The following is a 72,089-nucleotide window of genomic DNA, read 5'->3' as shown; positions in this document are numbered from 1 at the left end:
CCAACACTGCTGCTGCTTTGCACATTTGAGGGACCTTTACCCCCAGGCAGCTGCTGAGCCCAGAGCCCAGGCTTTTGTGTGTGTGTGTACAGCCTCGGTTCTCCACCCCGTGCAAACCTTTAATGAGGAAGAGTTGAGAAAGGCAGTGCCCAGGGGACAGCGATGGTGATGTGGCGGGGGCAGATTGTCCTGCTAGCAAGTGCCAGCTAGGTGTGTCCCACCTTCCTGGAGATCAGCTAATGCCCAGCCAGCATCTTGGTCGGACAGCTTCTCCCCAGGCGAACGCTTACAGCTGAGTGGGATCATGTTGAGCACGTTTGTAATTGATTCAGTACTGTTGTGTGACAAAACACAATAGCTTTGTATGAGGCTTTAATATAAATCTCTTGCACTAGCAGAGCCTAGTAATTGAATCAATATACAAGCGAGGCTGGAGAAGCACGATGAAAAAGTTTGGTTCCAGGTTAAATGTGAAACAGATGTTCCCCAACCCTCTCCCCTTCCCGCCCTGCTGCCTCCCCCTTTGTCCCTGCCAACTGCAGGCATGAAGTGCTCCCAGTTTAAAATGAGAAAGAAAAAGAAAAAAAGAAAAAAAAGGGAAAATAGAAAGCAATTGCATGATTCTTTGGCAGTGTTATTTACATTTCTCAGGGCAAATGGCAGTGACTCTGAAAGGGTCAGGAAGGGGTGGGTATCGCTGGGTGTGAGGTTATGAAGGAGGCAGGCAGAGTCCCCTGGGAGTGGTTCCTCTCACCCAAAGTTTGCAGAAGGGACTTGGGGAACCAGTGATGGCCGTGTCCAGTGCTGCAACAGCAACACACGGAGACCAGGCTCTACAGCTCCTGGGGACCTTCCCACGGACCCAGGATAGCACCAAGTCATGAAAGAGAAGCCAAAGTGGAGTCTTCTGGCATGAAGATGTCCTGTGGTGGCTCTGCTAGAAAGTGCTCGATGTGACAGGGGACCGGGCTCACCCCACAGAAGATGGACTCTGGCATCGGTCTGGTGACGCCCCTGCCCAGGAAGGGGGCAGAGGCACTGAGGAAGGTGGTAAACATCAATGATGGCTCCCGTTTTGGGAGGGTCTAAGCAGATAAAACTGCCCTCCCTGCCTGCATCCAGGGGTGTGAGCAGGAAGCCTGTGCATGAAGTTTTGGGTATCCAAGAAGGATGGCACTTTGAACTAGGAACTGATTGCTGGGTTTTTGTAAAGTTTCCAAAGGCACAGGAGGAGCCAGTGTAAAAGTGACGGTTGGATGGTTTCCTATTCCCTGTTTCTGAGCGATACAGTCAGTCCTGATAAAGTGGTACAATCCCTGCTGGATATTCCTCAGGCTGCTATACTTGACTGTTACCAGACCAGGCTCATTTTCTCTTAAACATCTCCTTGTCTGAGCAGCTCTCCGCAATCTTTATTTTCCTTGCTTGCTTCTGTAGCCCAGGATCAGTCGGTGCCACCATTGTCATGGAGATGAAGTGTCAAAGCCCAACCAGCCCTGGTGTACGAGGATTAGGGCTGACCCACAACCCCCTCAGCTCTGCTGGCGTTTCTTTTTCCAATCAGTGCAAATTCTCAATCTGTGGTAGTGAAGGCACATGAACACACACCTCTTTTGGATGACGTCCAACCAGCAGCTGCTCTTTACCCTTCTTAAACTTGCTTTACCATGCTTTGACCTAGAGCTCATGGCCTGGAGTAATACTTAAGATTTGTAGATTTGCTTTGCTACTTCAGGCAAGTTATTTTCCTTGCCACAATCTCTTGTTCACATAGAATGATACCACTCTACAGCAGTGGGATATTAACTCTGGTTCTTATACCTGCGATTAAAGTAAGGGGAAATGCAGGTATTTAGGAATTTGATGGAGGAGGACAGTGGGAGCAAAGAGTCAGCATAACGTGATTTATGAATTACTTTATATATAAGTAGGTTGAACAGAATGGGATCAACATCTAAAACTTTATCCACCTGGAAGGTGAACCTTTCAAGTCATAGAAGGAGGAAAAAGCCTAATAGTTTCTTAAACAAGCGACATGTTTCCCCACTTTTTGTTGGATGATGTGTTTACTGAAGCATTCTTAGGAATGGTTCATACTGGTGTTAGCCTGATCACAGTCCATCCCCTTTAAAAACAGATTAAATAGCTTTTGTGTGCAGTCTGGCTGAAAACATGGAACCTGGGAAGAACCCCCATGATCATCAAAGAACATGACTCCTGTTCTTATTTTCTTGGCTAAATGTAGTTTCAGACCCTTATGTATCCCCTAGGAAGTTTTTTCCAATGCTTTCCCCATTGTAATCATGGACAGTTTATAATAATTTGATATTCTGCCACCACTGGTGTTTACCCTAAACACGTTGTTGTTTTTTTTTATTTATTCTCTGTGATATTTTTACAAGGATCTGTCACATATTTCTAAACCTGCATTTGATGAAGGTAAACATGAAAGGTTTTCCACGTGCTTCAGTACCTTAATGTGAACTCATCTTTTCTGAAAACAGATATGTTTATCTGAGCAGAGAACTCCATTTAAGGTCTCATCAATGCCATATACAATGTTATTAATGATTCTCTGAACCTAATGATAATGCCTCATCTCTTGTAGACTACTGCATTTTTCTTCCACTTTTGCATTTCTCTGACTATTGCATTTTATAAAGGCCATGTTATTTTCTTAGGATTTACCAGAACACCAGGATCTCACTCGTAATCCCTCTAGATTATGATATCAGTGTCAGGCAGTGGACTACAGACATGACCTTGGAACAACACCTATGTGTTCTCTAATTTCCCTAAGTCCAGGACACAAGTGTATTCAGTGATATATTCTAGGCACCCTCTGTATTGAAGATAGATTCCCAGCTTTGTGCCTATGGGAAATTTTGTTAGCATCCTCCCAATTATGTTAAATATGGAGCTGATCTAACATGTTCAAAGCTGGTCCTTCAAGGATACCACTAACAACATTCCTTTCCAGAACAACCCATGTTTTAGCAGTCATCTCCATCTTGAAAATCTTTTATTAATCTCCTTATTTGAATTAATACTCCCTAAATAGTAATGTATATATTTGTCTTCTGAATTAGCAATATCTGTATTTTCAACTACTTCACTGAAGAAAAATTTCAGATTTGTTTTTTACATTCAGCCTTTCATAGAACCATGTTGTATTTCAGCCTTTCAGTCACTAGCTACCTTTTCTTCATATTTTTCCTCCTATAAGCGTAACATACCATTGAAGTAAGAGTAGCAAATCTATAGTTGCTTAGATTGTATTTCTATTTTTTGAACACTGTCAAGAGGTTTCCTGCTCTCCACTGATATTTCAGTGTACTTGATTTAATGAATCTGTTAAACATCCCTGATGTTGGACCTGTACTTTCTGTGATAATTTTCCAGTGTTTCTCCATGGAGACTATTTGCCCTCTGCACACCCAATCAATATGTTTGAAGTTAGTGTCCGTCCTTGCTATGGTACTTTCCTTTTCCATCCATGTGCTCTGATTAGTCATTCTGACTTTTTTATCATACTCTGTATCATAAATCATGTTGAAATATTGAGGCAAAGTTTCATTTTATTTCCCAGGGCTGCTAAGATTATCTTCCGTCTCTATCTCTAGCCATATTACTACAGTTTCTTGTTTCTCTTCCCTTATTTTTAATTCTGGTTTTTATTTGTATGGATAATGAAGCTTTAATTCTTGATTTTAGTACCTCTGGAAGGTCTGGTTTGGCTTGTGTTTTGGCAAAATGTGTTGTGCTTGTGGAGCTCTGACTCTGTCATTCTGCACACAAAAAAAAGTGTGTAGTTAAGAAGAGATCTGAAGTCACAAACCAGTTTCTAAAAACCCAGGACACAAAAAGATCCAGCTCTAAGGATGTCAGAAACAAGCTAGAGAAACAAAGCATGTCTCAAAACAGAGTTTATAATCATCCCACAAAAATCACACATCTACTAAGACATGAAATAAATAAATTTCCAGGACCCTGGGCATAATGAAATACATCTGGACTTCACTCAGCAAGTTCAAAAAGCAACCTAAAATGCTCTGCAGAGAGAAGAGAGGAAGTCCACCACAAACAGACACATTTTGAAATAGCATCACAGTTGCAGTATCTGTGAACGGAGTGCTTCCCCAGTCAAGGCTGACTTTACATTCCCAAACACACCTGTAAATAACCCTTGTTGTTCCTTGGGGAATATTTAGGTAAACTTTGGGTGTCTCATTCAAAATTCACATTTCCCTTTTCTGACTATTTTTTCTAAGCGAGAGCAGAATTTGCCTGTCAATTTTTCTGCATGGAGGTGGTCTTGAGTTAGAGAGATCTTTCATTTGAAGTGACTTGTCTCAAATTATTTCTAATGCTCTTCTCTATATCATAGTGCACTTACAGAGTGACCCCCTGCTCTGTGAAAATCAGTGATTTTCATGGGGCTTGGCTCATGCTGTTAGTGAATAAACAGCCTCCAGAAAGCTGCATTAACATAATGTTAGGACACTGCCTCTTTTGGAAAGCCGTGAAAATAAGAAGTCTATCATGACAGGATGAGCAGCACGATACCTTCAGTACATACAGCCTGATGACAAGCTCCAACTCTGCCTGAATAAGAAGTGCAGGGAGAGCTGTCTGGATAATTTCTCAAGTGCCTTTGCTTCGCTTTTGTTGGGAGAAAGGACGTACTGTTTGTAAAATGACCATGAAATCTTGAACCATGAAGTCTTTTCTGTCTCCTGGAGAAAACTTCAGCATTGGCTTCCCATTAACCAAATAGACAATGCTAGAAATATTTAAGTACCAAAAAGGCATTCTGCAATAGTCTTGGTTTGCTATCACAGAGAAGTTTTCAGTAGACATGTCATTTTATAAGGTGCTGGAAATAAGGAACTAGAATACCATGTTCCTTCTGAACCTCCATTAAGTTCAGCACGTTCCAGTGTTATGAAACGAGAAGGAGTTTTACTTTTCCATTATTTACTTCCCAGCTGGCTTTAAGATAACTGCACTGTCCATTCAGGGCTTGCTCATGTACACAAATATGAGAGCACTGTCTCTTTATCTTACAAGTTCTGTTGATATATACATATCTTTGTACATAAACATAGAATCATAGAATCATTTAGGTTGGAAAAGACCCTTAAGATCATCGAATCCAACTGTAAACCTAGCACTGCCAAGTCCACCACTAAACCATGTCCCTAAGCACCACGTCTACTCTTTTAAATACCTCCAGGAATGGTGATTCCACCACTTCCCTGGGCAGCCTCTTCCAATGCTTGACAATCCTTTTGGTGAAGAATTTTTTCCTAATACCCAATCCAAACCTCCCCTGACACAACTTGAGGCTGTTTCCTCTTGTCCTATCACTGTTACTCAGAAGAGACTGACCCCCACCCCACTACAACCTCCTTTCAGGTAGTTGTAGAGAGTGATAATGTCTCCCCTCAGCCTCTTTTTCTCCAGGCTAAACAACCCCAGTTCCCTCAGCCGCTCCTCCTAAGACTTGTCTAGACCCTTCATTGCTCTTCTCTGGACACGCTCCAACACCTCTATGTATTTCTTGCAGCGAGTGGCCCAAAACTGAACACACTATTTGAGGTGTGAAGACACTCCAGAAATTGACCCAGATTTCAAATTAAAATAGAACAAATTTCCTGCAGTGCGATTTCTGGAGGACACTTATTTCTCACATATCACCTGAGAAAAGCAAACTACTGGATTTGTCTGCATTTTCAACACAACCTGATTGCTTGCCTTAACTTTCAACCTGGCTAACAAGACACAGCAAACGTGCCTTAGATGATTCACATGGTGCTTTTCTAAGCATCTGTTTTAAATCACCTATCTGAGAGCCTGACACACGGGCCAAAGTTGGCAAGGTGGCAGCCAAAATAGCATCTCATTAATTAATTGGCTCAGAGCTTGTGGGTGGATGTGAAATCATTCATGTGCAGCGTTTTTCAGAGCTTTTATTTCTGTGTGCTTTCCAGACTTGAGCTAAATGGATCTACAGGAAAAGCAAATGCAGCAATGAACACTCACTCAGCAAAGCCCCACGCAGCACTCCACGGTGGTACTGATCCAGAGGCAGAGTCTCGGCTGGGATGCTGGGCTGTCCTGAGCTCGTGGAAAAACAGGTCCTTGCCAAGAGATGTGGAAAGCAGCATTTTTATCAACTCCAAGCAGGCAGAGAGGGAGCAGTTGAGAAATTTTTGTAGCTGAGACATTTCCCATGAAAAGCCGGTGTTCCTGCTTCAGACTGTTATCATTGCCACCAAAATGGGACAAGGAAACCCCCTTGGTGTCGGTCTCAGAACTGACTTAGGAACCACAGGAATCCCAGCGCCAGGATCTTTGGTCTTCTTTCAGTCCATTTGCAGCCACCGCAGCACTAGAATTACCTCATAACACTTCGGGGAAATTATGGAGCTTTTTGCTTGAGAAATTTCTCATTGTTATAATCTCTAGAATTCAAGCTAGATAGCAAATAAGGTGCCTTCCTATACATGTACCCTAATAAATTCTACGAGATGACTGCATGCATTTTCAAAATTTTATGTTACGTGCATGGATCTGAGTAAAAATGGTAAATATATTTATTTTCAATGGCATGAAACAGCAACTGGGAAAAATATTTAAATTAATAGTGTTTGTATAATATTCAAACCTCTGCTCCTCTTTCAGGAAATGAGAGCACCTGTATAAACATTTGATCTGGAGAAGTTAAAGGTCACATTACCACTACGTAGTCCATGGCCTCTGAAGGTTAAAATATCTTTTTACAAACAAAATATCCTTGCCTTGAAGAGGTTGGGCAGGTATTCCCTTGGCTGCTGTTGCAACCTTTGGCCTCGGTCCTACAAATACTTACACACATGCTTAATTTTGTGCATGCAAGTAGCTCTACTGTACAGCTCAGAGGGATGTGATAAGGTTCCACTTATTAGTGTTCTCGGGTGCTCTGATGTTATGATGTTGAACACTCAAAGTTTCCCAGTTCTCTGGTTGTTGGGATTGCTGTATACCCAAAAGAAGATGGCACAATCCACAGACTCTCTGAAAACCAAAGAAACCCCTCAGTTAATTCTGAGATGGAGCTTCAAAGCAATCGACTTTTTCAGCAATCAGTTCTCATAGGTGTTTTTTCCTAATGCTCCTTCTCAGGGTGTCAGCTCTTTAAATGAAACACAAAGTACTGCAGTTATGAAGTAGCCGTTTTGTGATTAGGTACCGCATACTACATATTCTCATTTTATATTGGGTGTTTGTTCTTTTATGTTACTCTTGAGGTGTTGGTTTTAGCTTCCAGTTGCACAGAAGCAGCTTTGCAGCATCTCTACTCATATTCTTAGAGTGATATCTTTCAAATGCCAGAGTCCAGTTTCCAAGTGACTTGGGTGCTCATGCATCTAATTTGAACCTTCAAACGTTATTTGATGCCAGATGCTTTGAGAATATTTTTGGATCTGATCTACCTTTTAGTAAATAGTGTTTCCTCTGAAATAATGTTTTGTAACACTTCAGGTTACATTCCAGATCCTTATACCGTCTCTTTTGTACCTTCTTCTATAATTTTTATTTCCTTTTACACATGGCAATAATACAACTATGACAGCTTACCAGATTGCTGAGTTCCTGGAATCAAAACATTTGTGATACCTATGCTGAAGTTCACATCATTGCACAGTATGAGTTGAGCTTTCCAAAGGAAGGCAAGGGACCTCAGCAATAAAGCTTGTCTCCTGGCTCAGAGAGGCTCCCTAGCGTTAACCAAGCTGTGTGGCTGAAGATAGATAGGCCAGAAAAAAATGTGGTTCATTTTAGCAGAGAGAAAAAACCCACAGCTGAGGTCATTTCCCCAATATTTGTAAGACCCCACTCTGATGCCTGAGAATTCATATCACCCTCATGTCATCTGTCCATCAAAAGGGCGTACCAGCCACCTGGAGCAGGTTGTAGGTGGGCGCCCACATTGGTGCTGTCTCCAATAGAGTCATATGCCATCAAAACATTTCTGCTTTGACCACATTTAAATAATTTTTCAGAACAAAATAAACTTTTCTGTTAAAATGCCTGACTATGGTTTCTTACTTTTGGCACCTAGGTGGAGTGAAATTTTTAAAGATCGAGTTGGCAGACTGTTTTAGTGCTGGCTGGGTCTGGGTGTCTCCATAGAGCCGTTGTTGAAGCAGCTGGGCTATCAGTGCTGGATGCTGCTGTGCACTGGTGGAGAGCGGAGGTGAGATGACAGGCTTAAATGCTTAATAAGATGCTGCTAGGTGGGAAGGAGATGAAGGGCAGCTGCTCTTAGCGCTGCTGGTAAGCTGCCTCTGGCTATTGCTCTCCCCCCTTCCCTCTGCCATTAACACCTGCATAATTTCCGCAGGACTGATATTTCTGCAGTGTAAAATGTACTGGTGGCACGAACTCAGCTTGTCCTGGGGCTCTTTGCATCTGTTACTGCACATTCGGGAATGGTCTTGCTATCTTTTTTGTGGTGTCTCTGCGACCTCACGTTCATTGCCAGGAAAAAAAACCAAGCGAACCCTACTCTGGCTGACTGCAAACATCTGCCTATTCAGTGTCTCACTGAGGCAATTGACCTTCATGGCTTCATATTCAGCTTATTGGTGCAGTGAGGATCATGCTGGTCCCTTCTTTGATATCTGGAAGGGGTAAAATCAATTTCTTTGCCCTCTGGGGCATAGTTACATTATTTGCATGGAGATTCCCTTTGGCAAGTGGAACAGTACGTCCCCAAAGGAGTCATCGGTTCCCGTATTAGCTGAATTTTCTAGTTTGTAAGAATCTGGCAGTGAAGTTTTCCTGTAATGCTACAATTTGCATCTCAAAAGACGGCATATTTAACTGCCACATGCATATTGAGGTTTGGAAGGCACAGGATCTCCTGAACACAATGTGTAAAATCGAGTGCTATGATTTCTAGTCCTCTTTCTACATATTTCTTGCATTTTTCTGAGGTTCAGATGTGAGCTAACAGATACACATTCTCAGAAGACAACTATCCTTTCCTGCATGTGGTGGTTCAAAGAAGATACTCATCTATCTAGTTCAAATCTCTAAAACCATGAGTTGTTTAGGTTTGTTAGTGTTTTAACTGTCTTACAGAACTAACTTTTAGCTTAGCAGAGTTAAAGAAGGGAAGTTGATCATTTAATATGACTGTGAGAAAAAAGAGCAGTTGCCAGAAGAGTTGCTAGAGAAACTGACTTAAAAATATATATAAGAAAATGTAAAGGGGGGAAACGACACATTTTTAACCTCAAAATTTAGTACACTTGACCAAAAAACCCTGAACTTCTGAATCTTGAAAAACCTTGGTCAGCCTTACGAAGTTCAGAATTAATAGGTCTGTTGGTGTTTCTCACCCTCTGCAGAATTTAACTCATGTACCTTTTGAAGACCTTGCTTACAGATGTAAAAAAACCCCAACGTTGTGGTACCATTGAGCACCAGTTTTCAACAGTGAAGAGACAGAAAAGGAGAAAAATAAGTACAAGATTATACTTGTAACTTTCTGTATGTTAACATTTATCTCAGTGGTGAGAGATCTTCCCTTCCTTTTGCAAATTCTGCTCAGACACGAAACAGAAAGGAGCAGAGAAGCTGCTCTATGCGTATGTATGTTGTCCCTGTGGGACCAAAAAAGGCAGCAATGAGTTGGGAAGCAGATATTTCTTGATATGTAAGACTAGTTGGAAAGTCAATAAGTCAAGCCTACTGTTAGAGATGTGCCCAGCTGGTTGGCCAAGTCCATGCCTGGCTGATACAATCCAATCTTAAAGGCTAGGATGTTTAAAGTGCATAAGTATGCATAAATGATGTCTGATCATCCTGGTATTTCCAGACCATGGGATAACAATAAGGCAGACCAAGCTGTTAAGCATTATGGAAATCTGCTGCTTTTTTCAACTCATAGTACTATCTCCCTGTCATTTGGTGGACAGGACCACAGGGAGTCATTATCATCATGTAGTAATTGAGAAGGAAAACCTGCTCTTCATTAAAGTGCTGTGGAATGAATTTTGCGGGCAATGATATAGGTGTTGGTAGATTCAGCAGCTTCTCTGCCTTGTAATAATAATAGTAATAGTAATAGTAATAGTAATAGTAATAGTAATAGTAATAGTAATAGTAATAATAATAATAATAATAATAATAATAATAATAATAATAATGTCATCTACCTTGACTTTAGCAAGGCTTTTGACACTGTCTCCCATAACATCCTCATTAGGAAGCTGAGGAAGTATGGACTAGATGAGGTGACAGTGAGGTGGATTGAGAGTTGGCTGCGGGACAGAACTCAGAGGGTTGTGATCAGTGGCACAGAGTCTAGTTGGAGGCCTGTAACCAGTGGTGTCCCCCAGGGGTCAATACTCTGTCCAATCTTGTTTAATATATTCATTAATGACCTGGATGAGGGGATGGAGTGTATCCTCAGCAAGTTTGCTGATGATACCAAGCTGGGTGGGGTGGTTGACACCCCAGAGGGTCGTGCTGCCATCCAGCGTGACCTGGACAGGCTGGAGAGCTGGGCAGAGAAGAACCTAAGGAGGTTCAACAAAAGCAAGTGCAAGGTCCTGCACCTGGGGAGGAAGAATGCTAGGCACCAGTACAGGTTAGGGGTGGACCTGCTGGGAAGTAGCTCTGAGGAGAAGGATCTGGGGGTTGTGGTAGACAGTAAATTATCCACGGCCCAGCAATGTGCCCTTGTTGCCAAAAAGGCCAATGGAATCCTGGGCTGCATAGGGAAGAGTGTGGCCAGTAGGTCGAAGGAGGTCATTCTCCCGCTCTACTCTGCACTGGTGAGGCCACAACTGGAATACTGTGTCCAGTTTTGGGCTCCCCAGTTCAAGAGGGACAGGGAACTGCTGGAGCGAGTCCAGCGAAGAGCAACTAAGATGATTAAGGGCTTGGAGCATCTGCCTTATGAGGAAAGGCTGAGAGAGCTGTGACTCTTTAGCCTGGAGAAGAGAAGGCTGAGGGGAGACCTTATTAAGGCATACAAGTATCTAAAGGGTGGGTTGAAGGAGGATGGAGCCAGGCTCTTTTCAATGGTTCCCAGTGACAGGACGAGGGGCAATGGGCACAAGTTAGAACGTAGGAAGTTCCGTTCAAATACACGGAAAAGCTTCTTTACAGTGAGGGTGACAGAGCACTGGCACAGGCTGCCCAGGGAGGTTGTGGAGTGCCCTTCTCTGGAGATTTTCAAGACCCGCTTGGATGCAGTCCTGAGTAATGTGCTCTGGGCAATCCTGCTTTAGCAGGGGAGTTGGACTAGATGATCTCTAGAGGTCCCTTCCAACTATGAAGATTCTGTGATTCTGTGATTCCGTGAATAACAATGGTGCCTTAAATAGCTCTCTGCTCCACAAAGACCTAGAGTCAACCCACACCAGCACCTTCTGTTCCAGAACATCTCTCTGGGTACACTGGGTCCTGCTTATGGAGACCTGGGCACTGCTGCCCTTTATTTTCCTGTTTGTGTTGCCTGGGTCCTATTTTCTCACAGACGTAAGGCCAAAGTTTATTCTGCGCTACGCATGTGAAAGCACAGCCACCGAGCTAGAAATGCTGGCTGGGAAGGGACAGTGCAACTCGTTGTCTTGGGCCTTCTGCTTTCGCCAGGGAGGTGATTTTCCAGAAATGCTGAGCATAACTTACCCTTGTAAACTGAGCCTTTCTGAAGGTCCTCACTCTGCAAACTCCAAACTCACTGCTGTCTTTGAAAAGAAAACACAGCCTTTTCTCAGTGCTTCTGAACTTCGCAAATCTGACGCTGAAAATTAGGCACCTGCTGTTTGCTACCCTGTAAGGCTGCTGTGGTCTGGAAACCCAAGTAACCCCAGGCATGCCAGGACATGAAGTCAGCCAAATGCCACATCTGTGCAGAGGCTGAGCTCCTGCCCATCCACAGCTTTCCCAGCCACAGAAAGCCCACTTTGAGATGCTCTGTGATAGCAAATCTGGGCTTGCACATGAGACAACTCCAAAAGGTGCAAAGAAAGTGGAATCTGGGTTTAGGAGAAAACCTTCTGAATTATCCCGTGAAGCATTTGTCATATCGCAGATGGCTGGAGCCATAAACTGGGCTGAGAAGCATGTTGGAACCTATTTAACAAAGGGCAATGACAGATTAACAATAATAAAACTAATGAAAAGCACGTGCCACATGAAGATGTAACAAATGATTAAAGTGGATAATTTTGCAAATGTCTGAGAAAATTAATATATTTAACATAGTTTTAATATAAGAAAGGAGTAATACTTCTAGTTAGAATATTCCACATGGATGTAGCTGAAGAAATATTTCTTGATGCTCAGAAAAGCAGATTCTTCTCTGGTGTACATCCAGTGTGGCTCCATTCAAGGGAAATAAACCAATTGACACCAGCTCAAGCCTAAAGATACATCTACCTTCTTCAGCTTGCGCTTGCAGTGCTGAACAGGCAGTTATATATTCAGAGCAGACAAATCGCCATCAGTAAATACCAGTTTGTGCTCTCAACTGCCAGCTGCAGCTGGTTTTCCTAATCCCCCTTCCATTAACATCAGGGAGAGCAGAGCTGGTCCTTTTACCTCCAATGGGACTGCAATTTATCGGGAGTGGAGGGCACTCAGCACTTCTCAGTAGGGCCTCCTTCCTTCATCACAGCAGGACCTTTCTCTGCATCGTCTTGTCCAGGAGGCACAGAACGCCCATCTAACCCTCCTGGCAGCACTTGCGGCATGAACTGTACGGCTGTAGGGTTTATCAGAGCTGTGCTGAAACAGTGCAAAATGCATCGCTTCTTGAAAAATGTTTTCCTAAATGGGCAATTAAAGTGATGACAGCTTCCGAGAGGTTGCACTGCTACATATTTTACGATGTCTTTGTGCTGTGTACCAGTCTTTTATGTGCAGCTAAACAAACTGCGATGGAAGGAGTTTAAGCATTCATTTGAGAATAGGTCATTATAAGTACATCCATATTTACGTTCAAGATGTATAGGACAGCACTGTTTCTGGCTGCATAGCTATTATTCATCTGTAATTGCAAAAATACAGCCTGCCAGTTTTGCTTTTCAGTTACAAACATTAATAGAGCAACTAATCTGATTTGCCTTTTAACAGCTGAGAACTCTGGAGTTGCTTTAAGTGCTTTCTGTTAAACATTTCTGGTTGAAGCATTTTTTCATGGCAGTGACTTTTTGTGTAGATCGCTGACGCAATTACAAGTTTTGAATAGTTTTTTCAAATACCAAGTTATACTCAGTGCGCTGCCCAGGAGTTGCTCTTTAAAAATCTGCTGATTGAATGCATAAATAGAAAACACCTCTCATTATCTGAAAGCTGATAATCTGTATATGATTCAATATACTACAGTAGTGAAGCCAAGAAGTACAAATGCAAGTGTTACTTTCATTCCTAAATTCATAATCTATTTCTATTTTCTTCAGGTGCATAGTACCTTACAACTATAGACTATGTTATTTCTCAGTCCCAGGGAAATCTAACAAGCCAAGCATGAAGAATTATATCAGCTAATTTTGACATTAGGAATATGTACTCTCATGTAGTTGAGAATCGACATGTTAGTCTTTTATGAGAATTCAAATTGATTGAACTCTCTGCTTTAAATGTCAGAAATAAATCTGAAGGGAACTGATAAAAGTAGTCTAAAAGCCTTATCTTCGTGCTCAACCCTTTCCTTCAAGATAAGTGACTGGATATAACGAAGCTGTATGCCCCTTAGAGCCACCTACTGCCATTCATCCAGAGAGCTGCAGAACCTGGATGTAATGTGCACCATGTACCATAGAAGTGGTGAAGTAATTTGCATGCATCTATATATATATATGTACATATAGGCTATTAATGTATATATATGCGTGTTAATAGATGTTACACTTAAAAATACTGTTCCAAATAATATCTATGTAATACAACTGGTATTATTGGTTAATATTAAGTAGAGGCCAGCTTTATGACACACTGAGATGTAGAGCATGTGGTGCCTTTTAAAATGCATGACTGCAAGTGATTGCTGTATGTGCGTGTGCTGTCAAATCTACAGAGGTGACAAAACCAGAACTGTCAAGAAAATTGTTGGAAACTTCAGCATTTAATTTGTGGAGTAATCAGTTTCTAGTTAGAAATCATGGCTCTTCCTGACATTGTTTCATTTGGAAGTACTTGATCAAGTGTTTCATTTGGAAGTACTGAAGAACAGAGCAGAGGGTTATTTCTGTGTAGGCTGCTTTGTGGCTCCCGGTCTTTTAGGGGACACATTAAACCTTTGAAAGCATCTAGTGTGGACAGTGTAGTTAAAAGGAAATGGCAACCAGCTCCACAATACATATGGTCTTAGGCTAAGTTTCATCTGCCGCGTGCTTAAAGAAAAATTTCTTTGGGCCACTGAACTTGTATGACAACCACTGACATTCAGAGTCAGTCAGAAATTGTCAGCAGTATCCCAGAAGACATGGGAGATGACCGGATTCAAATGGCACCAAAGAAGCAGCCACTGCCTGCACTCTATATGAAATCCTGCAAGATACACTTGCAAGAGTAAGGTTTCAATCGCCTCCTGTTGTGTTTAGGAGCAACTGTGCTGTTGGAAGTTTTATAAACCATGAATAAAATCCAGAAAAGGAAGGAAGCCACATGCCAAATCACAGCTGTCCCATATTTCCTCTGAGACAGAGATTCCCAGGAGAGTGAATTCTGCAACAATAAGGGCTCATACAATAGAAATTTCCATAGGGAGAGGGAAAATCTACCAATTCTCCTCTGCTGAGTTTGAGCAGTTAATGTTTGGAAGCTCCCACAGGGTGTGCAATAAATAACCTTGAGTAAGAGACCCTTAAGGCTGGAGCCAAAGGAATTCCTCGTATTGGAAAAAAATTGCATGGAAAACCCCTTTAGTGATGGGACTGGGAAGACTGATCTTTAGCGGAGAACTGTGACTGAATTGCACTGAGATGGTAAAATCCTTCCCTTTTATTCAAGTTCAAACAAGTTCCCAGCTGGAGTCCATCAAATTGGAAAGCGGATACAGTTCAGAAGAAGGTGAGGAGTTACGGGACTTATAATTTTCTTTCCTGAAATTTCTGAAGACTTTTTTTTCACAGAACTCATTTACTGCCTTTTGTTAGACGATAAAGATTGAAGAAAAAATGCACAAGAGACAAATAATGGAAGAAGGGTAAACTGGAAAAAAAACTAATCTCAAAGTAGGCTACATCTTCTGGTGTCCATTTTTCCAGGCTTTCAGACTGGTGTGGGGAAGGATTTTGAATTTGCTCATTCTGCTAGTGTGATCACTTGCGCATCCTTGAGAACGGATTTACACATGTACTTAGAAGAGACGCTTCCTGAAAGAGGAATAAACAAGAGTTCCCTCCATGGTATTGTATGTGTGTGCACACACAACATACAGTTCCCGAGTAATGTGGAGAATAAACAGTGTCTAACTGTTTGGAAGATGATTATCTGCCACTTGGATACTGTCTGTTTGGGTGCGTGTCTCCATGTGCTTATGGAAAAGGCACGGCACTGGCAAACGAAATGTTCTGTTTATCTGTATGGCATGACACACGGTAAGCAAGAGGACGGGATTCCTCATTGTGTCGTGGTAATACAAAGGAAAAAACTGGAAAAAACTAACTTAATGGAAAGACTAAATCCCAAATGGGATAAGCAGTCTGGAAGCTCCTATAATGGCTCGGAGCAGTGTCAGCTGCAGTTGGAGTGTGTGAAATGTTGTAAGGGGTGTGTGTGTCTGTGTGTGCAAACAGATAAAAGTGTGTGTAACCATCCATCTATAACTAGGGACTGCCTACTGGATGCCAGGAATGAGATTTGGCTGCCGAACATAGGCATTGAGTCTAATCTGAAATACCTTGGGATATCTTTACATCCAGATGTGACTAGCAGATGTGACAGAGGATCCTCTGGACATTCAATGTCCTTCTGGGCCAGCAGCTAGAGGTCAGATAAGAAAGCTGTGGCCATATAAAAAACAAGTTTAATTGGCTGAATTCTTCAGAATGTGAATGTAAAAAAGACCCAGGTCTAATCTTGACACTACTGAGATAAACCTGATACTTCTCAAGAAAGTACAGGTGCAGATTTTTGTCTCCCATATTCCACATTATGACATTACATTCTCTGTCACTGCACTCTACATTTGATAGAGCAGGTACATCGACTTGCATGTAAATATCATTTCTGTCAAAATCCCTGTAGAGGATTGAGCAGAAAGCTGAAGGTTTGTCTGCAATTGATTATTTTCTCCAAGATAGTCGCATTTCCAGACAAGAGAAAAGGAAAATTAACTTCCTTGGAACATGAGTTTATAATCATTTGCCAACAATAAAATACCCAAGTAAAGAAAGACAAAAGTTTAGATCAGAATTTTTCCAAAAAAGTATTCCATGCCAGACCTGCACATTACTGGTAAATGACCATACCCAAGAACACTGGGGTGGATTGGAGACTTACTCCAATTTCAAAATGATTGTGTGCTGGAAGCCTACCAGGCTGAGGGGAAATGGTTTTGTTGCTACTGAATATGAAGGGCCAACGTGACATCTTAGCCATAGCAGCTCCCAAGCTTGCTCCAGCAAAGGCAACTATTGAGAATTCCTCCTGCCAGAGGTATGTGAGGGTGAGGAACTCCCTCTGTGACTTACCTACTCACCAATTATTACTTTACAAATTCTAATTAAGGCTTTGTGATCTGAGATTTACAATACAGCAGCCTCCATATTAGGTTTTCAGAATAACCGAGGAGTCTTCTCAGGGTTGTTTAGCTAAGGAAATAAGAGGGTGAGAGTTGAGCTGTGGCTGTGGTGACAGCTACGTAGCTCACAATGTTCTTCAGGCTTCTGTCAGTAATGTGCAGACATTTCTATTCCCATAGTTACTGGCGTTGTAATGCAACACAAGCTGCAAAACCAAAAAAGCTTTAAAGGTGCTTCAGTGTATGAAGAATTGTCCAGGAGAATTGAATTATGATTCCGTTTTTCTGGAAATGGAGAGTCTGTCACTCACAAACCTGCAGGGTTCATGAAGTCCCAACTTCTGCTAACAAATTTCATAAGCTTGTGTTGGCGGTGCCAGTGAAGTGGGCCATCGTGAGAGCACTGGTCATTCACCCCAGCTGAATATCCATGGGTTTGTGGTCACCAGTGCAAAATGTGGCTCTGGGGGACGAGAAAGGGATATGGCGTGTGGTCTGCTGATACTGTTCTTATCTTTAAAAGTCATTACAGTTGTGATGGGAAGTAGAAGAAGTACAGCATGTCAGCAGAGAGCAAGAGTCACTGTAAGTGCTGCATGCCAGACAAACTGACATTTCCTCCCCAGCTGTTCAAGCCCCCTGAATGTTTCCATGCAGAATAGCAAGATTTACTGGCAGGCTGTGGTCGCATCACCCGAGAAGAAAATCTATAATTTTTCAGCTCTGAAAAAATCCCCTGTGTCTTAATTCTCAGATCTTCTTTTCCTGGAGTGTTATTGGAGTATAGCAGAAGATTTATTGCTTTGCAGACAGAAGATAAAAGGGGATTCCAGCACCCTCTTGAACATCGTCTGTTTAACCCCAGGAGTAGTGGAAGTGCCTTGACTCAAATAGATTAGCCATGATCATTAACTTAACTCCAGTCCCTCCCAGGAGGTTGACTTATTTTCAAAATTCCCAAGCATTAACTTTGATGGACTTCTAAGATAAATTTGTTTTTCTTTATTTAGTTGTCTTTAAATTTGACCCTCTTCAAAGTTAACTGTAACAGGACCTGGTGCTGAGAGATGCCAGGAACTGACCACCTGCTCCCCAGCTTTCTGTATGGGAACTGGAAAAGAAAATGACCCTGTCTACCAAACCTTAGAGTTTAGGATATGGTAAACCGGATGTCAAAGAGTAGTGCTTTTGCTTTCAGCTCTTAATAACAAAAAGGTGCTTAAAATTAAGATTCAAAGACTGTACTTAAGGCCTGCAGAGATTATGAGGTTGCAGAGAGAGGCGCTACTGCATCTTGACAGTGAGTGAAGATCAAAGTCAATTACTTCAGCAACTGAAGAGGGGTTTAGAAGTCCAGCTTTTGGAATGTACTTCTGAAAAATCTTGGCCTGTGTTAAGTATAACTGAAAGGAATGCAGCTCTATAATACAGAAGAAGTCCTTGCACATGGGAATACTGTTTTCCACATGCAAACAATGTGTGTACACAGACTGGTGTTTGGATGTATAGTTACTTGATCAATGCTTTTTTTTTTTTTTTGTCAGACCATCACTAAATCTTGTTCCAGTGTGTATTAACCTAAGTACTGTGTATAAGCCAACGGAGGTAGTTTTTTCACTCTTTTTGGCACTAACCATATCTCAGCTGAAGCTCTAAATCCAATTTCTAGGCCCACACGTCTATGAAGCTATGAGCAAATTGAAGATTGTCCAAAGGGAACAAGGATGACAACAGTCTTGAAAAACATGACCTTTGAAGGAAGGTTTAAATGATAGGGTTTGTTTAGTCTAGAGGAGCAGAGACTACATCTGACATGATAACAGCTCTCGGATATGTATAAAGTTGTTATGAAGAGGCCGGTGATAAATTGTTCTGTGAACATTTGGGAGCTGGACAAGAAGCAACTGACCTTTCAGCAAAGAAGATTCAGGTGAGATTTTGGGAAAATATTTTTTATAAGTGCAGTTAAGCTTTGCAACGTGCTACTGAGGGAGCCAGTGAAACCTTTTCATGCAGATTGCATGACAAACATCTGTCGGGGATGGTCTTGGCAAAGAGGAGACTTGGCGTCCAAAGGAGGGGATTGTCTAAATGGCCTTTGAAGTCCTATTCCGGTTTACTTTCCTGTGCCTGTAAATTTTCTTTGTGCATGTCTCTTGTTCGCACACTGTAAGAAATACGATGGGTTTAAAGCTGGTGGTTTGAAGGTGTGCCTTTGGAGAGCTTCCATCTTGATGTGTTCAACCCCTGCCATGTTTCCTCATTTGGTATTGAAGTTCTCACTGGACAAGGTGACCTGGCAGGAGCTTCCTAGTGTCCCAGCAAGCCCTGGAGCACGTCTTGAAGGCTCCTGAGCCACCAGAGCCCTTAGGGCTAGGTGCCAACAAGTCATTTAAGGCAATTTAAAACAAACTTTTAAAGCCATCCGCTGCTTTCTTGTGTGCTCCCTATAGCCTAGTGTACCAGAAAGAAGGCGCCCTGGAGTACAATTCCTACGTACAAAAACCAGAGCTACTGCAGGTCTTGCTGAAGGGAAAGCAAGCCGTATGGTTTCCTTTCTTCTTGTAGGAGAGTACGATTTGAGGTTAGTGGGGATGGAGTGGGCTCGGATACATAATGCTGAAGATTTGTGTTTTTGTTTTTTTTTCTCCATTTGGTTTTAATAGCTCTGTGACTTGCTAACAGCAAAGTTTTAATGCAAACTGTTGCGTCCCGCTTTTTAGGTTGCTGTAGGATGGGAATAATGGAGGAAGACCGGTACTTATGTTGCTTTGATACTGTGAATGATCCTCTCATGCTCTGGAAATGTCGGTGACAAACAAATGCTGCTGTTTTGGTTTCACTTGAAACTTCTGCAGAATTTGAACAGCAGAAGTCATCAAAAAGACATATGTTTTTCATGAAAAATGTATTGTTCATAACATTTGCTTTTTAAGAAGAAAAATGACCCATTCTGGAACTGTTCTGACATTTCCGTGACTTAGTTTTTCTATTTTTTAACAAAATACTAGTTCTCATCTATTCTAATTTTCTCAGTTTATTGTTTTCTGAGTGTTATTTTATCATTCCCTCCTCCAACTTCCCTTTTGCCCCATTTTGTCATAGGCTTTTCAGGTGCTTTAGTGGCCAAGAACTGTTGGTGAGAGAGCACATGTGCACATATGTTGTGCTTATAAGGATGCCACTTACTCCACTTGGTCCTGTTGGGGTGTGGGTGTTTTTGCCTTTGAAATTCTCTCTTACATCTTGTTTCCATTGTTACTCCTGGTGCAGAACTGGATCCCATCTTTTTTTCTGTTTTTGTTCTGTTGGAGAATGACTGGCCAACAAAAATGTATCTTCCGTTCCAGTGGGTTATACTTCCTTTGACGACAGCATCTCTCTCTCAGTCCTCCCAGGTCTGATCCTGGCTCTGTCTTTGATTATTCAGCAGTTGTGTTCAGGTGTACCTCCATTAAATCTGCAGTTACCTTGAATGACACACGCCAGTCGCACCTTGCCATGGCTCTGTAGCGGTATGAAACTGGATTTAGAAACGCAGCCTGTGTGTTGGCCTCAGACCCGAGTCTCCTACATTATCCTAACTTTTGTTATGTTCTGTCGGTCATTGCTCTTTGAAACCTCACTGTCAGGTACTTGGGAGAGCGCGCAGCAATACAAAACAGCATTCTTTGTGTGTGTGTGTTTTGTCTTTGCAGTCAGATTTTTTACTATGGTTTCTGCTTTCCACTTGTTTTATTGTTAGCCTTGTTTTGTGCTCAAATTCCCATTTGGCACTAGCGGGTTTAATTTTGTGGCCTCTTGCTGTTACAAAATAAGGTTACAAAACTTGCTTTCAGTTTCCTGGCCACAGCTGATACCTGCGTGCTCTCAGCAGACCACTTTTCCAAACTGGAGCTGTAATCCACTGTAGCAATATTGCTTCCTGACATACAGAGAGGATATGCCAATTCTGATCTTTTTGCACGGTATCCGTTTGAGATTTCAGAAAGCTGTAAAAACTTTGCTTTTACTGTAAAACCTCTTTGCTAATGCACATGACGTGCACGTGGTTTGCTTTAAGCTGAGCATTCAGGAGTACCGAGCAGGCGCATCCCTCTGTTTTGAGGATGTCAGATCTTAAATTTGGTGAGATTACTGCTAAGCCACCTTGAAATGAAATCCTGCCTTGCACATACATCCTGGCACCATCTATGTGGGGTAAAATACAATGTCTCAGGGTAGGTCTTCTTGTAAGATGGCCAGGCTCAGAGTTTGAATTGTTACAGTCTGTAGAGCCCTGTCCCAGAAAGAGCCTTACTGGTTGCCCTAAAGCATCTAGCAGCAGCAGCAGCTCTCAGAGGCAGAAATGTCTTTTCCTCTCCTGGCTGAAGAGTCTGCATAAAATGCACTTGCATGCAGATGCTTGTGGATGGCTTTTATACAGTACTTTATAAAACTTGTGCCATTCACCCAAAAGTGAGCAGAGGGAATCCGTCCATTCTAAATATCATAACTGATACCCACCCCAGTACCTTTCTGAGCTTGCTTCCTTTGTTGGAGCTAGACTAGTAGATGCTGTAGGCTGAATTTGCATAGCCACTGATCCCACACTCCTTCTGAGGCATCATGCGTTTACTCAAGCTGTTCTGTAAGGCCGTGGTGTTTTATGACAAATGCTTTCCTTTTAGTTTTAGTCTTCCAAATGCCTGTTCTTCAATCTATGACTTTCTGCACATTTCTTCACTTTGCTTTAACTGCCGCAGGGAGCCTGCACTTTTGATAAATGTGCACAAAGTCCATATAGTTGGCTGCTCTGGTTGATTGCTGGATTTGTTTCACACTTTCTCATCCAGGCATTTCCCAATTGCTTGTGTCTTTCAGAATTCCCTGGTTGTTGAGTCGTGGTGACCTCAGTCCTGGTGGACTCCAATTCATCAGCCTTTTTCCTGCCATTCACTTGCTGGCACCTGATCAGGGTTTGTCATAGCAAGGTACCATGATGTCCAGTTGCCACATCATTAGCGTCTTGCTTGATACACAACAAGCCAACTGCAAGGTCTATCTGATCCTCTTAGTCTTTGCAATGTTTTCTCATTCTTTCGTTCTTCTTCTGGCAGAGCCCTTGATGGTGTCTGGATTCTCAGTAGATATCACTGTCTTTCAATCTGGATTGCTCACCTGGAGTTTGTGTGTGGCTCTTTACTGATTGCTGTCAACATTATGTCCCTTGGTTTATTCTGGTTTACCTACCCTTGCAGGCTGTAAGTGTTTTTTCCTGGGGCTAGATCTGCTTTCTTCCTGAGTCTCTCCAGTGAAATGGATTTGGTGTCCTATCTCCTACAAGTAAGGGGTTTATAACTAATTTTTACAACCTTTTACTAGGTACAAGCATAGTAAACATTTCTTTCCCGTTTTAAGCACAAATGAAGCTCTGATTTCATTCTGCACTGTCTCAGGACTTAAGTTGCAACGATGAATTCTACTTACTGAAGTGCTGCAGCCTTGATGGGCTTTATTCCCATAGGCAGACAGATTCTCTGTATCTTCTCCAAACTCCTCCTTCCTCCAACACCTACTCCTTTCCCCAGTTTCCACGCAGGGACCTAACCTGTCCTGTTTGGTTTCTGCCAATGACTGCCCTAGTCGATGCTAATGAACAGTTTCCTAAGGAAGGTTGTGTATATACTCTATGGAAAATAAGGTCTTTAATCACCTATTGCATAGGAGTCTCCTGTGGGAAGTGAAAAGTCATAGTTGCAATGAGGTCTGAATTATCACTTCATTTGAGCATAATAATGCCCAGCTTCTCTCTGGCAAGTTAATCCTCCCCCCTGAATTCAGTGTATCCTTCCACCCACTCTCTTGTCCCTCGGAAGATGGCCCTGTGCCATTTAATTCCTCTTTCTGTCCATTTCCCTTTCAAATCTCAGTCATGAGAATGAAAACAAAGGTTTTTTTTAAAAAGGAACATTGCCCAACCAATGCCCAAGGGGATGACTTGGGCTTGAGTTTGTCTCATTTCATTTGAACTCAAGCCTAGAAAACTACTGCGACTTCAGATGTCACTTGAGATTATGCTTAAATCTGAGCATATATTTAAGGACCTCCCCAGAAAATCTTCAGTTTTATATGAGGCAGGTGTCTACTGACTGTGTGGGAGAGTCATGGGTTTAAGAATAATATTCAGGGATGTCAGAGTGCCTCTGAAGGAAATGCCATGCAGCAGATGCCAGAGCCCAAGTAAGGAACGCTTGTAGTCATAAAGGCTCTGTGTAAGTGCGGGGAGTTTCCCACTAAACACTTTGTGCCAGACTGGGACACATAAACTACATAAACAACAGGAGAAAATTTTTCTGCATTTCTGTCTCATCGCAGTGTGTTCCCAGCAACGGTTTCAGAGAGTGAACAGATCCAAAGAATGAGGCAAAGTGTGCACTTGATGCTTCTTTGCTGATTGGAGACATGGGAATGGATGTTGATATTTTGGAAACTGTGAAGCGTGCTTCCTAACCTAAACTGTTTCCTGGTTCTCATGTGACTCAGAGACAAGTAAGCAGATCTTCTCTGCTTATACTCCAGTGGTATTTAAATTACTGAAACTGCACAGGATGGTTTAAATTAGTTCTGAACAATAGACCCTATTCAGGCTTTTGGTGAATCCACTAAATCCTTTTTGGCTGGTTATAAGAAGCTTATATTTGTAAATGAATTGATTTTCCTGCCATTTTTATAATGTTAATAATGGACAATACCTTATAAGAGTGTATTCTACTACAAGATTAATTTGTTTGTTCCAATTACCAACTTTCCATTAAATATTTTTATTAAAATTGATTGCCTTATTATATGTTCATGCTAATTAAATAAAATCTCAGAATCACCATCTACTAAAACAGAGGACATACTTTGGTGGAACAAAGTCTGCCATGACGCTGGACAGAATATGAACTCCCGGCTGGGCTTCGTGTACTTCTGTTGCTCTGCGGGCTGCAATGGGAGTCACTACCTGTTCAGACCCAGTGGTATGAAAGCTAAGAAATGGCAAGACTTCCTTGCACTACAAATTAACTTCCTTACTCAGTCTTTACCCCAAATGAGGTGCAAGAAATGTGTGCCATGTGCTAGAGAAAACTGGGATCCCATTTTTCAGCATGAAATCATGCCAACAAAATCACAGTCAAAGTCTTATTGAACTAAACTGACCAGTGTGAAAAGCAATTGGTTATGTGGCCATTTAATACATGAATTCTTAAAACTCAGGAGCATACAGAGGAATAAAGGTCACTTACACACAGTGAATCATTCTGCATGCAAATCGCCGGTTTGTCATTTAACTAATTGCTTTTATGTGTATTGAGTCATTTGGACTGAATTGAAAATGAAATGGTTTCCAAAAGAGTCTTTCCCTGATCATTTTTTCGTCTTCCCAAAGATGTGGGCAGTCATGCAGTTGCTGTTCTTTGCCCCAAAGCTGACTCTATTTCTGCTGTTGTCGCTTATATTTGCACAGTGCAGACCATGGAGGATTTCTGATTTGTGCTCGGGACAGCTAGGTGGTGACACGGGGAGAAAAGACCCTAATTGCCTTCCTTTTAACAAAATTTATCATTGGAGAAACATATTCTCTCTGTTGTGAGTGCAGGAACATAAAATGAGAGCCCACATGGAGGTTGCAGTGAATATAAAACAGAGCTCCAGAAGATTTAGGACAACCAACCAATTGTCAAAGGTACTTCATATCACTTCTTATTTCACTGTGCTAGGACTATATAGAATGCCCATCGCTCTTTCTCATGCTCAGCACGGCCCAAAAATCATTACCTACACACTGAGGAGCTTGCAGAAGCCCCTGCAGAGGTTCCAGCTTCTCTTTTCCTCTTCCTTCTTTTTGCTGCTGCTGCTCCGAGAAGATGATCTTTCAAACTGTAGGTTTCATTGCTCCCACTGCAACCACAGAGGGAGGTTGTTAGCGTTTGGCACTGCTGAAGTCACCAGGCTGTTTGAGCAGACTTTGGAGTTCTTTGTAGCTGAGGGCAGAAAGCAGCCGGTTCTGCTGCAGAGGCTGCAGCATGGGATGCTCTTGCTCAGCAGCCGGCTGCAGTCGATGCCGATGCGGGCTACTGCTGCAAAGCCTTACTCTGGCAGCAAAGCCTCCTGCTGGAGACACAGTTTATATTGGGAAAATTTGTTCTTTGGTGTACTTTATCACCTCCATAAAAACATTTGCTGTAGTGCTAAAATGGCACGGTTTGGGCGAGAAGAAGAGAGAGATTGGATTTAGAGGGGAGTTTTTGCTGGCATGGATTTATTGGGTTGAAATGCTGAATGTCTTTGCACTCCTAAATGACAGACTTAAGCTGGCAAAAGCACAATGTCACTGTCAGAGAGTAGAAGAGCTTAGTAGCACAAGAGCTTTGATTTCAGGACTGGAAATAAATATGCAAACATATGTACGTAAATATATATGTAGATACATGTATGTATGTTTTATAATACTGTTATGTGTATAAATATTTTATATAATACATATACATATGTGTTCTAAACAATATCCAAATCACATCCATCTTTGCTGGGACTTCCTTGAGACCATCCAGAAATACCATCCTCACCATGAAAACAGAGAAATGGAATATGACCATATAAGGTTATATGTGCACGTACAGTTTCACATTGTGTCTAAATCCCACAGGTGCAGTTAAGCATTCTGGTCATGCTCAACGGGTCATGCAGAAGCACAAGACTACTATTTGCAACAGCAAAGGTTGTGTCTCATCAATGTCCTTGCTAGAAAGGTTATATAGCAAGGACAGATCTTTTAAAACAGTTGTGTTTTTTTTCTTAGTCAGAGCTAGCCAAAAGGGTCAATTCGCATTTAGACACCAACAAAAGGGAAAAAAACATCAGAAATCGTTTAAGAAATCTATTTGCAAGCGCTACACTTGGAGTCCGGCTTGGAGCTTTTGGGACTCTGTCCTTTATTTAGGTTGACTATATATACAGTGTGTCCTTCTGGGATTCTGAATGACTATGAGAAATATGTGTTTTATAATGACCCCTTTATGATCTAACAGAACATGTCAACTTATATTTTGACATGAGTGCCTCGTTCTCAGCCCGGGAACGAAGGGGATTTTTGCCTTAGAGAGAACTGAGTGAGATTATAAGTACTGCTGTATGGGTAAGCTACTCTTAATTAGTTTCTGTTTGTTGCTTGGCCTGGCTGGGAACATTAATAGTTGTGTGGATCTGCAATGTAACTCAGTGAGACTATAAGCTGTTTTATCTTCCCACCACTGCCAATTCTTTGACACTGACTGACATCCTGAAACAAGGAGCAGAATGGCCAGACAAGAAAGTTGCTTATTGAAACAATGAGTTTCCTGAAATAAACAGAGCAGTTTTGCATCAGGAGGCCTGTTCCGTCCCTGGAACAATGCTGGGCATTTGCATCGCCTAAATGAGGTTAGTGTTTTGCAAAGTCTTATGGAAGTCTTCGTGTCACTATGGGCACCAACAGATAAAGCCAACGTGATAAGGACTGAGGTCATGGAGAAGAAAAGGGAAGGAGAACGAGATCTGAACCAGACATTTAAACTGCTGTGATAGTTAATTAAAATGATGTAATTGCTCCTATATTAGTTTCCCTTTCCCTTGCCCTGACATTTACCTCAAACCAACTCTTTATTGTCTGGTGCTTTTACTCTCATACCAACAGAGTGGCTGCGCTAACACCCTGAAGCTACTCTAACTGACCTCAGAGGGGAGCCAAACATCTTCAGTCTTCAAAATGAAAGCCAAAGGCATGGCAGGAAAAAAGAACAAATTGGGAGAACTTTGTTGGCTTTCCTTCCAAAGACAGTCCCTGCATTGAAATTGTTTTGTGCAATACAGCGTGGCAGACACTAGATACAGCTTTGTAGTTTTGTTTCACGGTTAAGTAGAGTTGTTCCATGCTGACTTCTCAGAGACAACCTTGAGTTACTTTCAAGAAAGAATTAATTCAATTTTGTTTTCTTCGTTTGTCGAATAACAATGAAATTTGGTCTCCTTTTTCTTTCATTGCCTTTATTGTTGATGGCTACTGAGTATTGGTGCATGTGCATGTGAACAAATATATATGTATTGCTTCTTTATGGATTGGTCACAAATATCCCCGACTGATGGTGTGTGAGCTGAGTCCTTTGGTGGCACAAGCTTCCTGTTCATGCCCTGCACATCCTGACAAAACCTGCTGCTCTTCTGAAAAGCCACATGAGCCAAGGCACTCTCCCTTAATACATTTTAGAAGGAGAAGGAGGAAACCCCCCCGGTGACATATCTCCCCAAAGCTTAGTAAGGATTGTTTGCAGGTTTGTTTTCTGAACACTTCTAACTTGCCTGTTTTCAGGACATGAGCAAAGCCGTCACCTGAGGAATTTGGTATTTGGGCTCTGGGTTGTCTTCTCCAAGGCTCTCACTGCATTTGGCATCACATGCACTGTGGAAATGTCTCCCATATGTCCCATCCTCCACTGCCCTAAAGTGGGGGAGATGGTGGTATCAGGTAACTCCTCTCACCCCTGAAGATACTGTAAAAGAGAAGCCAGTTGTGATTGTTGGGCAGAGAGACACCATCCAATCTGTCACTCCACTGGTACTTCCTAGTTATATCTATTTGTACTATTTGTACAAACTGCCATTTGCCTAAAGAATTCAGCACATACAGAGTATAAATAGGGTTTAAACAGTTTGGTGAGTCTTGTGCAAATTTCTTTCTTTCTTTCTTTTTTTTTTTTTTTTAATGTAACAGCTGGATGTGATAGTCTTAGAAAGTGCAACAGTGTCAGGAATTCATTTGCTGTTTTCAAGAGACAATTGGCCTTAATTACCTGATCCAAAGAAACAAAGTTAATGTGGTGCAACGCGGAAATGCCGTGCCCCATTAGCAAAAGATGTTTTCAGTTAAACCAATGTTGCGGTGGCACAGTTGCAGTGTGCTTACGTGAAGATGCCTTACTCTGAAAGAAAAACTTGGTTAAGGAAAAAAGATCTCAATCCTGAAATGCTTGTTGGACCAAGTTGTATTACTCTCACCTAGACTGTTCCTAGGGGCAAGATTTGTGCAAGTACCAGGGGCTCAGAGGTGGTGTTCTGGCAGCCAGACGGAGTTCAGGTAGTAGTGTGCAACCTTAAGCCCTGATTCTGTATTTCATCATTATTAAGCAGACCGTTTAGGTAAATGTTTAGCTTCAACCACGTGTAAAACTTCTTGAAGTGATTGCTGCATGAAACATAAATCTATACATAAGCTCTGTTGCAGGCTGGGTAGTATTGGTCAAAGTGTACTTAAATGTTTTTTCATAAATTCTTGAGACAATTTATGCGATTGCAGACATCTGTATTGGTAATTAATATTTATAGAATCATGGAATTGTAGAACGGTTTAGGTTAGAAGGGACCTCAAAGATCACCTAGTTCCAACCCCCAGAGATCATGTGGACATAATCTCTGTATATTTTTATATAAGTAAATATAAATATTTTTAATATTTATATAAATATTTTAAAATGTGGAAACTTCATGTTTCTTTTATGATGGAAAAGCCAATGAACAATGTAAATGAATCATGTTTTGAAAAGCCAATGAAGAGATAAATGAATCCCATTTAATTATCCTTGATCTTTTGCTCTGAAACACAGGAAGCTAATAAACACAAAATAATGACCAGCATCAGGCTAAAGAATTAGAGCAGATGATATGTTCAATTAATTGGATCTCTTTTCTATTGTCGTGGTTTAACCCAGCAGGCAGCCAAACGCAATGCGGCCACTCACTCACCCCCCAGCCCCCCGCAGTGGGATAGGGGGAGGAGCATCAGAAATAAAGGAAACTTTGTGGGTTGAGTTATAGACAGTTTAATAGAACAGTAATGGGAGAAATGATAAGAATAACAATAACGATAAAAAAATATACAAAACGAGAGATTCAATACAATTGCTCACCACCCAATGATCGATTGCCAGCCCGTCCTGAGAAGTGATCGCAGATCCCTGTCCCCAGCCAACCCCCATTTATATACTGAGCATGACGTCTATGGTATGGGATATTCTTCTGGCCAGCTTGGGTAAGTTGTCCTGTCTATGTTCCCTCTCAGCTGAAAAAGTCCTTGACTGCTTAGCAACAACTAAAAACACTAGTGTGCTTATCAACCTGAGTCCAAAACATAGCACTATACCAGCAGCTAGTAAGAAAGTTAACTCTATCCCAGCTGAAACCAGGACATCTTATCAAACATAACACCAGAGGCAATGTAGGCCCACTACTGAATGGGGTGGGTGCCCTGGTGACAGAAGATACAGAGAAGGCAGAACTACTGAATGCCTTCTTTGTCTCTGTCTACTCTGTCGGGGGCTGTCCTGAGGAGTACTGTTCCGCTGAGACCCCAGATGAAGATGAAGTCAAGTCAATGGATGAGTTTGCCTTAGTTGATGAGGACTGGGTCAGAGACCAGTTAAGCAACCTGGACATCCATAAATCCATGGGTCCAGATGGGATGCACCCGCGGGTGCTGAAGGAGCTGTCTGAAGTCATTGCTGGACCACTCTCCACCATCTTTACCAAGTCTTGGGAAACGGGCGAGGTGCCTGAGGACTGGAGGAAAGCAAATGTCACTCCAGTCTTCAAAAAGGGCAAGAAGGAGGACCCGGGTAACTATAGACCGGTCAGCCTCACCTCCATCCCTGGGAAACTGATGGAACAGCTTATCCTTGGTGCCCTCTCAAGGCATATCAAGGATAAGAGGGTTACTAGGGGCAGTCAGCATGGCTTTTCCAAGGGGAAGTCATGCCTGACCAACCTCATAGCCTTTTATGAGGAAATAACGAGGTGGATGGATGATGGCAGAGCGGTAGATGTGGTCTACCTTGACTTCAGTAAAGCATTTGACACAGTCTCCCACAGCATCCTCATGGCTAAACTGAGGAAGTGTGGACTGGATGATCGGATAATTAGGTGGACTGCGAACTGGCTGAAGGAGAGAAGCCAGAGAGTCGTAGTCAATGGGGCAGAGTCCAGTTGGAGGCCGGTAACCAGTGGAGTGCCTCAAGGGTCGGTACTGGGGCCCATATTATTCAATATATTCATCAACGATTTAGATGAGGGAATTGAGTGTACTATCAGCAAGTTTGCTGATGACACTAAGCTAGGAGGAGTGGCTGACACGCCAGAGGGCTGTGCTGCCATCCAGAGAGACTTGGACAGGCTGGAGATTTGGGCAGGGAATAACTTAATGAAATACAACAAGGGAAAGTGTAGGGTCCTACATCTGGGCAGAAACAACCCCAGGTTCCAGTATAGGATGGGGAGCTACCTGTTAGAGAGCAGTGTAGAGGAAAGGGACCTGGGGGTCCTGGTGGACAGCAGGATGACCATGAGCCAGCACTGTGCCCTTGTGGCCAATAAGGCCAATGGCATCTTGGGCTGTATTAGAAGGGGGGTGGTTAGCAGATCGAGAGAGGTCCTCCTTCCCCTCTACTCTGCCCTGGTGAGACCACATCTGGAATATTGTGTCCAGTTCTGGGCCCCTCAGTTCAAGAAGGACAGAGAGCTGCTGGAGAGAGTCCAGCGTAGGGCAACTAAGATGATTAAGGGAGTGGAGCATCTCCCTTATGAGGAAAGACTGAGGGAGCTGGGTCTCTTTAGTTTGGAGAAGAGGAGACTGAGGGGTGATCTTATTAGCGTTTATAAATATATAAAGGGGGAATGTCACGAGGATGGAGCCAGGCTCTTCTCAGTAGCGACCAGTGATAGGACAAGGGGTAATGGATTCAAGCTGGAACACAAGAGGTTCCACTTAAATCTGAGAAGAAACTTCTTCTCAGTGAGGGTGACAGAGCACTGGCACAGGCTGCCCAGGGAGGTTGTGGAGTCTCCTTCTCTGGACACATTCAAAACTCGCCTGGACGCCTTCCTGTGCAACCTCATCTAGGTGTTCCTGCTCCGACAGGGGGATTGGACTAGATGATCTTTTGAGGTCCCTTCCAATCCCTAGCATACTGTGATACTGTGATCTTATTTAGTTATACAGCATATGTGACTGCAAAATTGTTACCTTCCAAACATATTGGAATAGTCCATAAAAATGGAGGATCTGGAGAACTGTAGGCCAGTCAACCTCACCTCTTTGTCCTGGAAGGTGGTGGAGCAAATTGTTTTGGACAACATTTCTAAACATATGAAGGACAAAAGGATGATTGAGAGTAGTCAGTAAGGGTTTCCAAATGAAAAATCATGCCTGATCAATCTGATAGCCTTCTGTAACGAGATGACTGTCTCAGTGGATGAGGTGACAGCAGGCGATGGTGTTTAAATTGTTAGCCAGACTTTTAACAATATCTCCCATAACATCTTCGTAGACAAATCGATGAAGCACAGGGTAGATAGCTGCACAGTGAGGTGGTTGAAAACTAGCTGAGTTTCCAGGATCAAAGGGTTATGATCAGCAGTGGAAAGTCCAGCTGGAGGCCAGTCACTAGTGATGTACCCCAGAGGCCGGTATTGCCAATACTCTTTAACTTTTTCATTAATGACATGGATGGTAGGACAGCACACACCCTCAGCAAGTTTGCAGATGATACAAAGCTGAGAGAAGAGGCTGATGCATCAGAGGGTTGTGCTGCCATTCAGAGGGACCTCATCAGGCTAGAGAAATGGGCTGACAGGCACGCCACGAAGTTCAGCAAAGGAAAATGCCAACTCCTGCTCTCGGGGAGGAAAACACCTCTGTACCAGGACAGGCTTAGGCAGACCAGCTGGAAAGCAGCTTTGCAGAAAAGGGACAACAAGTCAAGTCAGCAATGTGTCCTTGAGACAAAGGTGGCCAACAGCCCCAGATGGTCCAGAGAGGTTGTGGAGTTTCTGTCCTTGGAGATATTCAAAACCTGACTGGACACAGCCTTGAGTCATATGCTCTAGTTGACCCCACTTTGAGCAGAAGGTTCGACTGGATGATCATCAGAGGGGCCCTCCAACTTCAACCTTTCTGTGATTCTTCAGCATGGAAAGTAGAGCCATGAAGCTGAACACTGAGAATACATAATATGAAGTGTAATGTGTTCCATGATCGTGGTGGGACAATATAAAGAGGAAATGTCATTTTTCACCTGGCTACTGAAAAAATTCCCCTTCAGGGTGTGTATTGTGCAGGTTCCCTTGAGTTGTTATCAAAGTATTGTACAGGATAGATCCTTATCCCTCTTAAAGCATGGGCTTTACAGTATTTGTTGCAGGTCAAACCACCTGAACCTGGATGTGTGGAGGACAGAGGTTCCTGTGCAGTGTCTGTATTTGTTTTAAATCTTACTTCCTTTTCTTGCATGAGGTGTCTAAAAAGTAGGCATGATCCCTCATTTTCCAGTCTGGTCTTTAAGAAAGAAAGATTTATCATACTAAAGTATAAATACACTTCCCCAAGTGTACAGTCTATACACAGAAACTGGTGTTGTTATATTAAAACCACAGAGTTTACCTTCCCTACAAGGACCTGCTCTGTTCAACTGGTTTGTCACACCAAAGTCATATTTACTGTTTACCTCATTACTTGCCTAATGCATAAGGTCAAGTATAAACCCAAGAAGGTAATAGGTTAAAATCCCTTTTCCAATGAAAGCAATGAGACCTTTCATATTCATTTCAACAGAGCCAAGATTTTACTTTGTACATGGCATAACAGTCTACAGGACCTATAAAAGGATGCTCTCTAGCACAGCAGTGATATCAACAGAACTCCGAGGATTAGAGTAGATACAGAATCCAGTTTTATGCAAACAGTATTTTATTTTCTATAATGCCAGTGACACAGCTCTTTCATAACCACAATAACTTGGTCATTTCTTTTTTTTCCCCTTTTGCTTATTCTGTGAATGTTTATAGATGTGGGCAGTTACGTAAAAATATAGTTTTTGGACTATAATAAAGCTGTTTTCAGTTAGTGAAACAGCAAAAACTTAGACTTCTGAAAAGGGCACTGTAGTGTCACATTTATTTATTCCCTGGGTAAAGTGTGGCTCCATCACTCTCTTTTTTCTTATGTTTTTTTTGGTATCCATTCTGTGAAATAAAATTGGCTGCATGCTGAGAATACACCCATTACTTTCAAACCAAAGTGAATTTATTCAGATTATTTATAAATCTGTCAGGATCAAAAACTATGGAGAAAAGAATGATTTAGCTGATGCTACAGTATTGTACAGCTTTAGGCAAAACAGAAATTGTAGGATTGCAATCAGTTTTGGGGGGGGGCTATGTTGCATCCACAGATTTTCTTCGTCCCTTTGAACTTTCCTGCAAGTAGATCTCTGAAGGAGTGAAACACTTTGTGTTTATCCCTTTTACACAGGGTCCTTGCCACAGTCTCCAGCTTAGCTGTAACTCTAGCTGCTTTGTAGACTCCTTAAGGGCCTCAGAGGAGTGTTGGGTTTTTGGCTGCCAGCTCTTCCCCGCAGGTTCCTGCAGTTTTTTTCCTTCAGACCTGTTTCTTAGGCTATCCGCTTTGACCAGTTGCAATTGCTGCAGAAGGCTTAAATTCATCTTAACAGCTGCGGTTCTCTTCTCCAGGATTAAATGGGGGCTAACCAATTCATCTTAAGGCTGACAACCATTAACTCAGAACAAGAGCATTTGAGAGAAAACATGGATCAAAAGAACAATTGACAAGCACAGTCGGCTCCCCAGGTAATCACCCAGCTCTCTCCAAACAAGCTACCATGGGCAACCAAGTGTTCGCCAGCTCTTGGATCCATGTCATTTCTTACTTCCCTTTGTCCTTTGAGTCATTCATCATTGTGTCCTACTGAGCTGCACCAAATGAATCCGAGTTTCTTCTGCTGGGCAGCTAAGCTTTGAGAGATTTAGTTCCTTGATTTTCACTTGCAATGGGTATTTACAATAATTCAGTGTGCTGTCAAGTGGGGAAGGTGTCACTTACACTGCCCAGTGGGCCAAGCATATGGTCATAAACTCATAAAGATTCACAGCGGGTTTGTGGCATATAGGACAGAGTCCCCAAGTTGTCCGTGGTTCCATGTCATCCTTCACAATCTTCATCTCACATCAGAGAAAATGAGAATATATTACAAAGCACTCACAGAGGATGGAATTATCCCATCTGCAAGTGGTTTAGAGTCGATAGCCTTCTAGGCAGTGCCTGTCTTGGTACGTTTGAGCTGCATGTAGCACGTTAGGCCCTCAACCCCTAGATATTAATGCAATACCAATCAATTAATAGCGTTTCAAAGTACGCCTCCTTGGGATCTAAGTATTTCGAGGGCTTGTTCTCAGCAGAATTCCACTTGGCAAATTTATCTTTTTGTACTGCTAACAGTGCTAATCAGTCAGTAGCTCTTTTTTTGATGTGCTTTTGCTCAGTTTTGCCACTGTGCCCAGCCTGTACCCAGCCCACAGATAACAGCTGTGCCTACATAGACCTGCCTTTCTTTATGTGCTTGCGCTTGTGCTTTCTATTCACAGAGGGTCAAACACAACACAGCTGTCGCCAAAGTATACTTGTTTTGCTGTGTTCAGATGATCTGGGCAGCGGGTTATTGCTACCTGAGTAAGAGCAATCCTTTCTAATATCCGAGATCTGAAGGGTTTTAGGTAATTCGTATGTGGGTAAAGGGGTGACTGCATGAAAAAAAAATACAGTTCTCTTTGCTTTGGGAAAGTATGGAGTGCATTGAACGACAGGCAAAACCCCCTCTTGCACAAATGAGTTAAGAGTTTCCATGATCTTTGTTCTGTGCTCTCAGCCTCGGTGCAGGTTTTGCCTTTATGGGATAGTGTTATCTCATGTCACCACTCGGTTCCGGCCTGAGCTGGCCCCTGGTGACACAGCGGAGGAGGCAGCCTGACGGGTCGCCAGTGATCCCCCGTCTCAGTATCACCTAGCACTCTGTCTCTAGCTTTGTTTATGCCAGCTCAGAGATACCAGCTGCATGTTTCCATTCATTACCGCCCCCACTCCCTTTGGTAACACTGCCGAGCACTTCAGTTTCTATCGTGCATCCTCTTGAGAGGACAGGAGGGGTTTTTGCCTGTCTGTGTTCCACAGGATTTTGGCGAAGGATTTACAAACTGTCGTAGCCCAGACAGGAAATACTGGGCATATAAAACTCTAACACATCTTGGTGATACCCACATGTCTTTGTGCATACTTTAAAAAGCTATAAGTGTTAATAAGGAGGAAGGTTTTCAGTGTCAATGCCAGTTTTGTTGCTTAGTTTCTGCTTCTTTCACTCTGACCCAGGGTTTCTATGCATACCGGTATTTTTTGCGGTGCAGTGTATCAGAGGCAGAGGCTGAAGCTCCTCCATTGCCAGTACCAGTTCTGCCCTGACTTTGCTGCGGGTTAACCTAGCAGGTTAACACAGATGATGCCTAACACGCTTATGTGACTAGTGCACTCAGTTTGTTGTCAGGGTTTTTTTAAACCTCATTGATCAAATGAGTACTCAGCCGGGTTTAGGGTTAGAGTTAGGTTTACTTTTGGGCTGGGGAACCTATAGGTCCCTAAACTGGGAAGGGTTTAATATGAAAGTTCTCTTCCATAATCATCACATTCCCCTATTAAAATTGATACAGCATTTGTTTGCCATTGTGTTAGGACTGTAGTGGGAACCAACTGATTATAAAAGGCTTAAAGTTTCTATGATGTCCTTGAGAGGTGCCAGACAGCACATGTTACCAAGGAATTTTTTGTGTGCCAAAAATCCAGGATTGTTATGTTGAAATTAGGAATTCTGTGTTTCTGCTGTTTTCTGGTGATCTCTGGGATCTGCTTGAGAACTGGAAGTATGAGGAAGGCAGCTGCAACCCTTACCAGCCTGCAGCTGCTGCAAGGCTGATGTAGTTTTAGAGATCTGGGTCTGAGTGGGTTGCTGGCAGCCCTTTTCTAAGGGGACTCTTGCAACTGAATGTGGTAGGTATATGCCTTGCCCCTCACTGGGATCTTAAAAAAGATCTCTTCATTAGGTCATTCCTTGGCCTTCATTTTGGGATCTTAAGAAAAATGCCGTCAAGGATGGTAGAGCATCTGCTGGCTGTCTAGGGATGTTCTTCAAACTGAGGCAACTCTTGGTGATGCGACCACTAGTTTGCTTCTGCTTTGTATGTGTGTGAAGAGCACCTCACCAGCCATAGGAGAAGCCATCTTCTGTTGAAAGTATTTGCACTACACCATACTGGTAGTTCAACTCCAAGATCCAGTCAGGATGGACAGGAAGTTCTCCCAATAGATAACTGCTGAATGAAGACCTCTGAAGGATCCTGTGACCTGGAAACTTTAAATTTCATCCCCTTTGTGTCAGCATGAAGAAATTTTTCTCCCCAAAAATGTTCGATTTTGTAAGATTAGGGAGATCAGATAAGATGCATTAATTATTCAGTCTCGTTCAAATTTCATTCTTGTGGGTGGCAGTGGGAGCCGTACCTGAAGCATGGATAATTGAATATTTCAGTACAGCAAATCTGGCAAATGAAGATTTTGTGGAGTGTTTACCTGATTTTTGTTAATTAGCTGTGATGAGTTTTGATTTCATGAAGCATAGCTGAGATACTTCTGTATTCATAAATACGTAAATCTGTATATATTGGTAGATGCCTGGCATGTTGAACACTTGTTTAATGACAGGGTTTTAAAGACATGAATAAACCGAACTTTTAAACATGTTTGTTTTTCCTTCCACAGTTGCCTAATGACAGTGTTTGCACTGGTTTAACTGGTTGTGAGCATACAGTCTAAGGTAAAACCAGAAAAATATTCCTGTGAGCAGACAGCTGGGGAACAGCCCCACAGAGCCAGAGGAGTGGTTAGTAAAACCCATCTTTTAAAAGTACTAGAGTTTGCAGGTTGTTTGTGTGATATGTGAACAATGACATACATAAACTGCTTGAGAACTGGGAGTTCAGATATCAGACTGGACTCAGATCTAAGAATTTGTTGACCCAGCCTTTGAATCTGTTTTGCTTCACTGCTGCTGGGAAGCAGATGTAGAGGGTGTGTTTACACTATCAGATAACTTTTCTGCCTAGTTTACACCTGGTCCCCTGCCTAAATGTTAGTTCATTCCCAAGCTTCCTTTTCCGGCCAACCAGTCTTCTCCAAAACAAAACACAGGTTTGCTTCTGGGGAAAGTTTCTCCCGGTGCCCATTTTCAGTAGTCTGGAGGTCACACCTGGGCTCCCCTTGCACTGTGCAAACCTCCAGCACTCTCCACAGGTTTTGTACCCAATCTGATCCTCTGAGCTCCCATGAGGGTACCCTCACCTTACTGTCTCACATCATTGCAGACACTTTGAGATGATTTCTTCTTCTCCCACTCCATTGTGAATTGGTGTCCAAAGCAGATGCACAGTCAGATATTGTGCAATGTGGACATAGTCAGTATTGGTTTGATACGCAGAGGTCGCTCTCAGGGATGGGATGTATACAGAAGTGTAGACGCAGCCACTGTTCCCTGCCTCCACAGCTGTTATCAGGTCTTATTTCAATCTTATTCAGACTCACATCACAACAATGCTGTCCTAAACATCACCCATCTTGGAAAATATGGCAGAAAAGATCCACAGCACCTCTTGGACTCTGACCAGTGTGGATCAACTGGACTGAGTACTGGAAGTGAATTTCAAAGTCCTGGGGTGGCTCTAGCTATATTTGGTGTGGATTTTATGAATTCCTGGTTTTGTAAACATCATGGTGGACCGCTTCTATTTACTCACAATGTGCAGATGTTCTCTCACATACGTGATCTTACAGGACTCTATTACTTCAGCCAGGGGTGGGGACGCTACTTCAGACAGGTGTCCTCTTTCACTCGTAAATGCCTTCTGTTTGTACTGCAGCAACGACCAGACGCCTAAAGCAAACTCAAGGGCCCATTGAGTTGTACAAGGGGCAGCCAGTGACACCAAACCACAAAGCCCTTTTCCAGAAAAACTGTCTGTTATAGGGGTGCTATTTTAGAAAAAACTAAAATATTTGCTGTAGCTCTTGATTAGAAAAATGCCATAGGAAAAAAAATGTAGGAAAAGGAAATCTGTAAGTTGCAATTAAAACCTTTTTCATGTTTCACCAGTGAACATACCTTTTTTTTTATATATATCTTGACCCGTTACAATGAATGCTCAGCTTCTAAAAGGGTGAACTTATTATTCCTGTCTTTGGGAGATAGAATAGGAATCCTCCTTTCTACAGCAGTACCTCAACCAGTTGTATCAGCTGAGAGTGCACAGATACCTCTCTAGAGACTACTTGAATAAAGTGCCAGTTCCTGAAGAATGCAGCTGAAATCTGTGCTGACTTGGGCAATAATTCAAGAAATCAATCTCATTGTGTTATATCTGGTCCCTTCCTATTAGGCCTTGAAAATAATGTGCGAGGACTGGCATAGAATATACAAATGGGCCATGGTTTGAAAAACAAATTGCATTAACTCTTTGTAAGATTCAAAGGATGCATTTTAGCTTTGCAGTGTAGCTCCAACTTAGAACATAACGCCATAGCTCTAATGTCATCATATGCACTGATGATGACTGAGGCAAAAAAGAATTGGAAGAACAGGGGAAGAAAGAAAATATGGTTTAAGCCAGCTCAAATGGAAATTCTGCAGGTATTGTACTCAGTGTTTTAATGCATCTATAACAAACGGGAAAGTGAGAAGTGTTAAAGTGCTGCCTACATAAATAACTAGCTAGAATTTAGGGGGGGGGAAGCTGTTACTCAGGCTCTGGAGAAAAATCAGGCAGATACAGTGTCTCGTGTTTGTCTGTCTCTGCCTTTTCACTCTTTGCAAGCTTTTTCTCGCTGCTTTGTAATAGCACCCTCCATTCTTACACTGCCCCCCCTTGTCAATGCTCCCTCGCGCGATGCCTTGAATGCTGGCAGCAAAGCCAGACTCGCTGGAATGATAATCTTGGTGCTGCCTGGATGAGCAGCACTCAGGATCAGCCTTCTGGTCCTGTTTTGTTTTCCTGGAAGTCCACTCTTCTCTGCCATGTGATGGGGCAGAGGGATGAGGGAAGGGGACATGGGAACAGCACATCGCCTCCAACAGCAGACCACCACTCAACTGAGAAAGAGGTTGTGAACTATTGAGGGTTAGAACTTTCTTAATTGTCCAGTTGGCAGATCTTTGCTGTTCCTATTTTAGTTTTGTTCAAAAATACAGGGTTTGTGATTTAACTATCCACAGTATGGGACAAGCAATCAGGTATTGCTGCTATTCATTTCTTCTTTGATTGCTTTATCATACACACAACACAAAGTACAGACATATACAGAGGGCAAAATGAGGTATGTGTGCATATTCATGTAGCTAGATATGCATATATCTCTATGTTGTCGTGGTTCAGGCCAAATCAGCTACGGTGCATGTATACATAAACATGTAAAGGGACACTGACATTGAAAAAGAAATAAATAAAACCACCATAAACATGTCTTGGTTTAATTCTGCCCTTATAACATTTTCCCTTCTTGTTTCATATCTTGAGACCGTGATAGAACTTGGGCTGTATCTTTTGGCAGCATTATTCCGAACGAAGGCTGGGCTGAAGAAATACAGTAAAAGATTATTCTGGGTAACAGGAAGCAATAATTCACACCAATGTGAAGTTAAAGAAACTTCAGCCAGACATGCTGCTACAGAATCTTACTCTGTCTTTTTTTTTCTTCCCTGAAAATCAGATAGATTTGGCTAGCAAGCCAAACAGTCTTGTAAAATGTTTAGTGCTGTACTTCTGAAAGCAAAAACAGAGGCATGAGCTTCATGAGAATTTCATATAGGTAAAAAGAAGATGAAGAGCTGTCCCATAGATCCAGTTATGTCAACACAGTTGACATTTCATGGAAATGTTGGTGTGATTCTACACAACGATTTTTCAGATTTCCTTAGTCTATTTCTACAGGAAATCATGTGAAAACTCTTCTCAACTTATTAAGAAGTAAGACTGCCAAATAAAAAACTAATAAGAAAAGGACAGAATTTAGGTTGCTTTACATTAATTAAGTTCTGTTGGGCGATTCTTAAATTAATGCTATGTCTGAAGCAACATATGGAGAAAAAAAATCAACGCAGTTAATTTAACCGTTTAGAAATGGAAAGTCTTGTGGGGTGGTCGGTGTTCAAAGTAGGCACCTTTTCCTAAATCAGGCTGCAGGAATCATAGAATCATCTAGGTTGGAAGGGACGTGGAAGATCATCGAGTCCAACCATCAACCTAATACTACCAAATCCACCACTAAACCAGGAAACCACTTCCCTGGGCAGCCTGTTCCAACACTTAACAACCCTTTCTGTGTAGAACTTTTTCCTAATATCCATCCTAAACCTACCCTGGCACACCTTGTGGCCATTTCCTCTTGTCCTATTACTTGTTACTAGCGAGAAGAGAGCAACAACTACCTCACTACTACCTCCTTTCAGGTAGTTGTAGAGAGTGATAAGGTTTCCCCTCAGCCTCCTTTTCTTGAGGCCAAACAACCCCAGTTCCCTCAGCGACTCCTCGTAAGACTTGTTCTCTAGAGCTCCTCACCAGCTTTGTTGCCCTTCTCTGGATTCGCCCAAAACTCTGAGGGGTCCAAAACTCTCTGAGGGGCCCAAAACTGAACACAGTACTCGAGGTGGGGCCTCACCAGGGCTGAGTGCAGGGGGACAATCACTTCCCTAGTCCTGCTCACCACACTATTGTTGATACAGGCCAGGATGCCATTGGCCTTGGCCACCTGGACACACCGCTGGCTCAAATTCAGCCAGATGTTGACCAACACCCTCAGGTCCTTCTCTGCCAGGCAGCCATTGCTCCCCAAGCCTGTAGCACTGCATGGGGTTGTTGTGACCCAAGTGCAGGACGTGGCACTTGGCCTTGTTGAACCTCATACCATTGGCCTCAGCCTATCAATCCAGCCTGGCCAGATCTCTCTGTAGAACCTTCCTATCTTCAAGTAGATCGACACTCCTGCCCAACTTACTGTTGTCTGCAAACTTACTGAGGGTGCACTCGATCCCCTCCTCCATGTCATTGATGAAGATATTAAACAGAACTGGCCCCAGTACCAAACCCTAAGGAACACCACTTGTGACTGGCCGCTAACTGGACTTAACTCCATTCACCACAACCCTTTTGGCCTAGCCTTCCAGCCAGATTTTTACCCAGCAAAGAATATGCTTGTTCAAGCCACAAGCAGCCAGTTTCTCCAGGAGAATGCTGTGGGAAACGGTGTCAAAGGCCTTACTAAAGTCCAGGTAAACAACATCCCCAGCCTTTCCCTCATCCACTAAGTGGGTGACCTTAGGAGATTAGGTTTGTCAAGCAGGACTTGCATTTCATGAACCTGTGCTGACTGTGCCTGATCTCCTGGTTGTCCTGCATGTGCCACATAATGACACTCAGGATGATCTTCCATAACCTTCCCAGGAACTGAGGTCAGCCTGTGGTTGCCCGGATCCTCCTTCTGGTTCTTCTTGTGGGTGGGCATCAGATTTGCTACTGTGATGCTTTTCTTTCTCTTCTGCAGTCTAGTTTGCAGGAAAGCCATAACCCAAAATACTGTTAGGGCCCAGGAATGAGGAACTGGCCACTCCATAGAGCTGAAGAAGCTAAAGAGTGAGGTGACTTCCTGGGCAACTGCCCTACCTGGTGGTCTGCCGGTTCCAAGCAGCAAGACACAAGCACCTCTCCTAGTTGGAGAATGGTGTATGAGTCTCCTTGTTAACTCTCCTATCTTTCAGCAAGCAAAATGCCTGGAAAGAAATGATCTGACATCCGATTTAGCAAAATATTTCAAACAACCTGAACTTCTCCCACCCGTCTCTCCCCCCACCCCGCCTTTTTCACAGTCTTGGAAGCTCCATGGAAACACAGAGAGAGAATGTCAATAATGATAAATAGGGTAAAGTGGGGAGATAAGGGTGTGGACTAAATCCTCAGCCTGACCTTCGTGAGGTAAGGATGTCAAGTGCTGCCCTTTTGACAGTAGGTAGGGTTGCATAGCGACCTAACGTGGGTTCCCATGCAAACAGTAAGCAAAAGCAGCTGTCTCGTTTACTTGAGCGTAGCCTTGTTACCCTTCCCCCTTCCATAAGAATGAGTCTCTCCCAGCTTGGGCAAGTCTTCCCCTCCTATGTACAATCCTCAGTGTTTTTACGTCTTCAAGTGCTTTGGCTGGTACGCCAGGCCGCTGTCTCCTCATCCTCGGTTACAAGCTTCTGTACACACACTCTCTTTGTGAAACACAACTGCGCTTGCGATAAGTGTGCTCTGAAAGCACGTCCTCTCCTCAGTGCACTGTTGTGTGAGGGGAGATGGGCCCCTTGTAAAGCCTGGATTTTCCTTCCTAATTCCTCCAGTCTGTGGAGGGGAAGGGAGGGAGACTGCTATGGATATTTTTCCTTCTGCCAAAAGTGATCCGATAGAGTGCGTGTATGTTATCTTCTTGTAACCATAGAAACAGACAAAAATTAGTCGGTCGGGTACAGCCAGACTGTTTTCAGTTTCTGGAAAGGCAAAGGGCTCCCTTTCATCCTTGGTCTGGAATTGACAGTCCTGCAACTGGCATGGGTCAAAGTTATGTTTACTGCATGGAATATTTTTACCATGATACTAGATCCTAAAGTGCACCTAGCTTCAGGAAAGCTTGCTGCTCTTGACTGTCCAATTTCCTTTCTTTTATTTATTTGTTACAACCCCCCGTATTTAGCCCTCCTTGGTAATGTATCTGCCTTATTAAAATCACGACCTGTCTATGACATCATATTAGCATACATCTGGATAGTGCATTATGAATACACTCCAGGAAGCCTAGAGTGCAATATATGGGAATCCCTTTGTAAATTTTGTATTTTATATTAATTTTATATAATTGTAAATAAATAGCATGTGAAATAAGTTGCAAACCTTATGCAAATTTTGCTAGTACCTCCTAAACATATTCACTTGTAAGTGTATTCACCTGTAAGCATTCAGACCACAAATCAGTCTGTGCTTTGAAACTGACAGTGTAAGTTCTAACAACTGAAAACTTACATCCAGACGACAAAATATGCTTTCATATGTTTCAGAGTTTTCATCTTGGCATTATGCTACATAAAAATGTACAGAGAAATCAGTATCTATCACAGCAGGGTTCTGGTCCATGGTAGAGTGTTGTAAATCCCATAAAATCACTCTGAAAGCCCCAGGCTGTGTGACGTGTCCAAGCAGACACAAGGTTCAAGGAAATTCACTTTTTTCCTGCAACAGTTTCAGAGCCGCAGCTGAGACTCAGCTGTATCACGGTCAAACTGAAGCAATCTTCGGTTGCTGTGATTCATGGAAACAAGCCCAGGGCTTCCCACAGGCTCCACCTTGGCCCCAGAGGGCTGAAGGCTCTAGCTATGTCCTGCCTGCCCTGATAGGCCCCTACACAACTTCCAGCTCTATCTCCTGCTCTTTGATAATGTGTGGAAAAGATAGAGTGAGGCTGTGTATGTAAGCCTCCGTGCCGGTGCCATCATCAATCATTTTTGACTCTGCAACTCACAACTATGATGAATAATGTCTAGAACTAGGTTTATGCTTATGCGGATGCCCAAGGTGAAGGACAGCACACCCCGCTTTACCAGTCTGCATATACCAATAAATAAACATCAGTATCATGCAATGCAAAGTAATTACCTTCTGGAAGAAGCATTAATGGAAAATATCTCTAGAAGAATCATGAGCTATATGTGTATATATATTTTTACACACACACACACACACACACAGAGTAGGTGTGTGTATATAAATATGAGTGAATATATACACATCTATGAACATGTGCATATATATTTGCACACACGGATATGTGTGTATATGTATATATGTCTAAATAAATTTGTATACTGTGTTTATATATATGTGTGCTTCTGTGTGTCTGTACATATACATTTACCACATATCAGGGAAACTACTGCGGACTACTTCTCAGTTACATCTGTTTCCCCTTCAGTCCTCTCAGCCAGTGTGTTTTATCTCGGTGTTCCAAATTCGTCGCACATCAGAAATCTTCCTTACTGTTTACTCAGTCAAAACTCATAATGTAATTGCTGTCAGAGCCTGGCTGCTTGCAAGGAGTCGCTTGGAAACTCTCTCCTCATGAATGTGAGTTCAGAAAGTGAACTCTAATGAGCCCTTTCCTCCTCAATTAACTCACCATGGAAAGAAGTCTGGTGCTGGCTGCTTTGCCTGCCGTTCTACAGTCGGAGACGGGGATGAAGGCTGGAAGATGTGCATGCAGTGCTTGGGAAAGCTCTCTTCTGGGGTAGGCAAATGCTCAGGATATCTGTGGAAGGTTATCTTCCCTCTGCAGATAGGAATATTCCTTCTCTCAACTAATCTCTCTCCCTTTGATAGAGGTAGTGAATGCCTCTAACTTCCACTGCTTATTTTGGGTGCCCTGCTTCCAACAGAAAGGAAAAAAAAGACTCAGAGAATATTATTTGGCAAGAAGTACTGCTGTTATTAAATGAGAGCGGTTGATTTAGCACTAATGGGCTTTGGAGTCTAGGCAAATGTCAGAAGCAAATAAATACTGGATCTTTCTGATACATGACAAATTTCTTTATTTTGCTGAATTCTATCTATTCTCAGCACCACAAAAATGGTAAGAAACAGAGAATCGTAAAATCATAGAGTCATAGAATGGTTTAGGTTGGAAGGGACCTGAAAGATCATGTAGTTCCAATCCCCTGCCATGGCCAGAAACACCTCCCACTAGACCAGGTTGCTCAAAGTTCCATCCAGCCTGGCCTTGAACACTTCCAGGGATGGGGCATCCACAATTTCTCTGGGCAACCTGTGCCAGTGTCTCAACACGCTGACAGTAAAGAATTTCTTCCTAATATCTATCCTAAATCTACCCTCTTTCAGTTACCCGTTGTCCTATCACCACACTCCTTGAGAAAGACTCCCGCCCCATCTTTTCTCTAGGTCCCTTGTAAGTAGTGGAAGGCTGCTCTAAGGTCTCCCCATAGCCTTCTCTTCTGCAGTGTCAACAACCCCAACTGTCTCAGTCTGTCTTCATAGAAGATGTATTCCATCCCTCTGATCATTTTTGTGGTCTTTCTCTGGACTCACTCCAACAGGTCCATGTCTTTCCTGTGCTGAGGACTCCAGAGCTGGATGCAGCACTCCAGGTGGTGTCTCACCAGAGCAGAGCAGAGGGTTAGAATCACTTCCCTTGATTTGTTGGCCATGCTTCTTTTGATGCAGCCCGGGATATGGCTGGCTTTCTGGGCTGTGAGAGCACGTTGTTGAATCATATTCAGTTTTTTGTCCACCAGTACCCCCAAGTCCTTCTCCACAGGGCTGCTCTCAATCCACCGATTGCCTAGCCTGTATCCATGTTTGGGATTGTCTCAACCCAGGTGAAGATCCTCATCCAAAGAAAAGGGAAGAAGAGTATTTGAAAGAAGGACTTAGCAGTTAGTTGGTAATTGTGTGTTTGTTTCTTTCTTAAACTGTCTAAAGAAATATACAGAGCTGTAAGGTGTCATGAGAGCTTTCCTAGTCTCCTTTTTCTCCTTAGTGTGAGGATCAGCTAAACCTATATAATTCCTGACAGATGTTGTCCAGCCCTGTGATGAAAAACTTCAGTTGTGGAGTCTACAGTCTCCTCAGGCAGCTCATTCCTGTATTGTTCTTAACAAGATAAAGTTTTCTTTAATGGCTCGCCTTAATTTCCCACTTTTTTTTTCTCTGACCACGCCAGAACAGTTGTTTGCCTTCTCATTTTCAATGGGGTTTTATGTGTTTATGTTAGCAAGTCTTCTGTTGCCTGGAGAAAAAATAATCATCTTTTAAAACACGAAGATGCAATGGTGCAGAACATCAGTTATAACACTCTGTGGATCTGAGAGAAGTTCTGCAGACTATCATGAACTAGTCTGCTACTCAGCATGGTTTCACAGGCCAGGTGTGGATCACTTACTACTCATGAACCACCCATGGTCCATAGACTGCAGCAATTTGGAAGCCATTGATATAAATTGTTATTTTTTTCCGTGAGAACTCCTAGGTGGGACACCTTATTCCACTAGTGCATTATTATTGATAGTTGAGGTATGTGGTACTTTCCTACCATGTACCGTGTAGTGGAGACAGTTACTTTTCTCTAGTTTGCAACGATTTTTGGGTTTCTTCAATGCAGTAACATTTGCAGTTACATTCATTTAATCATTCAATTATTCATCCAGCAACTAACTTTGTGACATTATTCCTGAACTAGGACTCTTAAATATTGAAAGTTTTTCTGAATTCCCCAGATATCTCAAGACTACAATACTTTGTGGCTTCTGGCCTTTTAACAACCATCCAACATGTTTCATACTGTATAGTCAGTCATTTCTGTAAGAGAAATGTGAGCCAAGTAAGTTTTAACTGAAGTTAGATGAATACTGGCTAAGGTACAGTGAAAAATAACATCACATAACATCAATTGAAGCAGGAATTTAAATTCATCTGCTTTTCACGCTTGAATGACTTCTGAAATCATTGAAAACTGTGACTTTTTGAAAGGCGAGGGCCATGTGCAGTTAAGACTCTTGCTCACTTGAATTTAACAGTCAGATTGGAACTCTTTCCTCTTTCCATATTAAATTTTATTAGGAGTATTAGAGCTAATAACTTTTAATGCAGGTTTTGCCCCTCATAGCAAGGATCATTTTCAAATCCAATTTGAATGTGAAAGGTGCAGTATTGTAAAGCTGGATGAGGATATAGGTAAAGCTGACTAAACATTGTTAAATCATAAATGTTTAACCAGGAAAAGGCCTGGTCACTCTGAACAGGGTATCTGGAATCACTGTAGAATCAACTATGGAGAATCTACTATAGATGAACACCAGAAATATGAAGTTTGAATCTGTTCAGAACACATCCATACAGTGCTCTAACTCTCACGGCTAAAGAAATTTCTCTCTTGGGTCAACGTGACAATTTTTTTACCTGTTTGACCGAGATATTTTTGTGTCTAGAGTTAAATCTGTCATTTTAAGGGATATCCAGGGTATTTCCAAGGCAGTACTAACACTGTGAGAATGGAAATGTGCTTACTTCAAGGCCTTTTAGTGGTGTGGAAATTTTATGATAGATTTCTGCAAATATAACTCCACATTTATGGTCATCACTTACAGTTAATCAAAGGCCTTGCGTTATTTGCTGTGGGTAGGGTTTATGGTAGGGTTGATCCTGTCCAATAAATTCAATAAAGATCTGTAAAGGGGATGATGTGACAATTTGATGATGAGGACAGCTACAAAGAGTTACAGAAGGATCTCATGATACTAAATTACCAATGAAATGACAGATGAAATTCCGTGTAATATAAAATGACGTACAAGGGAAAAACAATCCCCTATTTATATATCCAGTGGTGAACTTTGAACTACTATTGCCATGAAAAAATGAGATTCTGGAGCTATCACAGACAATTTTACATACTCAGAGCAGCAGTAAAACCAGAAAATAAGATCTAGGGATTTTTTAGCATGGATTAAAGAACAAACAGACATCATTGTGCTTCTGTAGAAATCCATGATGTGCCCGCATCTTGAATACACTGTATAGTTTCTTATTCCTTCACCCTCTCTTATTTGAGTAGATAAACAGGGATAGTAACAGAACTGAAAAAAAGGTAAAAAAGGGCATCAGAAATGGTCAAAGACATTGATATTCTGCTCTAGAAGAAACAAATAAACAGGCTAAGATTAATCAGCCTGGAAACTCCTCAGAGGAGTCTATAAAATCATGAAACCTGAATAATGGCAATATGAAATGATATCTCATGAGACAGTCAGTAGAGGGTATTGAATGAAACTTACAGAAGTCTGGTTTGAAACACACACAAAACAAATGTATTTCTCCAGATAATGTGATTCTAAGGCTGTTCTGCAGGACACTGTAATGAGAAAAAGACAATATAGGTTCAAAAAGTGACTGAATAAACCCATGGCAGAAAAAAAAATGGCAATCTATCCAATACAGAGATGCCATCTTTGGCTCAGAAAGTTCATGGCCCAAATCACTGAAGTCTGGTGAATATTCTGGGCAAATATCATTATATACTTGCACTGTTTGTTCAATCTGTGCTAGGCATCCACTACTGGCAGCTACTGGAGACACATACTGGGGCTTCATGTCTTAACTCAGCTTGGCTGCTCCAATACCTTTATGATTTATCAAGGCCTACAAGGTGACATTAAGGATGAAAAGAAGCCAGGAATAACTTTTAACAGCTATGCTAGCAGCTAGCCTTTGTCCGTACGTCATTAAGTACCTGGCTCACAACAGGCTAAGTCACCTCCTGGAAGTGTCTTTCTCTTCACTGATTTTGAATCAGCTGTGACAAGTAGCTTAGACGGGGTGCTTGCAGCTAATAGGAAAAATTCCAGGACTTGTGCGAAGCAGATGAACTCTTCAGGATCTAAGAGCTCTGTATTGAGCACTGCTGGATTGAAACTTTGTGCTTTTGTCTCAGATGTTTTAGCAAAATTTGTTTAGGAATAGTAGTACTGATCTAAAGATGTGTGAATAGCCATATATGAATCAGGTGAAGTGAATCAGCATGAGGTCTCCAACATTGCTCCTTTCCGATTTGTGTCAACAAACTTGCTTAAATCTCCCTAGACAACAGTCTTTTCACAGCACATTCCTTCACCCCTGTACAGATTTCCTTGCAGTTGTCTCATTTCAGCCTTCCATAACTCTTCACCCATCTGTTTACCTAGCTTAGTATATTTTGTCACCTCCTGTCTTTCCGCAGTGCTCATAGTGACAGCCAAGCCCTGCCTGGTCCCATGGGAGGAACATCTTTTCTGCCCCGAGGACCTCTCTTTTGAATTCCCATTCCCACTGAGAAATATCCCTCAGGACCTTCATGGCTAAGTGAAGACCATACCATCTCTTGAGACCAGTCTGGCCCCAGTCTAAGATTTGAAATGAGGTCTCCCACATCTTAGGCAAATACAAGAAACTAAGCTGAAATCTGCCTTCTGTTGGGAGCAACTCTTTTCCTAACCGTGTAACTATTGATCACCCTACCCAGGTAAATGGATCTTTCTGTCATGATTTGGCCAGAGATGTCATTAAAACTGACACACCCTCATGAAAAGTTACGTGACCCACTGTAATCTCTTTATGTTCGCTCTTTGTTTAATCCATATTTACATTGTGCCACATCTTACTCATGCCAAAGACAGACATCTGTGCTTCTCCAGTTCTTCCCCTCATTCGGCTAGCTCTTTTAGGCCTAAATTTTACCATCATGTCTTCAAGAAGTGATTTTAACAAAGCTTTATCATAGGGCACTTATTTTAGTTCCAACGTTTGTTTTTTGTGATAACCAGACAAAAACATGGTGGAGTCACACTGTAAAGACGTTTATCCCGTAGTACATATATGTCTATATTCTTTCCTTTTCCAATTCCACCCTATTGTTATAGGTGATCTTTCATTGTGTTTGAATTCTTTGAATTAGGGACTGCTTACAACATTTCCCTCTTTTCAGACACAAAAGAACAGTCCTGGGAGCCAATAAATAAGACTTTAAAAGTGTAAGTGAAGATAAGTTGCTCCCTTGAAAAAGGAAAGAGAGGAATGCTGCCCTTCATTGGCAATGCTTCTACAGACCACATTCATCGGATGTGTAAAAAGAAGACTCCAATATCCAGAGCAGTCCTTCTAGCTGCACGAGAGAGCGCTAACTTTATTACACATATCCACTCAATAGAAGTAATTCACTTAACATGTAAATGGCTTTTTTAAACCACGAGTTCCTTTTTGCTGTGTGGCTGCCTTTTTTCAGCGTGCCTGCTGTTTCTGCTGCCTCAGAGCCGTTAATGGAGCTGTAAATTGTTATCAGCTCGATATCACTGTAGAGCCAGCTTACACAAATACCTGATAAGCACTGAAACACATTTCAGTGGATGAAAATTCATTGTACAGTGTTGTTTCCTTTTACTTTAATGTGTTCCAGACCACTTGGACAGCTCACTTAATGAATCCCATTTTGCAGAGGACAGCCACGTTTGAGAGGCTGCCAGCCTGAGATGCTGGTGCCCACATTTTGGTGACCCAGGTGAGATCCTTTGACAGCCAATAGGGCTGTGCTGACTGTGTTATAACGAAGTGAAAACGGACACTGGAGAGACAATGGTTATTGCAGGGATGAGGTGTTTAAGAGTCCTATGTTTTGTCAGGCTCCTGTGCACTGCGTGGCGAGCAACAACATTACAGAAAGCGCTTCTCTGGCTGCTGCAGAGGCTGTTGATCTGCTGTTTGGACTATTATCTGCACGTCTTACCCTGCATCAGCATAGTCACATAGCAGCAGCTATCTCTTGGTTTATGTGTTGAAGTACCGCATTATATATACAGTTTTCTTCACATCTCCCAGGTTGGATAGAGGAAGGTTATCTGTGTTTTACTGGTGGGCAGCTGAGTTGGAGGCAACTCAACTATATCCAGTCACCTGAAAATCAGGCTTCAAGGCTTAGCTGTTTTTCCAGCCTCTCTATGGAAAGTCACAGGCTTTTCTGAGGACCGTCCACCCCAGGATAATATAGACATCTGCTCCTGATGGGATTCATTGCTTTGTGGCTGTACTTCTCTCCCTGTTGGTTACAGCCAAAGTCAGTCGGGATGAACACAGGGACACTAACAGATCTAGACACTTTCTGAAAGCATTTAGCCACCCAAAGATGCAGACCAGATGCTTAGGGAAGTTTTAAAAGTGTCTTCTGCAAGCCCAGCTTCCAGGAAAACAAGTGCTCCAGCAAGGCCCAGATGAGCTGTGGACTGTCCTGCTGTGGGATGAGTCCGGGAAGACCATCCTCCCTTGCTCATGGAAATGGCCTGAGCAATTACAGGAGCAGCACTGCCCTGCCTGAACCCATGCCAGCTTGTCCTAACTTCATTAAATGGTCTCTGAGGGAAAGAGGTGAGGGATCTCTCTTGGACAGGAGGTCCACAAGATTTTTCTCCAAAGGTGGGAAGAAATTCTTGGGATTTAGATAGGCATTGCTCAATGATGTGGAACGCAATTACGAAATTCGTGGTAATCCTGAGATGATTTTAGAATCTCTGAAAAGAGCCAAAAGTTCTGATAACTTGGGGCTTTTGAAAGTAACCTGGACAAATTACTGTAAAAATGTGATTTAGGAAACCAGCCAGCATTGGCAAAGAAAAGAAGTCCTGTTTCCAATCCATGTGACTCTAGGATTAATTATTTTCTGCCAATTCAAATTTTTTAGTAGTTTTAATTGCCTTCTATTACTAACTTCTCGTTCATGTGTAATGTGTATGATGGCTCAAGTGCTAAACGGTATCAACATTTCACTTCAGATGTGGCTGTTCTCCTGGGGAAGCAATGTGACTCCTGTAGAGCTGTGGGGAAAAATTCTTGAAGACAAGAAAGAAATTTGGCATATGACTTACATAGGCTTTCCTCCATGGCAGGGTGTCTACCTGACCTTTTTGCCTTTGAAACTTTTCCTTCACTGCTGCTAAAATTAGTCTGTAAGTAACTAAAATAAATATTCATGAAGGTACTGTTAGAATAATATTAGTTTGTTTTCTCTTTTTAGGAACCTTGCAGAGCATCAGATTCTGATGCCATTCCTGGACTACAGGCTCATCCTCTGGACCACCCTTCATTTTTATTTGTACAGCACCTAGCACTAAAAGAACTTACTTTCCCTTTAGCCCTCAAAGCCATATAAATTCATGTAAACAGTAATAACTGGCCACCAATGCACTTCAAAGTGGACCACAGAGATCAACAGAGGTCAGATCCTCTTTAACTCCGTGAAAACAGCAGCAATACCCTTGAAAATTAGCAATGGTGGAAAGTGATGTATATTTATTCCTGAGAACCAACTGTCTGTTTCCAGAGTAGAAATCAACCCATACTTTTTAAGAGAAATACACCACCTCTCTAAATTTAGATTTAAAAGTGGCAGCCTCTCTACTCATGAAAGTGTGCATTCATTGCTAAAGTACACAGTGGCCATATGAAAATTTTCATGTCATTAAGACGGTATTTAATTTACCTCTCTCTTGTAAGTCACTTGGAATTAACATTCAGTAAATTGTTTTTAGGGGAGACGTGGTAGGGACAAACTGAGGATCTCAGTTCAGTAAACTCAGCTTCTTCCTTGCCTGAGTAAATTAGGACTATTAAAAAAGCCACTGTCCTGTAATGGTGGATGTGTAATAAAAATAATAAATAGTATCTAATATTTTAAACATTTTCACTCATCTGTTCTTCAGGCAGCATCAATATGTTATTTATTTGCTGAGATTTGACTCAAACTGTTTTTTTAATGACCCTTGACAAACGTGACATATAGATGGAAGCACCCAGGACCTCAAGGGAAGGTGATGTCACCACAATTTTTAAGTGCTGATAAAATTATAATGACATATGAAGTTGGGGCCAGAAAGTTCAAAACTTCTGTAGACACATTTAACAGTGTGGGTGTTTAGTCAGTGGAGTTGGTGAAATTGTTTTTTTTTTAAGATCAGAGGAGTTGTTGTTTTTCTAAAAGAATTTTCAGGTTAACAGATTATGAAGGAACAGATCAGATGGGGTGTTCACAGCGGTCCCTATAATCTACACTCACACTTTCCAAGCAGGCCAATTTCCAACCAGAAAACGTGTGAACTTTCTGTGTGAGGCCTATAACACTCCTCTGGGGTGTGCTTATAGGCAGTGAAGGAAAACAGAATTTTTAGGGCAACATTTTTTCACTAAGTAGCTATTGAAAACAGGCCAGCTGACTCTCTGGGGTGCTTCGTCACTATCCATGGCTATGACGGGGTGCAGATGAGCAGCTCATCCCACCCATGACTTTTCAGGAGTGCAGAGAGCTGGAGTAGTGAGTGAAGCTGGGGGGACAAGTCTGTGCAGATGTTCTGGCAGGAAAAGGCTCTCACTAACCTCTGGCTACATTTCAAAAGGTTTGACCCCCTCTTGCCTTCGTCAGGATAAGTCACCCTCTTGGAGAGCCCATCTGGGCCAAGGGACTGTTTTCTCGGTAGGCGGTGCTCGGCCGTGGGAGCTCAGGTGCCAGGGACCGAAGCCCTGAGCTGCAGATGTGAAGTCTTCAGGGTAATTCCCAGCTCAAGGCCCACCCAGATCTTAACAACCTGGTGAAAAACCTCTTGCCAAGCAGCAGAGGGGAGACAAGATCCTCTGCAGAGAGCAGGAGACAGGACGTGGAGCTGGGCACGTCTCTCACAGGAATGACTTGACCCAGACGAAGGAAACTGGAGGTGGAGGGATAAAGTGTTTATCTGGAAGGGGGGTTGCCTGCCAGTGAGCATGAGCAGCAGTGGTAGGGCTTTTGACACCAAATTTTGTAGAAAAGCAACACGAATAGTATTTAGCACACTTTGGTATTTCAGAAAATCACACTGCAGCTAAATAAGAAGGAACCAGCTTGGCAAGCCAGTTAGCTTGGGTATATCTGCTGGGGTATTTCCTGGGCTGCTTTTTAAAAAGTGCTTAAAATGCCAGGATGTGTCCCTGCCTGCTGGGATACAGTTGCCTACACTGGTAGCTCGTTAGCCTGGTTGATGTTGCACTGGGACAATTCACATCCTCAGACAGTTCCCAGTTGTGTCTGAGAGTTAGCACAGGCAGGGGACCATCCTCGTCCCTATTTTGGGTGTCACAATCCCGTTTTGGTGGGTAAGGGGGTTTGGTGGGTAGGGTGGAGTCTAACTGGCTGACCTCAGCATCAGAGAGAGGTTCCTGATCAGTGCACAAGTACAGATGTAACCCGAAAGCCTCTGTTGTCAGGAATGCATTTTTCTAGTCCCTTGAAAATACTTCTGGGTGAAAATCTTGCAGATGTCCATTACCATGGATCTGCAGATTCCGGGAGGTGGATTTTTAATGTGTAGTGTTTTACACTAACCCGTTCAACAATCTTGGATAGAATTTGTGGTGACTTGGACAGTTTTTCAGCATTTGGGTCCCTGAAAATCTGCTCTTGGAAAGGGACCTCTTTGATCAGCTTCTGAAGATGCCTTTTCCTTCCCTGCAGGGGCATCCCAGCACATACGTCTGGCAAGGACACTTGTAGCCGTGCGACAGGAAGAGGAATGGTACAAAAATGAACTTCTTAGCACTGTTTCATTTCCTTTATTTGCTAACTTTTCATTGTATTGTTCTTCACACATATCTTCTCTCCCTCATGTTCACTGACCGTGATTGGGGAAGATTTATGGGAAGAAATGCCCTTCCTTCACATATTAGGAAAATCCATTCCTGCTGTCCCACCTATGTACATGTACATACAGGCTGTATGAAAACACAGGGCAGGTGCTAGGTTTTGCAGAGTTTTAAAGTGGGTATAACTAGAAGTGCAGCTGTTTTCGAGTTAGTTTGTGCTGTATTTCACAGTGGTTGTAATTAGGTTTGAATGAAGCAGTTAATAAATCAATATTTTTACTGCTTTTTTTCAATTGTACTCAATGGACAAGTGAATCTGCTGTAAATTCTTCTAGAATTAGGCATGGAACATGGCCAGATAAGCACATTGTGAGACAAAATGGATCAGCGTCATGGCTTTTGTAAAATGTTTCGTATTGTAAGGCTGACTAACATCCACAGTTCAGCAACAGTATCCACCAAGCACAATTCAAACAGCAACTACTGCAATCCAGAGGCAAAGATGGCAGCATTTCGTTTGAAGACTCTTTCGTATGCTAATAATCTTCCATCTCCATCTCTCCCAAACGGGAACAGAAGCAGGGAGGAGCTCATTCTTTACTGGAGAGTCTGTTACCCAGATGTAAGCCATGACCTTGAAGTGTACACCTTCCCACCATACCCCGCTGCTGACATCTGAGCCCATATCAAAGCTGCACCTTAATCTTTCCAGCTGGTAGCTAATTCGTCTCATCTAGTGTGTACCATACTTACACATGCCAGGACTTGACTTTTAGTTGTATTTTCAGAAACACCAGGGCTGCAAATCCATATCTGAAATCAGCATGTGCACATACGAGATATGACATTATGACATACACATTGATCTATTCAAAATTTGCTCAAACTCAGAAGATTGTTATTTTCCAGGTCCCTGAACATATGCACTTGTAAAACATACTTTATATGTGTATATATATACACACACATGCATATACACATATATGAAAATTTGCCTGTGTATAACTAGTCCCTGGGGTAACTGTTGAGCAAGTTATATAACAGTCTCTATAGCATCTTGAAGGAGAGAAGTGATTCCGGTTCACTCCAAATCAGAACAAATTGACGTGATTTCTGTATTTCTGGAACTGGTGCTTCAGAAAGTCTTATATAACAGTGGATTAGATAACTAAAGAAATTACAAAACAGGTTTATGTATGTAGGAATCATTAGGCGAAGTTAACATTGTTAATACTAGAATCAAATAAATACTATTACAAAGACCAATGTTGTCAGCAATTTTTTATCATTTTCCTGGTCACAACATCCTTGACTTGCCAAGAAAGACGACTAACAGAAGTTGAAGGTACCATTCTAAAACCAGCACAGGAAATCTTTCCTTGAATATACCTATTGATAACACAGATTTTCGTTTATGAATTTGTGTAGAACAAAGATGGATAAGACCATTGTAACCCACAGAACTTTGGAATCATTTTATTTCACTGGCAAAATGTCAGTTAATTTTCCAACAGCATCACCTTGAATGTCTCACATGCCTTGCCACGGTCCTAAGGGTGAGAAGGACCCTGTCTCACAAAGTGTGTTATTGAAATATCCCCATCACCCACTGTACACACATGTCAGTCTAACATAAGTTTCTGCCCTATCACTTGTGTCTCAGTAAGAAATTGTTACATAATTTTTCTGACTTCCATTTTTGTCCTGTGTTTCAGGATCACACTTCTATCTGTTTGCATTCCTACAGTTTGCTACAGAACTTAATGTGGTAAAATAGTTGTGGAGATTAATTGCAGGAACCTGAAAATGGGCTGGTTAGCGCTGATTAGGAAAGTCATGTCTGATACATGTGCAGAAAGGACCAACCTCAGGGTATCAGGATCTTGTTTGACAAGACTTTCTACTTCTCGCGGATTGTTACACTGACATGATGCCATTTGCGCACTGAAGCAAAGTGAAATATCAGCTGTCAGAAGCAATGGGAACAGGATAACGAACAAGTAGCTTAACTTTTAAGATTTTTGCCTTTTTTTTATAATCTTTATTTTTTTTAATCTTATTGGCTAAATACCTATAAAGTCTTCCAAGTAGGAAATTATTAAAATGTTTCTTACCTTAGACGGTATTCATAATGATAACAACTGTTGCCTATACAAACTTCCCAGTTTTCAGTACCCAAGAGTCATTGCCTACATGGCTTTCACAATGTACTGCATCTGTGTTTTTCCTTTTAAGGGGCAGATTTATGAGCAAAGATTATTCAAATGTAACACACATTGCTTAATCAAATGTCTACTAAAGGAGTTTTGAAAACTGATTATATGTTGGCAAGAACATATCCTCAAAGACCAAAAAAAAAGAGATGCTTCAGAGCAGTACAAGTAGGAATAAAAGAGATTAAATAAAACAAAGAGAAACAGAAACTGCATGAAAGAGAACACAACTTCCATCAGAAAGTCATCAGAAAAAGCGCACTGTGCAGTCATCAGAAGGCAGCGATGGAAACTGCATTGACTCAGTCTTTCACAGCTACAAGAAAGAAAGCAATTGAGAGTTTGCTGTCACCTTTTTTTTTTGGTGGTAGGTTACTAAGGTTATATTTCTTTCTGATTTCTAAGACACTGTTAGGAAATTGTTTGCTTTTCCATGTATACATGTTTAGTCTGATTCTCCAGTCCTTATAAAAACAGATGGACCAGAACTAACCTCAGCACTGGGAACACAGAATTACACCCATACTCACATATACGGTAGTGTGTTTGTTTTTTCAGAATGGACAGAAAATATGTAAACATATGAAGTGGCTGTTGTTTCCTGCATTGTCGTGCAGTCAAAGAATTTGCCCCTTATTTAACATGAAAGAGAAAAGATTGGGAAGCCCATGTATAATTGTAGTGGATTAAAGAGTTTCAGCTAAGAATGATTGACAATACCCGTCAAAGTTGGTTTTTCTAAGAAAATTTAACTTCAGCTTTGTGTTTCTCCAGCCACAGAAATATGATACATTGGGAAAAAATATTTTGACTAAAAGCTGTTGTTTTACTTTTCTTGACTTACAATAGAAGTTTCTGCCATAAATACTTTGATCTTTTTTTGTAATTTTCTATGCATAAAGAAAGCAAATACATACATTTTCTAACCAGCTGTAGTTCAGAAACAATAGCTAGAGTAAAAGGAGGCAAGAAGTTGTAGAAATAGGGAAACTCCCTCCATTCAGTCAAAACAAACCACTTGGCACAAAACAGTAACAGCTGAGGTTACGCTGAACTCATTCAGGACTACGAGTGTCATGTTAGACAAGCAGGTTTCCTCCTATATAAAATGTAAATAGTTACATTTAAACAATTATCAAAGCATCCTTTAATGTTTCTTGAACACTATTTGATGCAATTAATGGACTTAGTAGCAGCTCAGGTCATCTACAACTGGCCAGAGGGATCACAGCTGTTCCTAGACCATATCTCAGATGAACGTACCTAAGCAATGGCAATGGGCACAAACCGAATTACAGGAGATTCTGTTAAATGTAAGAGAATAGTTTCTACTGTGAGTGTGGTTCAACACCGAAGCAGAGAGGCTGTGGAGTCCCTCTTCTGGGAGATATTCAAAACACAATGGGACATGGCCCTGAGCACCCTTCTGTAGCTTACCCTGCTTTGAGCAGAAGCTTGGACCGGACGATCTCCAGAGGTACTCCCAGACTCATTAGTTCTGTGATTCTGGGAAAAACAACAGAGTTCTGCTTTCTGCTCTGTCCACAGCTTATGTATTATACTGGTTGTGGTTGGGATAGTTAATTTTCTTCATAGTAGCTCATACGGAACTACGTTTTGGATTTGTGACCAAAACAGTGTTGAAGATGCACTGATGTTTCCACTATTGCTGGGCACTGCTTACACAGCATCAAGGCATTCTCTGGTTCTCACACCAGTGAGTAGGCTGGGGGTGCACCAGAATTTGGGAGGGGACACAGCTGGGACAGCTGACCCCAACTGATGAAAGGGATATTCCATGCCATATGATGACATGTTCAGCAATAAAAGCTGCAGGGAAGAAAGAGGAAGGAAGGATGTTCAGAGTTATGGCATTTGTATTCCCTAGTAACTGTTATGAGTGATAAAACCCTCTTTCCTGGAGATGGCCAAACATGTGCTTACTGATGGGAAGTAGTAAGTTAATTCCTTATTTTGCTTTCCTTGCATGTGCAGTTTTTGCTTTATGTATTAAACTGTCTTTATCTCAACCCATGAGTTTTCTCACTTTTACCCTTCCAATTCTCTCCCCCATCCCACTGGGGTGGGGAGTGAGTGAGTGTCTGTGTGGAGCTTAGCTGATGGCTGGCGTTAAACGATAACAATAGTCAAGTTAGTAGGACTTGATGCTGAATTTATTCCTTTAAAAGACTTCATTTTTTTAAATATTTTTTTTTAGTGTGGAGTGGGTTCACTAACATGAACTGTGTGTAAACTTTAATGATTTCCCTGAAAAAATGAGTTCAGGGCTTCAGTAGGGGAAGAGTAACTATTTCAGTTGTAGGTTCTCATAGAATCCTAAAGTCATATGTTTATATTTAAATAAAAGTCTAATCAAAACCCCAAGAAGCCAATAAGTACTTTTACATCAATTTCTCTTGGGTTTGGTCATGATTTATCTGGAGAAATCAAAGAGTTATATATGTATATATATGTTATATATGTATATATATGTTATATATATGTATCATCTGCCCAATCTACACTATAGGTGCGCTTAACCCAGACTATAGTGTTAAGATTTCTCCTCTGTAGTGCTTTTGAAAGAGCTTGTCTGAAGCACTGAATATTATGTGATGTGACCAAGGAATTTTGCAGCAGAACAAGAACCAAGTTCTGCTCCACATCATTACAAGCATTATGGAATAGATCATCCTGAGTGTCATTACACGGCACATGCAGGACAACCAGGTGATCAGGCCCAGTCAGCACAGGTTCATGAAAGGCAGGTCCTGCTTGACAAACCTGATCTCCTTCTATGATAAGGTGACCCACTTAGTGGATGAGGGAAAAGCTGTGAATGTTGTTTACCTGGACTTTAGTAAGGCCTTTGACACCGTTTCCCACAGCATTCTCCTGGGGAAACTGGCTGCTCATGGCCTTTGCTGGGTAAAAAACTGTCTGGATGGCTGTGCCCAGAGACTGGTGGTGAATGGAGTTAAGTCCAGTTAGTGGCCAGTCACAAGTGGTGTTCCTCAGGGCTTGGTACTGGGGCCAGTTCTGTTTAATATCTTCATCAATGACCTGGAGGAGGCGATCAAGTGCACCCTCAGTAAGTTTGCAGACGACACTAAATTAGGTGGCACTGTCAATCTGCATGAGGGTAGGAAGGCTCTACAGAGGGATCTGGACAGATTGGATCAATGGGTGGAAGCCAATGGTATGAGGTTCAACAAGGCCAAGTGCCATGTCCTGCACTTGGGTCACAACAACCCCATGCATCACTACAGGCTTGGGGAGCAATGGCTGGAAAGCTGCCTGGCAGAGAAGGACCTGAGGGTGTTGGTCAACATCTGGCTGAATTTGAGCCAGCAGTGTGCCCAGGTGGCCAAGAAGGCCAACAGCATTCTGGCTTGTATCAGGAATAGAGTGGCCAGCAGAACCAGGGAAGGGATCACCCCCCTGTAGTCAGTACTGGTAAGGCCCCACCTCAAATACTGTGTTCAGTTTGGGGCCCCTCACTACAAGAAAGACGTAGAGGTGCTGGAGTGTGTCCAGAGAAGGGCAACAAAGCTGGTGAGGGGTCTGGAGCACAAGATTTATGAGAAGCAGCTGAGGGAACTGGGGTTGTTTAGCCTGGAGAAAAGGAGGCTGAGGGGAGACTTTACCTCTCTCTACAGCTACCTGAAAGGAGGTAGTAGGGAGGTGGGGGCTGGTCTCTTCTCGCTAGTAACAAGTGATAGAACAAGAGGAAATGGCCTCAAGTTGTGCCAGGGTAGGTTTAGGATGGATATTAAGAAGAAGTTCTTCACAGAAAGGGTTGTTAAGTGTTGGAACAGGCTGCCCAGGGAAGTGGTGGAGTCCCCATCCCTGGAGGTATTTAAAAGACATATAGATGTGCTCATGGACATGGTTTAGTGGTGATTTTGCAGTGTTAGGTTGGTGGTTGGACTTGATGATCTTCAAGGTCCCTTTTAACCTAGACAGTTCTCTGATTCTATGATAAACTAGAATCGTAACCACTGGAGCATCCTTCTTCCTTACACCAGAACTATGTATAAAAGACAAGCAGTCTATTGGGTAAGGTGCCTGACCACTTACTCATTCTGTTGGTACTGAGTCCACATTCACTTTGAAACAAAGGCATCCTCTTTCATATTTTGATATAGAGAGTTTAAAAGTGCTGGGAGTAGAGAAACTGAGCATCGAATTGTAATGCCTGGTTGACATCTGTTTTCCCCAACACTTGGTGCCAGAATGGTTAAGTTAAAAACAATGCATGTTTACAGTGAATTGAGTGGCACTCACACTCCAGCCCACAGCAATCTCTTCTGGAATTTTGAATTTATTACATGAAATTAAAATAATTTTCATCCAACAGAGGGTAAAGCAATCACAACACTCTTGCTTAATCTTTAATTTGCTGGAGGAGCTTTCCAAAGCTCTATCCCTAAGTTTGTTTTTTCTAGCAAAGAGTTTGGATTCCTTGCCCTTATCATAATTTTAGATTGGAGTCAGGGATAAAATGCTGGACAGCTCATCAAATGATTTGTTCCAAAAATGATGCCTGTATCTCTGATGAGTATAATAAAGCCTGTGTGCGTAATTACAAAACATATAATATGTTTTCCTCCACCTCTTGCTTTGGCTGTGTGTTGTCATAACCTCTGTCAGCCTATTCACAGCAAACACATCCTACCATTGAAATCTTGAAATTAAAGTTGTTACTCTTTTTTTTTTTTTTACCGGGGTGGATTAAATGGAAATATCAGTGTCTCGCCATCCTGCCTCAGATAAAACCTAATCTTTCTTCAGATAAAAAAGGACAGATTTTGAGCGGTATAGCATACAAGGAATAAATTCCCTGATAATTTTTTTTCCTAATTTACTTATCTTTATGCTAAATAGGAAAACATGATGATAACTGTAAGTAGTTGACTGCATAGTGACTGTAAGAGAATTTTTATTATATATAGAGGCAAAGGATTACACTCAGAAAATGTGTCAGATTAAAACCAACACTGGAGATTTTGCAGTGTTCCTAGGGTGTCCAAATACATTGGCTTCTGGGTGTCCAACCTTAGAATGACCTGATTTTATGAAAATAAAATCTCTGTCATATCACTTGTCACTTTCAAAACTTTGGAACAAATAGTTAAGGTATTTTGGCTTGGTGTCAATATGTGCAGTTCTCATGGAAAGTATTACATGCTCTAGCATTACATGGTGGGTGTGTTAAGTTTTCCATCTGATCCAGCAGGAGCCTTGCCCTTTTAAGATTTTATGCTCTCAGCTCAAGGGATTTTATGTCATGGAAAACTTTAATGATGGAATGAATGAAGTATTTTATCCTAATATGGCTTTAATTTCCATGGCTTGCCATCTTCTGGGCCTTCCTGACACTTTCTGCAACAAGTGTTCAAAAGTTACACAAGAGTTTGAATATATAAACACATCTCCCAAATTTGTGTCCTTTTCAACCTCATTTCCTGGTTCTCTTTCTCATAGTTATATTCCAGTCTAGGAGGAGAGAAAAAACTGGTTCCTTAGAAGGCCCTATATAAAGAACGAGGAGCGCAGCACAACTGAGCTGGATGCAGAGTCCATTGCTAAACTCAGATGCCACACATGGCTTGGGTAGGGTGATCCTCAAAGTCTCAATCAAGCTACATTATTCTTCTGGGCCCCTCTCTGAATGGGATGCAGACATCACTACTGAGTTCAGGTGAATAGGAAGATAAAACAGAGAGGACGAAGTTATACGACAATAAAAATATCATCCAATGCATAGGAAATTGCAATGGATTTTTCAGAGCTTAAAGTCTGGATTAGTGGTGATTAAAGTTGGGTGTTTTTTTAAGAATTATTTTATGAGTGCTTTATGGGGCTACAGGTAGATCCACTCTCTCGTTTTGTAATCAACATGCATGTCTCCAAGAGACAACACACAACAGCATGCATAATGCAATTCTATCCCATGGTTTATATGTGGTGAAAAGTTCACCTTTTGAATTCCAAGTCCTGAACTGTCTGAAGTGAGTGAATGGAAATGGATGCTGACGGTCATTTTGCAGCAATTGCATTTTGAATTGTTCAGTGCTTCCAAAAACTTTGTTTTATTCCAATTATGACTACCATCAAGAAGCTTAGAAATTCCACTGTAGGTTGGGTTGGACTAGATGACCTTTAAAGGTCCCTTCCAACTCAACTTGTTCTATGATTCTGTGTTTTATAGAAGCTAAATATTCCTTACTGCCTTGGGAGTTCTTAAACAAAAATGGGTACGCTTCCTGTTTAATCTAAACAAATGTGTGAAATCAATTCTGACCACATCAGAAATTTGCTTGGAGAAATTCCTGTGATGGAGCTTGGCAAACATCTTGTTTCTTTTTTGGCATCTTCTTGTTCGTCTTCTACAGATTATTGCAGTTCTTACAACACAAGGACTGTTTTATGGGGAAACTATGTGATGCAGCATGCCTGGTGCCTCTGCAGATGGTAGATTTTTGAGAAACTCTTTGTGGAAGATGCCAAAAATCCTCTATGACCAACACTTCTTGATATTTTATGAGTCTCATTAGTCTTCATTTGGCCATCCACTTATGCATTAACATATGGTATCAATAAATACTACAAGTGTTCACAGTTCATGCCATCCTGTGAAGCACACACAATGGGATGTAAATTACTCTGAGATAAAATTACAGGAATTATCTTTATAGGCAACCAGAATCATCATAATTTGGCCAACTGCTGACAGGTTTCAACTCTAAATGAGTTTTGGCTGGGCTCAGTGCTATTCAGTCGGGGACAGAGCCATGTATCCAAGCACATAGCTTTTTGGTTTGGCTTACAGCAGTTAAAGGCACTTTAGTCCTAGTCAGCCTGCTACTATTGCATGGTTGTATAAGACTCTCCCTAAAAGTAAGCTGTTAATTTTTATTTTCATATAAAACATTTAAATCATAGTGCTGGAGCACTGTTTTATCTCAGGACACTTCTGATGCCCCATGTAGACATTATCTTTCTAGTTCTGGAAATCTCTTCCTTCAAGTTGTGTCTTCTATCTTTGTTTAAGCCCAGATCTGGAACATGCTTCTGAACACTTTGGTTCACAGTGCAGAGCAGTCTTGGATACCACAGGCTGGATCCCTTCTAACTGAAACAAAATAAAAGGTAGTTTTTTAGGACCATGCCAGATGCCCTTTAGGAGCATAGCATAGTGAAACCCTGGACTTCAGGAGAACAGAATTTGCCTGCTTAGAAGCTCATGGGAGACAGCCCTGGAGAAAGCAGGTGTCCAGAAGAGCTGTTTTCAAGGATCATCTCCTCCAAGCTCGAGAAAGGTCCATCTGGCTGTGCAGGAAGTCAAGCAAAGATGGCAGAAGGCCAACACAGATGAACAAGGAGCTCACGACAAAACTCAGACATAAAAAGAAAGAATACAGGAGGTAGAAGCAGGGACACAAGACCTGGGAGGAATACGAAGGCAGTGACTAAGCATGCAGGGATGTGGTCAGAAAAGCCAAAACCCACCCGGAATCCAGTCTGGTGAGGGACGTGAAGGACAATAAGGGCAGGTACACGCACAGCCAAAGAAAAACTAGGGAAAATGTGGGCATGCTGCTCAATATGGCAGGGGACCTGGTGAAAAGGACACAGATAAGGCCAAGCTGCTCAGTGTCCTCTCTGCCTTGGTCTTTACTGGTAAGACTGTCCTTCAGGAATCCCAGGCCCCTGGCATGAGTGAGAAAGGCTGCAGCAAGGAAGACACCCTCAGTGAAGGCAGATCAGCTTAAAGAACATATGTAGAAATTGGACATATATCAGTCTGTGGGACCTGATGGGATGCACCCATGGGTGCTGAGGGAATTGGTCAATGTCATTGCAAGGCCATTCTCAATTATATTTGAAATCAAATGTCACTCCTGCCATCAGGAAAGGTAAGAAGGAGGATCCAGGGAACTACAGGCTGGTCAGCCTCATCTTGACCTCTGGGGGGGTGATGGAGCAATTAATCCTAGAAACCATTTCCAAACATCATAGGACAAGAAGGTGGATGGAAGTAGTCAGCATGGCTTTATGAAGGGGAAATCATGCTTTACCAGGCTGATCGCCTTCTATAATGAGATGATCAGCTTAGTGAACATGGACAGAGCAATAGATGTTGTTTATCTTGGTTTTAGCAAGGCTTTTGACAGTGTTCTCCACAACATCCTCACAGACAAAGTGAAAAAGTGCAGGTTAGGTAAGTGGACAGTGAGGCAGATAGAAAACTGGCCAAATGGCCGGACATAGAAGGTTGTGGTCAATAATGCAAAGTCCAGCTGGAGGCCAATCACTATTGGTGTATCCTAGGGGTTTATACTGATTCTTTAATATTCTTATCAATGAGTTGAACAATGTGGCAAAGTCACCCTCAGCAAGTTTGCTGATGTTACAAAGCTGGTGACTGACACACCAGAGGGTTGTGTTGCCATTCAGAGAGTCCTGGGCAGGACAGAGAAAGGAGCAGGTAAAAAGCACAGGAGGCAATTCAGAATGAGCAAAATGACAGAACACCTACCTCTCTTTTACTAGAATATTATGGTCTGGTGTTCAGACCTGCAGAAAGCAGCTAGTGGGTTTTCTATGATCTCTAGGCTCTTTCAGGCCAAGAAAGTGATTCCACAGATCCATAGTGACCTTCTCTTGTGACAGCAAATGAAGGAGAAAGAGCCCTTACCTTCCTACTGCTTTCCCGTCCCCCCAAAAATAAACCTATGCAAGTCCAGGAGGAACACTATAAATCCAGTTTGCTCCCAGCACAGGATGATGACCTGCTGCCCTTCCCTCGAAGTCGGATGTAATTTGTATGTGAATTCTTCCTTAAGCAGCAATTCTCTTTGTCCTTCTGGGAAGAAAAATACTCAGCAATGAGCCTGGTTGTTCCACAGTTTAGGGTCACTTAAAAACCAAGGGCAATTATTGATGAGGTTGCTCAACGGCTGATGGAGATGTGGTATAGATGCTCACCTCTCCTCTGGAGTTTTCTCTTTTTTCTCAGTGAACCTTCCCCTGGCAATAGAGAAATCAGTCTTTGGGGGCAACCTTGCCACTCAGGATATGATGTTCCACATTAGTTGAAATCACCACCATTTTATATTTTTATTTGTGTGTACGATAAAGTGTATTGTAAAGCAATTATAAGTTAGGTTTGCCTGCATGGCTAACGTTGGAAGGGAAGAGATTTTTTCTTTCTCTGAAACTATGTACCTCTGAAAGCATGGGCCAGGCCCTGGCACTTAGAAGGCTGAGACCAATAAGAATGTGAGATACTTACGTGGTCGAGGGGAGCTGACAGTAGAAGTATTGCAAGACTGACATTTTTATTGCTGGTTTTGAGTGTAACAGTAGTGGCAAATGATTATTGCTTTCAGTAAGAGCTTTGATTCTGCTATCGGGCTAACACCCATCAGAGGCCCAAAGAGCACCTTGGCCCAATTAAGTGGTCACTAGGAAAGAAGTAATATCATGTGAGAGACCTGAAAAAGCCATCAAAACTGCAAGTCAAAGGCAAATGGTCAAGAACCAAAAAGGCAGGGAGAGTTTAGGCTTTTCACACAAGGCCCCATTATCCTCAAGAAGAAAGGGGGAAAAAAAAGGATATTTACAGATGGGGCTGGGGATCATATTAGCAGGATAATGTAATCCACTCAGATCTATTGAGTTAGTTTTTGCGTCCATGAGAGAAGAGTGAGAAGGACAGTGTGATTCAAGCATCTAATGCACGTAGTAAGTGACAAGTCACTATTGAAAAGTTAGAAGGGATGAATCGCCCTGTGGAGGTCAGGCTCTGTCTCTCCCTTGAGTGCGGAGGGAAAAAAGTATGAATGACACCTCAGTTCAGAAAAAGCTGTTTCAGATTTCTACTCGTTTACAGGCAATGAAGGAGGTGATAAACAGAATCAGCACAAACAGTGCAACACAAGACTTTTGCACTTACCTTATGAAGGTGTATTGATTTATCACTTATACTGCCTTAGGTTAGAGGGATAGATAAAAAAAGGTGGCTTCCTGGCTCACAGTCTATATGGTCCAAGGTTTCTTGGAGGCCACAGTGTTCTTGCAGGCCTAAGCTACAAATGAAAGGTATTGTTGGGCTGGCTGTAGTACCAGGTCAGATACATTATTTGTGGGGAGAAGTACTTTACTTGTATAATTTATACCATATGCCCAAGTGCCTTGGCTCTGATTGTGCCAAACCCAGATACCTAAGGAACAATGTAAGAACTGGGGCTATATATATTGTTATTTTCCCATGGTATTTTCCCAGCCTTTGACAATTTTAGGCTCAGAGACTTTCTGAGCCTGACACCACATTTAATATTGTTCAATAGATCTTTGTTCTGTGAGTCAGTGTAATTACTTTATGCATCCGTGAAAAGTTTTAGCACCCACAGCATCCTGTTTCAAATCTACAACCGGCTAGTTTGGTTTGAGGTCCTCCAGTTCATGTGTTAGAATGAATGGCAAATGGATGTTCTCTGTTGATTCATTCCTCAAAAGATAAAAGCCATGGATATTTTTTTAAGGATTTCCATTCAGGAAAAGGTAATATTGGCATGATAGTTTTGTAGATTTTTGACCTTTGAAATTATCCAGTGTATCCCCAAACCAGAGAAGTTAGAGTTAAGTGGTAGTGGTATCTAATGTACCTTCAGTATATTATGAAAAAAATCATTTCAGTTTTTTCAAGGACTTAAAAGGCAACTTAAATTTAATTTTATACATTGTGTTTCTGAAAACTTTCCTGCTTACTTTTTCTATCCAGATCACAGAGAGGACGTGAAAATGTTTACACTGCATATAACAGATACAAATGGGTACATTTTACATGATCAATGAAGAAGAAGATATTTAGTAAAATTTGCTACAGCTGTTAATATGAAAAACATTTTATTAATCTTTTTATTATTACCAATGTCATTTTGCTGTAAAGTTGTGGGCTTTGTGTGTAAGTCATAGAAAGCTTTGATGTGTTTGGGGTCTTACTGTTGTACAGTATGAGTTCAAGAGATAGTGGTTCTATTTCAGTGATAATGAAGCCAGTTCATATATGAAAGTGGTTGCTACTCCGATCGTATTTTGACTGACATGTTTCCTTAAATCACTTCCAGATACAGAGATCTTTCTGAAATGAAATAGCTTAGCATCATGATCAGATTTATTACACTTCACTGATTCTGGACTAGATCCTAAACCGGGATTACATTGCCTGGGATCAGGCACTTGGAGGGCCTAGCTTTCTTTTATTTAGTTTAGAAAACAGACACAGTGTAGAAAGAGAAGAAAAATCCTCTGAGGTGAAACGTAAGGACACTAAGTCACGGACATTGTATATGCAAACGAATCTATGATGGCATATCAAACAGATAATAAACTAAGTTTTAATGTAGCTTTATGGCCTTGGTTTCTAAACTTTATCTTTCATCTTATTGTCAAGCAGAATACACTGTTGTAAACCACAACCATAGAGAGCACTTCAGATTTAAAGTGTTGTGGACATAATTTAATTTGAGACATTTGTACGCTCATGAAAAATATCCATACTTGTCCCTGGCTTCACGAAAAAGATTATTTTTCCAGAGGTCTGTATTTGGGTTTTTAATGAAAGCCATGAATCTCCATAGTGAATATTTTGTGTAACAGAGAGTAAAAGTTATCCCAACTTTTAATGAAAAGAAATAATGATATTTTTGTCATTGTTGTGCATTGTCAGCTGTTGCCCATTTCCTTAATACTTAAGGCTGTTAATGGCAGAGTAAGGGTCCAAATTCCTACCTGATGCAACTGCAAGCTATAATTGCTCAATCTGGGTGGTAACGTGTCAATGCTAAGAGAGTTTATTTTGGTCAAAGATGCTACTTTGTGTTTTGAGGTCTATTATGCAACTGTTTGGATGCAGTGGATCCGCATTTGTATACATAGCCAAGGAAGGAATATAAATACTGGATGCCCACTTGAATAGGTTCCCTTACAGAGGCGCCAGCTGGTTCAGCTGAGCTCTGGACCTGGTGACGGACCCCTGCACATCCCTACCTACTCCCATCCACCATGCAGGTCCCGGTGCCCTCATTGTGCAGCTTGTGGTCAGCCCTGCTAACCACTGTGTGTGTGAGAGAAATAAAAACAGCACATTCCCGACCACTGGTAGCAGTTGGCTTTGGGTGAGAAGAGGATGAGAAAAACTTGGATGAACTTACTGGATGAAAGGTATCTTTTCCAGGTTATGCTGAAGCAGTAAAATAAGATAAAGATTTGACTTCCCTCACTTTACAGAATATTGTAAAAAGCTGAGGTTAGGCAACCAGACACAGAGATTTATCAGAGCTGCATGACTATAGCAGTGCATATAAAACTTAATTTCTTGTCTGTTTTCTGATAAATATAAACTGGGTTTAGGTTTAAAGTAGGAGTGAAAGAATAAGATAAGAAAAAGAGGTCCCTCTCTTAGCCCTTTAAACTTTAACTTTCATTTGAAATGAAGTTTTTTTTTTGCAAATGCTTGAACTTTTTTCATCTACCAGAAGCATAACTGCTAAAATATTTCAAGAAAGCTGATTTCAAAGGCGTTTCTGCATGAATGCCAAAAATCAGTTATAAATTTATAGCCTCAAAAACAGTAGCTAGCTTAAATCAACATTAAGTACATTTCAACATTTTATCAAATCTTGCTCTAAATAATCCTAATTTCATTCAGCACAATTTTACTAAAATGTTGATATACTTATTATTGATTTTGCTCGTGTGATAATGATTTCATATTGCACCAAAGAGTAGGTGTTTGGTTTTATGTTCAAACCCGACAGCTAATGTGACTAGTGTCCGGGGTTTCTGTCTACAGCTGTGGTTGATGGTTATTTTCATCTCAGAAACAATGTTTCACTGAGACATTTAAATCTCCAGATTTCTGTGGTCTCAAAGTTTATGAATTATTTCTCTGTACAATGAGAATGTAAATGAGGGGGGATAAGAGGGATTAAAGAGAATGCAACTCAAACACTGATGTGGCCAGGATAGATATTGCACAGAGTTAAAAAAGTCCTGCAAGATGAATGAGATTGTATGGAAATCATATGTGAAATTACAATGAGATTTTTCTGAAAAGTAGCAGACCGTTTTAATTTCAATTTTTTTTATCTCAATCTCTTGTGGAGAAAAAGCAAAATGGGGAAATAACTTGGTAAATAGCACCATGCACTTCATGTTACTTAGAAACATGGAAAAATACTCCAATTTCAGGTATTATACAACAGTTTTCCTCAGAACAATGATATATAGATGCTCTGAAGTTTTATGTGGGAGATAGATAACCTTAGTTTCCACCTGATACTACATGAATGAAGATCTTCTTTTCATTTTGAATCACTGCTAACATTATGCAACATACAAAAACTCTAAATAATTTATTCTTGCAAAAACATAGGTTGATGGGCTCAAGTAAAGTGAGCCAAAAGTGATGATCAATAATGAAATTCTGCAAAGAAAATAGTCTTTCAGGAGCTGCTGATTTAGTGTTTATTGACTTTAATATGCTTATTCAAATGAATTTCATTCTACCTTCTGGTCTCTTGATTGGGGGATTTATCCAAAAGCCATTATGCAAAACTCCTGTTAGTACTATTATTTTAACTCCATAGAAGCTGTAAGAGTTAGATATTATGTGAATATGCTCAGTAAATTATATTCTTGCAGAAAATTGAGTACAAAAATATCCAATCCTATATAGCTTTTGTCAGGAGACTGTTACCGGGTAGTCGGTTCAGAAAAGACCAGTAGATCTCTATACATTGTTACTATATCTCTGCTACGTCTTTAGCTACCTGGGGAAGTTTCTGCCTGAAATGTTATACATCTAATTTCAGGCATATAAACCTGTACTTTCCTAGATTTTAGCTCCTGATTTTGGAATGCATAGTAATGTGGATATCTAAATGCTTTCTTGAAAAGCCTGTTCATGCAGCCAGAACAAAAAGGATCTACTCACTGATCTTCCATGGAATCAAGCATTTTTAGAATATCATTTTGGAGCATCTCTTTTAGCACAGTGCATCTAGAATTTATTTTTTTTTTTAGATTCTTATTGGCAGGTCCTGGTGAATGGTGAATCCATTGACTGTAGCAGTTAATCTTAGTGTGCCAATAACTGCACTTTGAAAGTAACACGCTGGTTAGAGGCATGATGCTGCTTCCAGTCTCAAGACTTTCAATATAGATGACTTCACTGCTCAGTAACAGATATTGGGGAATGGTTTTATTTCAGAAAGCCACTTTATCCATATTTCTAATTTTTAGGAAAAAAAAAAAACTGAAGGTCTAAAGTGATTAAAGAAATTATATACTTCCTTTGAAGGAGAAAACTTTTCATTTTATTAGCTCCACCAGTAATAGATTTTGCTTTAATTCTTCTTTTGATATTCGATAGAGATTGATAATGAATGTACCAGAACCTAATTGGCAGTATTTTGTTATATTATCTTTCAGCTTTTTTGTGTGTGTTTTGTTGTTGTTGTTGTTGTTGTTTGTTTGTTTCTTTTTTGTTTGTTTGTTTCTTCCCCCCCCATCTCATTCTCCTAATGACAAGGTACTAGCAAGTTCTTGGCTTTCTTATCTCAGAAGTGAGTTATATGGGTCTGTGCTTTAATGTTTCTCTGCACTGGGAATGAAGGAGGTCAGGGATTTTTATGCATAAAGGTTTTTTGAAGTCTTTAGAAACAAAGCTAGAAATGGAACCTTTCTTAGAGCTCTTTCAAGTGCACTCAGACATGCTGAAGGTATCAAATCCACTCCATCCAGTTACTTTTATTGACATAGAAAGTAACAATGAACTAAAACCCTATTATTCTAGGTAGGGGTTTCATAAGAAAGCAACAGGCTATACTACGCAGACTCAAATTGCTTTTCTAAGTACAATCAAAGCTTCTAACTTGAGGAAACTGTTCTGATAATATTCGAAATCCAATGCCCACACATAAACGAGCTTTACTTGGCAAGAAGAACATGTTTTTTTTCCATGTAAGATTATTTGTTAGTGTGAACATTTTATAACATGTCCTATCTTATATATATATCTTATCAGTTTTTTATGTTCTATCGGTTATACAGAAGAAAAGAGTTATTGCTAGAAAGTGGCACAGAGATCTGCAAAATCAAAACTATCATTATGAAGAACATGTTTGCTGTACACATGCCTGGCAGATAAGGTGCTGGTGTGGAGTCATCAAAATTCACTGTTCAAGTCACTTGGTAGACTAACAAAGTCCTGGAATGAAAAAAAAAAAAAAGAATAAAAAACTTCCAAGAGCTTCAAATTGCAACCACCTATAAATATAAGAAAAGGTTCATGTTTTTAATGTACATATTATTTCCCATATCACTGTCCACATAATTTGTAATTACAGTTCAGTTCACATAACAAAGTTTATAGTCTGCAATTTGAACTCTGCTGGACTTTCCTTGGAGTGAGAGAGATTTTGCTTGTGTGTCCATATTGTTTCTCAGTAGCTATAATTTGTCATAATTATGAAGATTCATTAATTGACTAAACTTTCCCAGTCACAGTCATTGTATATTTACATCAATTACAATAGAAGCTCCTTGCCAAAGGACTGCATTGTAAAACACTCAAAAGATGCATGGAAGCAGACATGTTGTTGTGCAGCTTCCAGAATTTCGGTTCCTACCCAAAAGATCTTTACAGGAAAACACTTTGTAAGTGATTTTATATTGTCTGGTCCAAAAACTGAGTTCAGAGAGACTTTTAACTAACTGGTGAAGTCTCCTATAATAGGTTCTGCACCAAATGCAGCAGTTGAAGGGGGCCTTGGAGACGGAAAATTTTTGAGGGGCTGTGAGAATTCACTGTTGAAATAATCCAGAAGGAAGAC

This window comes from Vanellus vanellus, assembly GCF_965231255.1.
Source record: "Vanellus vanellus genome assembly, chromosome: 2".
Lineage (NCBI taxonomy): Eukaryota > Metazoa > Chordata > Aves > Charadriiformes > Charadriidae > Vanellus > Vanellus vanellus.
The sequence above is the reverse complement of the archived record's forward strand: the minus strand, read 5'-3'. Positions refer to the sequence as shown.